Here is a 72,089-nt window from a genome sequence, read left to right on the forward strand (position 1 = left end):
AGAATGAGGTGATTTGATAAAATGCTATGCCCAAGATTACCATCCGAGTGCCGGCGGGGAAGTGGTTCATATAGCCTCGGCTATCACTTCCTTATGTCCGGTCGTGATGGTCAAGCGGATTAAGGCGTCCCTGTACATACCAGTTGTGGGAGTATGGGTTCGAGTCACTTCTGGGGTGTGAGTTTTCAGTTGTATATAGTCCTGGGGACCATTCAGGCTTGTTTGCATTTGTGTTCCTCACGTGTGCCCCAAAGAATGAGGTGATTTGATAAAATGCTATGCCCAAGATTACCATCCGAGTGCCGGCGGGGAAGTGGTTCATATAGCCTCGGCTATCACTTCCTTACGTCCGGTCGTGATGGTCAAGCGGATTAAGGCGTCCCTGTACATACCAGTTGTGGGAGTATGGGTTCGAGTCACTTCTGGGGTGTGAGTTTTCAGTTGTATATAGTCCTGGGGACCATTCAGGCTTGTTTGCATTTGTGTTCCTCACGTGTGCCCCAAAGAATGAGGTGATTTGATAAAATGCTATGCCCAAGATTACCATCCGAGTGCCGGCGGGGAAGTGGTTCATATAGCCTCGGCTATCACTTCCTTACGTCCGGTCGTGATGGTCAAGCGGATTAAGGCGTCCCTGTACATACCAGTTGTGGGAGTATGGGTTCGAGTCACTTCTGGGGTGTGAGTTTTCAGTTGTATATAGTCCTGGGGACCATTCAGGCTTGTTTGCATTTGTGTTCCTCACGTGTGCCCCAAAGAATGAGGTGATTTGATAAAATGCTATGCCCAAGATTACCATCCGAGTGCCGGCGGGGAAGTGGTTCATATAGCCTCGGCTATCACTTCCTTATGTCCGGTCGTGATGGTCAAGCGGATTAAGGCGTCCCTGTACATACCAGTTGTGGGAGTATGGGTTCGAGTCACTTCTGGGGTGTGAGTTTTCAGTTGTATATAGTCCTGGGGACCATTCAGGCTTGTTTGCATATATATATATATATATATATATATATATATATATATATATATATATATATATATATATATATATATTATGTATTATGTATTATGTATGTGTGTGTGTGTGTGTGTTCACTCCTCACAGTGATAACTTTGAAAAGTGAACAAATATGTCTCAAAGTGGAATTTTCATACTCTGGAATTTTTGTTAAAATGTGAAGTGAAGTGTGAAGTGAACTAAAATGTGAATTTTTACATTTTGTTAAAATGTAAAAATGTGAAATGTGTTTAGAACACATTATTATTTCCAATTTACTTGCATTAATTGTAGTTATATATATGTGTGTATATATTTTCAGAAATAAGCGTGCTCTCTGCAAAGTTGGGAACCTGATTCCAAAAGTGTCCCTTCAACCATGGAAAAACGAGCCAGTGTGGACATGAACAATGAATTAAGATAACGGTAAAAACATTTATAAATAAAAAATAATGGCTGAACTTAAAAATCCAAACATAAATGTTGAGTTTAACAACAACAACAACAGTAAGGATCTGTACTGACTGAAGCTAAAACAGTACTGTTCAGTATTTACTTTAGTTCAGCTTTAGTTCTAGTTCAGCAGTATTTTCTTTAGCAGCTTATTGTCTTCATGCTCTTTAACGAGCCTCTTTATTATTGATGCAATCATGCAACTTATTGTGTTGCATGATTCAAATCCAAAGGAATTCAGACTGGGAATGCATTTAATTAAATGCAATAACAAAATATAAGTTCCTAACCAACATATCATGGATTGTCCAGATGAATGAAACCAAAATGTGTTTTGAATTTATATATATATATATATATATATATATATATATATATATATATATATATATATATATATATATATATATATATATATATATATATATACCTGTATATATATATATACCTGTATATATATATATATATATTGAAGACAATAAATCGTGCCTATGTAAATGTATCCTTGAATATATGTATTTGATTTGCATAACATTTAATGGTGTTTGGACATTGTTGGAGTGCTTTCCATACAGTTCATCAAATTATAAATTATTACAACCTTTTAGGGTAATACCCAATTATACTGTAATTCTGCTGTTCTGTACTGTCATAATAAATCTTTTTTAATTTAATTACAAATTAATTAACTTTAATGATAACCATGTTATATAGTCACATTACAAGCCTTTTTTTAAATATTGTGTCCTTTTTTCCATACATAAGTGTATATCAATTTAAACATAATGAGGTGACATCATAATCCATCCATATTGTAAACATTAATCTGCTGCCAGTCAATTTAAGAAATATCGAATGTGGTGAATATCACACGCTTCCTGGTCAGGTTAAGGATGTCTTTTAGTATGAACAGTTGAAATTCGTGACCTCAAAAAGGGTGGCGTCTTGGCCTGTGCTGACCTACTTAAGGGAGAGGACTTGTCTTATCGTCTCACACCAACCTCTCTACCAACCTGCCAGAGGCAGAGCTCTCTACCAACCTGCTAGAAGCTACCAACTTACAGTTTACCTAGTGTGATGTAACTGGGTACAGATCACCAGGAGTTAGGGCCAGTTTACCTGGTGTGACGTCACTGGCTACAGATCACCTGGAGTTAGGGCCAGTTTACCTGGTGTGACGTCACTGGCTACAGATCACAAGGAGTTAGGGTCAGTTTACCTGCAGTGATGTCACTGAGTACAGATCGCCAAGAGTTAGGGCCAGTTTACCTGGTGTGACGTCACTGGCTACAGATCACCTGGAGTTAGGGCCAGTTTACCTGGTGTGATGTAACTGGGTACAGATCACCAGGAGTTAGGGCCAGTTTACCTGGTGTGACGTCACTGGCTACAGATCACCTGGAGTTAGGGCCAGTTTACCTGGTGTGACGTCACTAGCTACAGATCACAAGGAGTTAGGGTCAGTTTACCTGCAGTGATGTCACTGAGTACAGATCACCAAGAGTTAGGGCCAGTTTACCTGGTATGATGTCATTGGGTACAAATGTGGGAACCGACCTGTGAGATTTATATTTATTTAATTTATATGAATTTATATTTACGTTAATTTATATATTTCGATAGCAATTTGTATAAGTGGACTGTATTTCTGCAATATTTCTCATAAATCGATCCTTACACATTAGGGGGGTTTATATTAAATTTATATATATGCAGCCAATCAAACTACAGTATTAACTACATATATTAATAAATAAATTGGAGGTGCCTTATCTTATTGTACAGCAGGCTTAGTCCACCAGATATAACTAGGATGTAGACACCAAATTATCCTCGTGTGAGGCTAGCTTCCATCACCCATAGTAACTGATGTACCAAGATTAATTCTTGCTTCCTCTTCTTGTTCCTGTCAAAGGGCACTAGCTGTAAGCCGGAATCCTAATATATGACAGCTATATCAGAGAAAACACTGAATATTAGATAAGGACCAAGGATTAATTACCTGTGTTGAGTCGATTGTTTGTGTTATAACCGGTTCGTCCTTTCTCTACCTAACATTAACTGGCCAGAAATTATTAGATAAACGGGTTTCGGTTAGACACTTCCCTTGTGGTTGTTGACAGCGTGTTGATGATGGCAGAACACTTAAGTCGATCTCCATAACACTTTGTCCAAGAGAAATCATAGGAGCTGAATTTGCTCCACGACTCTGGTCTTAACAAACAATGGCTGACCCCCTCTCACTACAGATACCTTGGCTCTCCTTATCCAATGTTAATAGGTGATAGAAGGGTCACATTTACTCTATTTTGATACTGATAATTAAGTTAATTCAAATGAGATGTTTTTATGATATTAAAAGTCCAAAGACTAATGTATTTAAGAATAATTCCCAACAGAATAGCTGGTGAATTTATAGTACTATGTGGCAATGATATCCCGTTTTCTATTGATGGAAAATTCCACTACAAGCTACATTTTCTATGGGTTAACTTGTGTATACAACAACAGCAATATTATCTGCATAATGCATGTAACATTAGTAAATGGTGTCGGGTTCTCCGACACATGTTGCTTTCCCCCCCCCTCCATGTTGCTTTCCCCCCCCCCCCCCACCATGTTTCTTCCCCCCCTCCATGTTGCTTTCCCCCCTCCATGTTGCTTCCCCCCACCCCCCTCCATGTTGCTTTGCCCCCCACCCCCCTCCATGTTGCTTTGCCCCCCACCCCCCTCCATGTTGCTTTGCCCCCCCCCCCCACCCTCCATGTGGCTTTTCCCCCCTCCATGTGGCTTCTTCCCCTCCATGTGGTTTTCCCCTCCTCCATGTTACTTTTCCCCTCCCTCCATGTTGCTTGTTCCTTGGTGTACTGAAGTTAAGGCGAAGAGGTAGAATAGCTTGTTAACAGAGCCAGAGTGCATGGGGGAATTGTGTAAAACCCCGGTTTGTGTCTCAGACTGTAAGAACCACCAACACCATCCAACACGTGGTAGTGGACCAACATAAACATCGTGTGACTTGTAGATTCTATATCCATCCTGTTTACAATAGTGTATCCAATAGATATTCCAACGTCACATCGTTTTCTGTTGACGTTCCTACAATCCATTCTCTAAGATTTTCAAAGCTTACACTATTGTATATAATGTTGCAGATAATGAATCACAATAACATAAATAAATAAATAAATAAATTAAATAAATAAATAAATAAATATTTATTCAGGTAAGGTACATACACACAAGAGATTTTTACAAAAATTGCTAGGTTTATAGATAGAACTAGTACATACAATGCCTAAAGCCACTATTACGCAAAGCGTTTCGGGCAGGAAAAACATTAAAGACTAAAACTTAATACTAATTGAGTTTAAAGTATAAAATGTGCTGAGAACAAATAAAAATAAAAATAGGAAAGGGGGGAACATGGCTGAAAGAGCCATGTTCATGGACATGGCTGAAAGAGCCACAAATATAATTAGGTCGACAAACAGCGGTTTAAAAAAAAAACAGACATGGGTTGACAATAGAGGGGTAAGGTAGGTTACAGGGAATTTATTAGGTAGTGCTTCGTTTTTATCTTAAATTGGTTGAGAGAGGTACAGTCTTTAACATGATTGGGAAAGTCATTCCACATTCTGGGTACCTTGATTTGTAGAGCATTTCTAGTTTGATTAAGTCGTACTCTTGGAATATCAAAACTGTATTTGTTTCTGGTGTGGTGCTCATGGGGTTCTGCTACAACCTTCTATGAAGCTTTTGAGGTCAGGATTGGCATTACAGTTCAGCGTTTTATATATGTATAATACACATGAGAGAATGTGCAGTGACTTAATATCTAACATATTCAAAGATTTGAGTAGGGGTACCGAGTGAGGGTCCGTCTAATTACCACAAGCTACACAAGCTTCAGAAAGCTTCCTGGCAATACGTTAGTAATGAATAAATATGATATGGTAGGTTAGGCTGACCTAACCTAACCTAACCTAACTTAACCAAACCAAACCTAACCTAACCTAACCGACGCTTGGATCGTCGACTTTATTTGGTGTCACCAGCTCTTTATTTTCGTCTAATTTCTTAATAAAAATATACTTTTTCAGATTAAAATTATGTTTTCTCGTGTTGTACATTCAGCACCAACATTATAATGAGTAAATATATCATATTTATTCATTACTAACATATTGCCAGGAAGCTTTGTGTAGCTTGTGGTAATTATTTTATTTATTTTTTTTTTTTGAGATATATACAAGAGTTGTTATATTCTTGTACAGCCACTAGTACGCGTAGTGTTTCGGGCAAGTCCTTAATCCTATGGTCCCTGGAATACGATCCCCTGCCGCGAAGAATCGTTTTTTCATCCAAGTACACATTTTACTGTTGCGTTAAACAGAGGCTACCGTTAAGGAATTGCGCCCAGTAAATCCTCCCCGGCCAGGATACGAACCCATGACATAGCGCTCGCGGAACGCCAGACGAGTGTCTTACCACTACACCACGGAGACTGCAAAGGATACAAGACACTCCGTACATTGACAACATCGCACACTAATATTTTTACCACTTCGGACACCAGCTTTGGACGTTTCGCATATGTGTACGTGTTTCATATTAAAACGACAATATAATGCTATTAACAATTAAAATCTTCTACTTAACAGGCATATAGTTATTAAATGAAGTTTAGTGATGTAATAGACATAATCCGGAGTTGGTAAGGACGCCGCCCGCCAGCGTAAACACAACACACCCGAATACCCACAAACACGATACAACGCACAAAACACAACACTTCTGTCAGTTTTTGGGTAAACTCCTTTTAAATTTATTATGTGATAGTTATACCTGTATAAAATGATAATTATTATAGGTAAGCGCCTAATATTTAATATTAATCAATAAATAAGAAGTCAGAAGCCACACGCCTGTCTGTACATGTCTTTTGTGTAAAAGTATTTTGGGCGCTCATGTACTTGTGCGCTAGCTGGCGTTCACAACTGTTCTCGCCTACAAGCATTAGAATTAAACAAACGAATTTATTTTTTCATTTATATACAAGAAGAGAAGGCTACCCTTGAGTCTGTAATATTCATCTGATCACTTGTCTCCCATTTGGTCCTCATTGCTTTATCTTACTATTATTGAATGTCAATAACCGTATTATGCAATTTCAATTTCTTCTATTGCTTTCTTTATTATGCACCCCATACCCATCCCGTGGGCGGTGGTGTAAAGGATTACAGAGGCACATAATCGGTTCAGGAACTGATTCGTTTAGCTTAGCAAATAACAATGTTTGACGCTAGTTACAAAATTATTAATGTTGTATACACATGTACACACACTCATACATACATGTACATATATATATATATATATATATATATATATATATATATATATATATATATATATATATATATATATATATATATATATATATATATATATATATATGTCGTACCTAATAGCCAGAACGCACTTCTCAGCCTACTATTCAAGGCCCGATTTGCCTAATAAGCCAAGTTTTCACGAATTAATGTTTTTTCGTCTACCTAACCTACCTAACCTAACCTAACCTAGCTTTTTTTGGCTACCTAACCTAACCTTACCTATAAATATAGGTTAGGTTAGGTTAGGTAGGGTTGGTTAGGTTCGGTCATATATCTACGTTAATTTTAACTCCAATAAAAAAAAATTGACCTCATACATAGAGAAAAGGGTTGCTTTATCATTTCATAAGAAAAAAATTATAGTAAATATATTAATTCAGGAAAACTTGGCTTATTAGGCAAATCGGGCCTTGAATAGTAGGCTGAGAAGTGAGTTCTGGCTACTAGGTACGACATATATATATATATATATATATATATATATATATATATATATATATATATATATATATATATATATATATATATATATATATATAATGTCGTACCTAGTAGCCAGAACGCACTTCTCAGCTTACTATGCAAGGCCAAATTTGCCTAATAAGCCAAGTTCTCCTGAATTATTATATTTTCTCTATTTTTTTCTTATGAAATGATAAAGCTACCCATTTCATTATGTATGAGGTCATTTTTTTTTATTGGAGTTAAAATTAACGTAGATATATGACCAAACCTAACCAACCCTACCTAACCTATCTTTATAGGTTAGGTTAGGTTAGGTACCCGAAAAAGTTAGGTTAGGTTAGGTTAGGTAGGTTAGGTAGTCGAAAAACAATTAATTCATGAAAACTTGGCTTATTAGGCAAATCGGGCCTTGCATATTAGGCTGAGAAGTGCGTTCTGGCTACTAGGTACGACATATATATATATATTAGTATATTTTGGTAGCAGTCTTTCCTGTAGACATATATTATTAAATATGACCGAAAAAGTAAGATTAATAATTCTAACACGAATTTTCTCGATCTTTCTTACGTTTCTTTTCACTGTTGATGGTAATTCAAAAATCAATTCTCCAAAATTCATTTTTATTTCTAGTCTGACGCGACACTTGAGCGCGTTTCGTAAAACTTATTACATTTTCAAAGACTTTAGTTTACACACACACACACAACTTTAACTGAATAGAGCTTAAACATCTTCGAGTTTTTTATACCTAGGTATAAAAAACTAAGGTATAAATTTATCTAACACACAGATTCCTGAGCCTACTGGGTTCTGTCATATCTACATTTGAAACTGTGTATGGAGTCAGCCTCCACCACATTACTGCCTAATGCATTCCATTTATTAACTACTCTGACACTGAAAAGTTCTTTCTATAATCTCTGTGGCTCATTTGGGTACTCAGCTTCCACCTGTGTCCCCTTGTGCGTGTACCACATGTGTTAAATAAATGTATGTATGTATGTATGTATGTATGTATGTATGTATGTATGTATGTATGTATGTATGTATGTATGTATGTATGTATGAATGTATGTATGTATGTAAGGGGAGAGAGAGAGAAAGAGATGAAGACCGAGACAGAGAAATAGATATAGACAGAGTCAGGGAGAGAATGTTAGACACAGGGACGGATAGATAAGGATATGCAAAGTCAGTGAGAGAATGACAGAGATAGAGCGAGGAAAGAGACAGAGAGAAAGGCTGACACAGAGAATGTCAGAAACGAGGAGAGGCAGAGACAGAGGGACAGGGACAGACGGACAGGGCCAGAGAAGGGACGGGGGAACAGAGGGGGGCAGTGGGACAGAGAGGGAGACAGGGACAGAGGGAGACAGGGACGGAGAGGGGGACAGGGACAGAGACAGAGGGGCAGGAACAGAGGGACAGAGACAGAGGGACAGGGGGACAGAGAGATGGAAAGGGAGGACAGGGGGACAGAAAGGGGGACAGGGGGAAAGGGATCGGGGACAGAGGACAGAAAATGTGAGTAGGGGGACAAAGTGAGGGACACGGGGACAAAGATGGACAGGGGGACAAAGATGGACAGGGGGACAGGAGGAAAGGGGGGAGATGTATGAGGGGGGAATGTTTGCGAGAGATGGAGAAGGGGTATTTAGAACGGTAAGTTAGAGAGGGGACAACTAAGGCGCATCATTGAAAAGCAAATGAGCATCATTGCAATAGCAGGAGCCACGCACATCTTCAGTCTGCGTTGTTGAGACATTGTCAATTAAGCGGTGTCCAATAGCAGTATCTTCGGTATTTAAGCGATACCTTAAAAAATACTGGAAATATTCAAAGATATTAATCCAGATATTAATTCCCTTGTGCAACGCACACAAGAGGCAACAGCTTCTAGCTCTACAAGCGGCAATATAAAATAGAGAATAGGCGATTGTTTTCACTCATAGTGTAATAAACCCACGGACCCACCCACCCGCTGAAGCCGTAAATGCCAAGACATTACTTCCGTTTAAAATTAAGCCGGAAAAATCCTCAGGTATGTGGAGGATGGGGGCCGGGAGGCCTTTGATCAACCGCCGACTTCCTGCCCCGTCGACGGGGCCATCAGCCCTCAGTGTGCCCTCAGCCAAATTCATGTGAAACATGTATGTGTGTGTATTAAATATTTTAATTTATTATTTCCAAGATTTAGCTGTTAGCTCTTGGACCCCGCCTTTCTAAGCGTCGGTTGTCTAATGTACCGACTCTCGGCCTCTTTTCCTCCATCATATCTAAACAACATATATTTTTATCTAACACACTCACACATCCCCAAGATGCAGCCTTTAGCAGCTTCCTGACTTTCAGGTTACTATTTACTGCAAAGTGAATAGAGGCATTAGTGTGTGTATGTTTGTGTCTGTGTGTGTGTGTGTGTACGTGTGTGTGTGCACGTGTGTGTGTGCGTGTGTATACTCACCTAGTTGTGGTTGCGGGGGTTGAGCTCTGGCTCTTTGGTCCCACCTCTCAACTGGCAATCAACTGATGTACAGATTCCTGAGCCTACTGGGCTCTATCATATCTGCATTTGAAACTGTGTATGGAGTCAGCCTCCACCACATCACTGCCTAATGCATTCCATCTATTAACTACTCTGACACTGAAAAAGTTCTTTCTAACATCCCAGTGGCTCATTTGGGTACTAAGTTTCCACCTGTGTCCCCTTGTTCGCCTACCACTCGTGTTAAACAGTTTATCTTTATGTACCCTATCAATTGCTCTGAGAATTTTGTAGGTAGTGATCATGTCTCCCCTTACTCTTCTGTCTTCCAGTGTCACGAGGTGCATTTCTCGCAGCCTGTCCTCGTAACTCATGCCTCTTAGCCCTGGGACTAGCCTATTGGCATACCACCAAACTTTTTCAAGCTTCGTCTTGTGCTTGACAAGCTAGGTATGTGTGTGTGTGTACGTGTATAACACACACGTACTTATGTGGTACGTATGTACTACATAATTGTAAGGCGTTTGCTGAATTAGAAAAGTCGGCTAGCAGTCCACCCTTAACGACACAATTAACTCATTACATAAAAAAATACGTGGTTGTGCAATAGTGTGTGAGAATTGGGGAACTGGTGTGCATTTAGACGACTGGTGAGGACCAACAATGACGTAGAAGGATGGCACCAGCGTCTGAATCAAAGGGCAGTGAGGGACAACTTGGCTTTATATATATTTTAATCCCCTTACTATACCGTGAGGCGTCCCTGGTAACCTTGCAATGCCAACTGGTTTCTGATCAAAAGCTAAAGTCCAGTCGCCGCAAGGGCAATAAAGAGAAACAGGAACATTTGTGGAGGCTTTGGGACCGTTACGAGGAAAAACAGGTAAGCACCTCACAGTTCCTCAAGGAATGTTCGCGTTTTATCCCAGGAAGTGCCTGAACTAGAATTAGAAAACAGCAGTCTGTTTACTGGTTGTTATTTAACTTAAGTTAGTTGTAAATGATAATGTAAAAATAACCACTGAGAACTGATGAGTTGCCCAAGACTTTTGCTCGTAAAGAGGGAATTGATTACAAACTTGGACTGCCTTTGAGCAGCCTGAGGGCAGCAATATCCCAGGAACATCAACTAAATTTCGGAGACTTGAGGCAAAGTGAAATTCACACCAGTTACTCCATCTATCATCATTCTATTATGCAGGAAGAACAGCACGTCTATGGGTCATCCAATAATGTTAGCAGACTTCTAGATGTTACCACTGCTAGGCTTAGGCTCGGTTACAAGTACCTCTGGGAGTTTGTAACATCTGCTGATGTAGATTTGACTAAATGTAAACTCTGTCAGCAGAACTATTCGCGTACTTTGCGTCATTATATAATGGAATGTGAAAAAATCGCGGAATTTAGAGATAACACCATCAATAGTGTTCAAGAAATGTGTAAGTACTTCATTCATAATGATGTGATGCTCGAAATTTTAGCGAAGTATCCAAAATTTGCTTACTGTAGGTAATGCATGCACATGACTGTAAAGCTGCCGCCCAGTTGGGTAGGTGTGGAGCACATGACTGTAAAGCTGCCGCCCAGTTGGGTGGGTGTGGAGCACATGACTGTAAAGCTGCCGCCCAGTTGGGTGGGTGTGCAGCAAGACTAGTAACTGTGTGACTCACCATAGATGTAAAGTGCCTTGTATAGTGACTGTTGTGAGCCTCTTGTTGATCACTTGTGACACAAAGATTATTGATGTGTGTATTTGTGTAGGTGATTAGATATGTATGTGTATGTATATATGTATACGTATATATATATGTACATGTATGTATGAGAGTGTGTACATGTATATATAATATTAATAATTTTGTAACTAGCGTCACAAATTGTTATTTGCTTAGCTAAACGAACTAGAGGGTTCAGTTCCTGAACCGATTATGTGCCTCTGTAATCCTTTACACCACCGCCCACGGGATGGGTATGGGGTGCATAATAAAGAAAGAAATTGAATTGAATTGGTCTGATTAAGACTTTATGACCATGTAATCTATGTTTTGCTCCATTACTTACTGGTTGAGTATGGGGTGCATAACAAATAATAGCCTCCTTCGGGGGAGCCTTGTTTCTAAACGTGTTAGTCTTAAATCCTTTAATCTCAAATCTTGCTACAATGTACCTCTTAATATATGTTATGTACTCTCGCAACCCAATGTACCTTCTTGTATATAAATAAATATATATATTTTGCCCGAAACGCATTGCGTAATAGTGGCTTTAGGCATTGTATGTACTAGCTCTTTCTATATATCAATCCATTAATGTAACATCACTTGTATGTATATACCTTACCTGAATAAACATCTGAATCTGAATCTGAATCTGAAATAGATTTCAACTGTAAGGGGGTATGGTTTGCACCTTGTTATTCTAATAATAGATAAATAATTTTAATAATGGAAGCGCTAATTATATGAACAAGTGCCAACATGTATTTATTCAGACGAGAACAACAGCGAACACAAACCAGCGCATATACGAACGGAATGGTTTGTATGTACAAACTTCTCAGTGAACGAAGTTGTTTCTAGCCCGGTATCCGAAATTGCAGTACACGACTTGACCAGTCCCCGACTGCAAAGACGGACTGCATTAGACGGACCGCCGAGTGATGTCTGGGGCCAGAGTTGGATATTGTCCTAATAGCAGCTTTGTGTTGAGTAATTAGAGGACGTAAATGATTTTGGGTAGTAGAACCCCAAGCACAAATACCATAGTTGAGATATGGATAGATGAGGGAGTAATAGAGCGTCACCAGGGCAGGGTGAGTTACATAATATTTGATCTTAAAAAGAATGCCAACAGTTTTTGAAACTTTTTTTGATATATTTAGAATGTGTCCCTGGAAATTCAGCTCGCTGGTCAATGGGAACGCCAAGGAATTTGTCATCCATTTTGTTACAAATTTGGGTATTGTTTATTCTGAGATTTATTTGATTAGAGGATTTATTACCAAACAGAATATAGAAAGTTTTGTCAATGTTAAGGGTGAGTTTGTTGGCAGTTAGCCAAAGATGGACTTTATTTAGCTCAGTATTTACTGTGGCATTTAGAGCAAGGGGGTCAGAACTGGAGTAAATGAAGGTTGTATCGTCAGCAAATAGAATTGGTTTGAGGTGTTGGGAGGCATTTGGAAGGTCATTAATGTAGATGAGAAAGAGGAGAGGGCCAAGTATGCTGCCCTGAGGAACACCGATGTTGATGGGTAGGGTGGGAGAAATTGAATTGTTCACAGAAACATACTGGAGCCTGTCAGTATGGTAAGACTTGAGGTATTGTAGGGAGTGTCCTCTGACTCCATAATGATGTAATTTAAGAAGAAGGTTTTGGTGGTTGACAGTGTCAAAAGCCTTACGCAGGTCCACAAATAACCCAACAGGAAACTCATTTTTACCAAGAGCTGCATGAATCAAGTTAATCATACTAATAAGTGCATCGTTAGTGCTTTTTTTGGGTCTGAAGCCATATTGACAAGAGCTAAGTATATTGTGTTTTTCTAGATAAGAGTAAAGCTGCTTGTAGAATAGTTTTTCAAATATTTTTGACAAGTTAGGCAGGATTGATATAGGTCTGTAGTTGTTAACATCTGTGAGATCACCACATTTGTGGACAGGGGTTACTCTTGCTTTTTTTAGAATATCTGGAAAGGTTTGGAGTTCAAGTGACTTGTTGAAGAGCAATGCAATAGCAGGGGCTAAAGATCTGGAGGCTTTTTTGTAAATTAAAGTTGGTATCTCCTCAAGGGCACTAGACTTGGTTTTAAGGGAAAGGATTATCTCATTAACGTTAGTGGAATTTGTAGGCTTTAGGTACAGAGATTGTGGATAGTTACCTGTAAGATAGTCTTTAACATCAGTACTGGAAGATGGAATGTCATTTGCAAGGGATGACCCAATGGAAGAGAAGAACCTATTGAACTCAATAGCAGAATCAGAATTTAACATGGCTGAAAAATGTTGACCAAACCACACACTAGAAACTGAAGAGACGACGACGTTTCGGTCCGTCCTGGACTATTATCAAGCCGATTGTGGAATCATTATCAAGACAATCGACTTGATAATTACCAGTCTTTACCAGTCTCCGTGGTGCAGTGGTAAGACACTCATCTGGCGTTCCGCGAGCGCTTTGTCCTGGGTTCGTATCCTGGCCGGGGAGGTGCCTCCCACCTATTTACTGAGCGCAAATCCATCCGGGCCTCCCACCTGTTTACTGGGTGCAAATCCTTAACTGTAGCCTCTGTTTAACTCAACAGTAAATTGGTACTTGGTTGTAAAAACAATTCTTCGTGGGGGTCGTATTTCAGGGACCTGCCCGAAACGCTAAGCATACTAGTGGCTGTACAAGAATGTAACAACTCTTGTATATATCTCAAAAAAATATAAAATAATGGTCCAGGACAGATCGAAACGTCGTCGTCTTTTCAATTTCTAGTGTGTGGTTTGTCCAACAATATATAATGTTTTAGCGAAAGCATCATTATTACATGTAATAATGTATGAGTACTGTACTGTATTATAATTTACTGAGAAGCACCATGATTTCTGCTAAGTGCTAACCTTTAACTGGATGCACTGTAGAATAGTGGCTTAAATCATGGGTTGAAACATTAGTTGACACAGAATGGAGGCTTACTATAACTTGTTTTAACTATTTTCAGTAAAGAGTAAACTATTTTAGTAAAGAGAGTATTCATCCGTCAACATCTATCATCTTTGCTGACGACTTCACTACAATCATAATTATTAAGACTTAAAATCATCCAAAATACTAATGTAAGGAGCCATAGGTGGTAGCTATGTATACCATAGGTGAACTATAATTTTAATTAATAATTCTAATAATTATTATTATTCATCATTTAACGTTGCTTCAAGTCAACTATATTTTCTTGATTTTCTCAGAATATTGGTACTCTTGAGGCTCCTCAAAGGCAATCAGAGATGGTAATTAATTCCCTCCTTATGAGCAAATGATTTAGCTAAATTTGGAGCACTGTGTGCTCAGTCCTACAAGGTCTCTGTGCCATCCTTTGTGCTCTGTGTTCCACAAGCCCGAATTACTGACCATTCCCATTATGCATGAACTGTATAATAAATTGATTGTTTTTTCATATATATTACCCAATACCCATCAGCTGTTTGAGGATGAGCTGCAGAGTACATGTGGGGGTAAAGAATCCATGTGTGGGTACAGAGAACATGTAGTGGTACGGAGTATATGTGGTGATACAGGGTACATATAATTCATTGTGTCAGGGGACAGGAAACCAGACTATATTCATACATGTTAGGCTTATATCGTGGTCCCTCCTCACCAAGGCCAAATTACTTCCCTGCCAAGGATGCAACCCCACAATATGCTGACTAACTCCTGAGTACCTACTCACTGCTAGGTGAACAGAAGCAGTAGGTGAAAGGAAATGTACCCCACCACTTCTGTCCTGCCCGGGATTCGATTTCGGAATTCTTGATTGTGCGTCGAGAATGAACCCGTCTGTACTCTGCCCAGCCCGTCCTCGACTCGAGTTCATTACATCCATTGGTCGATTTTTATATGCTGTTCATTCAAAACAGGAATTTTCTCAAATATAAATTCGTATTATAATCAGCCGTCCTCCAAACAAAGACCCAAAAATGATTCCATGCACCTGCCAAACCCCTTGCCCCCTGTTTATGAATGAAAAACGGTTTACACACGACTCACAACTGATTTTGTTGGAACACTTCCAGAACAAGTGTTTCACTGACGAATTTTGTGACAAAGATACAGCAATGTAACAAAGGCTATAGGCCCGGATGGAATCTCACCATGGATACTAAAGGAAGGAGCAGAAGTTCTGTGCCTGCCACTATCTATGGTGTACAACAAATCACTGGTAACAGGTGAACTGCCAAAAATTTGGAAGATGGCCAATGTAGTCCCAATATACAAGGGTGATAGACAGGAGGCATTGAACTACAGGCCAGTGTACCTAACTTGCATACCATGCAAGATGATGGAGAAGATTGTGCAAAAAAAAAGTAAGTAATTATCAAAAGAAGGCACCAAGTTGGGAAAGCTATGTAGCACTTGTGAAAAAAAAACTAGTGGAACATCTGGAGCAAAAGAACTTTCTAACACAACATCAGCATGGGTTCAGGGATGGCAAATTATGCCTCACAGGATTAATTGAATTCTATGACCAGGCAAGATAGAGAGAGCTGGGCAGACTGCATATTTTTGGATTGCCAGAAAGCTTTTGACACAGTATCACATGAGAGACTAGTGCACAAGCTGGAGATGCAGGTGGGAGTGAAAGGGAAGATATTCCACCAGATAAGGGAGTACCTAAGCAACAGAAGACAGTCACTGTGAGGGGGAAGGTCTCAGAGTGACGAAGCATAACCAGTGGAGTCCCACAGGGATCAATCCTTGGGGTCCGTCTAATTATCACAAGCTACCACAAGCTACACAAGCTTCAGAAAGTTTCCTGGCAATACGTTAGTAATGAATAAATATGATATGTTAAGTTAGGCTGACCTAACCTAACCTAACCTATCCTAACCTAACCTAACTTAACTAAACCAAACCAAACCTAACCTAACCTAACCGAAGCTTGGATCTTCGACTTGATTTGGCGTCACCATCTTTTTATTTTCGTCTAATTTCTTTATAAAAAGATACTTTTTCAGATTAAAATTATGTTTTTTCGTGTTGTACATTCAGCACCAACATTATAATGAGTAAATATATCATTTATTCATTACTAACGTATTGCCAGGAAGCTTTCTGAAGCTTGTGTAGCTTGTGGTAGCTTGTGGTAATCAGACGGACCGAATCCTTGGACCTATACTGTTTCTGATATATGTAAATGATCTCCCAGAGAGAATAGACTTGTTCCTCTCAATGTAAGCATATTTGTATAGTAATACAAATATGTAAAACAGTAAGAGATATTCTTTTCCATTAAGAGCATAATGCTTTTGGAATCAGCATGGATTACTAAATGATCCATGGGTTGGGCTTCCACAAACTTACCCAAAAGCATCTGGGTACTCCTATGTATTTTATACTTCATTCTGACTGGAAAGTGTTAAGGTATTAGTAATAATGTTCAAATAGGTATTTTATTGCAAGAATGGGGAAAATGGTCTTGTAGAGATCTCTGGAACACAACCCTACCTTTCCCATAAACTGTACTTAAGTTTGGTTTGTACAGTTTTAATTTGCTCACATTTTTCAAGGAATATAATTCATATGCAGTCTGGAGGACTAGTGTATTAAGACACACAAGAACTTATCTGAATACTTGGCCACTTCAATGACTGGTTCACTGCCCGACATCTTTCCTTCCGTTACCTTTCTTACTGTACTTAGCGCAACCCGTCCTCCTAAAAGAGTGTCACATTTTGTTGCATACTTTACCTATGGCCAAAAATTGCCATATTAGAAAATGATAACAGCTTGCAAAATTGATATACTGTCCCATTTTCTGTTTGGGGTCCTCTGGTAGGTTAGGAAAGGACACTTTAGTACGATAGTTTCTTGACGTTGGGAAACCTTTGGAAGATGGGCTGCTTAGCAAAATGTATAGACAGCTCACAGAATAACCAATAAAATGTATTCAATATAAATGTTTTCTGCCAATATAATGTAACTACAGTATTTATTGTAGGAATTGTTATTGTATAAATGTATACCTAAAAGCCATATGATTGCCCTTGCATTTGATCATTCTCATTGGTATAGATCTTTCTCTACCTTTTTAATGTACAATTTGGTTTTGTAATGATAATTTAAATTCAGCATTTCCCAAGTCGTTGTCTTATGCAAATTATGGCACATCAAAATAAGTGTACAAGCTGTTGTACATTTACCTTGTAAATTAGCAGGCAGTTACTTGCAGCTCATAAATAGTGCAATACTGTGTTAAAATGTGTAGGCAAAGGCTGCTTATTACAAAATCCTCTTTATTGAATATCTCCAAGCAATAAACACAAGTAAATAATTTGAAGAATTATTTTAAAAGCACAACTTACAAACAAACTATCCATGCTTCATAATTTTTTGGCCTTTCTTGCTACTGATGAACTCTTGATACAAGATTTTAACAATTACATTATAAGCAACAGCTTGACAGATATGACTCCTTCAGTGACAGATATAATCCCTTCATTACTGCGATTTATGTTGTAGACATTAAATATGGTAGCAGCAAATTGGCCAGATTCTCCTTCAATGTAATATATTGGATTATATCATATACACTGTGCTTCATTATTTTTACATTATTATTTTATTTCTCAATATACAATATACAGTATTAAGTGTATTAAATTATGCTTGACAAATGCAAAGGTCCAAATATGAATAAAGTCAGTATTAAGTGAGAGAAAATATTTACAAAGGAGACAAACACATTTGATTCAAACTTATGAGCCAACTGTTACTTGGATTCATATGCAAAGGATACATGTCAGCTCAAAGATACACGCAACATAGTACATATTACCCGGTAATAACAAATTCTAAACATAAGCTAGTGTGAATTTTTCCTGTTTATGTTATTACTGAATGAAAGTAATAGTTATCAGTGTTGCAAAAATAACAATATGCAAAGTAAAAAATAAATTTGCAAATAGATTTGATCATATCACTGTAGACACCAGACACAATGCAGTACAACTGGGAAGGGATGGACTGGTGAGTGGCCACATTTCTTGACTGAGATGCAGTATTCCCTACAAATAGATTATAAAATCTAAATTTCTGTCTATCATCATATCCAAAAAAGTTTTTAACATGTTCATCAAAAAATACCAGCCTGTTAGATCTTCAATTTGTAGTCTACACAAATAATTTATTATTAAGATACATGCATTAGATGGTTATTATCGAGAGGGCAACATTACACATAACATTCAATAAATGATAATATTGGAGGTGGCACCTTGTACAAAATACAAATGGATGAATCTTGTCATCAAGCTAAAATGGGATCAGAGCAATTCTGAATACAGCATGTGTTATCCTAGTTATTTTATATTTTTTTTTACTGTATGTTCATTTATATTTAATTAAAAAATGCCTAATATAAGGGAATCAATTCTTAAATGCCTGTGTTTACATATCATTAACTAACACAAGAAACCAAGACTTTATTTTGTCAATGTTGAAAAATTGAATGTATATCAATTTACTGTGTTACTGTATGTTTATTAACAGAGCTGTTTAACTAACAGCAGTCGCCATGATCCTCTAAATCGCATGTTGTCTACAGTTAGTGACAAAGGATGGGCAACACAGCACATGGCAGTGATAATTCCTGGTCCTAAAATTCTCCAAGCATTCTAGGAGTACATATAATAATAATAATAATTGATTTGCAAGAAGGTACAAAGGGATGGAGCTGATTATTTATACACAACACTGTATAATATTACAAAATGACCTGACAAGCAGGATTCGTTAACAGGCTAGCGTTGAAACCCCTGATCTTACACCAGCCACACTGTGTTTCAGTAAAAACAGATAGATTTTAAACAAAATATATACCAGTATATCAAAATCTATTCTCTCTTTCTCTTGTAAACAGTTTGTATTTCTCTAAAGTTATATCTTTTAATGATATTGCATTAATATGTAAACTAACATAGACATTAATTCTATATCATAAAAATATGAATATAGATATAAGATATTTAATACCCAAATTATCTTCTCTCCAAACACAAACATTTTGTAGGTTGTCAAGCTTTGCCTGATACAAATGTATGTACTGTATGTGTGTATATATGTATGTATATAAACTGTATATATAGTATATACATAATATTGTATAATATATATATATATATATATATATATATATATATATATATATATATATATATATATATATATATATATATATATATATATATATATATATATATATATATCTATCACACACACAGCTACAATAGTGTGTGTTCTCCACCAAATGTGAGAGCATGACTTACCTGTTTGTAATTGGGGAGAAGATAATATTGACGATGTGCTAGTGTGAGTAGTCGAGAAAATATATTAAATTACATTTTAATTATTATTTATCCTGTTAAATATACATTAAAGCCTAAATGAAGTCATAATATAAGAACTTGACTATTTACTACTGTTATTCTTATTAATCTTTACAAGCCCCAACTGACTATAATATAGTACAAAGTATACTTTTTTTCAACAGGGGCATCATCTATTCCATATTCTTTTCTTTTTTTAATCATTCAAAATCAGGGGCAGTGTATTAGTAAAAATTTATATAATTTTAATACATTTTTTGAACTTCAAAGAGATAATTCAGTTTATAAACATCTTTTGAGTCGACTAGGGATTGGTTAATCTTCAATCTATGGATAAAGCAAAACAATATATATATGAAAGCTTTTTGCCAATACAAAAATGAACTGTATATGGCTTCTAAAAAAGGCTTGTACTGTTTTAGGGATCTGGGCCAAGTAAGTCAAATTCTGAGCCATAACAAGAGGGCAAGTGTATAGACACTTATTGAGTCCCATAGGCTGCTGCGTTGACTCAAGCTCACCTAAACAAACAACTGAGCGGCTCTGCCCCAAATGAGGACAAGACTTAAGAACATGTAGTATGGCATCCCTAAATATAGTTTTAGGCTGAGAAGTTCATACACATGAATATGGAGATCAAAATAAGCTCAAGTAACTTCCATAATACCATTGAAGATCATTACACTTGTTCCTTCTTGTTGGTATAATTCAAATTCTTGTAAGGAAATTACATCCATTTACAGTTTGAGATAATTTCAAAAGTAAAGCTGTAACGTGAGCAGAATTGTGACATGAATGGGTGAGAGTTTGCACTTGGTAAGAACAAGTTGCTCCATAGTTAATAACTGGGGCTTCTTGAATGATTGAGGAGATCTCCAACAACTAGCCCCAAGTTTATGGGTTACGCTTCAGAACAGGGCCAGAGAAGGATGAGTGCGGATGCGAGTCCTTCCAGTCACGGTACAAGTAGAAGGAGCCAATGGCATAAGTCAGCATATTGAAAACACCAAAAACCTGCAAATAAAAATAATTTTTTAACCATTGTAAATGTGCAGAATGCAAATTTAACATAATAATGGGCCTCGTGTAGGTACATGTCAGGAACATGAGGTCTCTGCATGGCTTGCAAAAAACCCTTCCCCACAGCCAAGGGTGAGACAACACAGACAACCATACACGTGATAGACAGATCAAATGATGCTTAACTCTTAGGCAGTGGTTATCGTCTATTGACCATCCAATAGACGATATTGGCACTAACCACAGTGCCAATAGACTATTGTCTATTGGCACTGTGGTTATCATCAAAAGACGACTTAAATAATTATTGTCTGGGTTTTTCTTGTATAATGCAAATATGGATGTAATGGACTTTACCTTGACCCGTGAAATAAATTCGACTAACATTTCATGGTACGAATGCGGTTATCATCATGAACGATACTAGAGGAATGTGGTCATCGTCATATGACGATTTAAACAATTATTGTCTGGGTTTTACATGAATGATGCCAATATGGATATAACAACTCTCTGTAGATGTAAATAAAGAAAAACAAAACAAGTGATAAAACAATCAATGAATCAGTGAAATATCGAAGGATAAAACAGGAAGCGTCAACAAAGTCGAGCACCGGGTTTTGACAAGTGCCAGAAGCAGTCTTGCCGAGTGCCTCCACTCAGTGAAATGATATTCATTTTCTTTTTTTTTTTTTTACATTTTGCATACAAATTAATAATTCTATAATGAAAAAAAATCCTTTTCTTTTTATCTTTTATACTTGCCTAGCTGTGCTTGCGGGGATTGAGCTTCAGCTCTTTAGTCTCGCCTCTCAACTGTCAATCAACTGACACAGTTTTGTGCACAGGTAGTCATGGCCATTTTTCCATAGCAGCTATCTAAAAGTTAATCTGATTGACCAAGCAACTTGCTCACCATGAAAAGCCTCAGACCATAGGCTACTTCAGAGTGAAACAATTTTAATATATATTTCTAGATACATTTCTTAATTTATATATTATACACTAGATATATTTCCATCCCAGTCAATTAAGAGAGGTATCTCTGGTTGCTATGCCAGATATAATATTTCAATAGTCAAATAAAATTATGAATACAGCACTGTATTCATAAAAACAAAACAAAATCAGTCTCTGTGCACATACAGTATATTGAAATTCAAACATAAGAGAATGGGTGTGGGTGGATGGGGATGGGAGAGGGTCATTTTGTGGCTGGATGGGGGTGGGGGAGGGTCATTGGGTGTGTGGATGGAGGTGGGGGAGGGTCATTGGATGGGTGGATGGGGGGTGGGGAGGGCTGGAGGGTGGGAGGATGAGGAGTGCTGATGGGTGTGTTGGTTCACCTTATGGGTTCCCACAGTCAGGTACAGGAAGGCCGTTTGGGTTATCGAGGTCCTCCAATTCAACTACAGTACTGACCTTCCCCAGGATGCAACCCACAACCGTTGCATAACTCTCGGGTACCTATTTACCAGTAGGTAAACAGAGGCATCAGATAAAAGGAAATATTGCCCAACCACTTTAGTCTTACTGAGCAAATTGAACGCAGGAGCTTTTGTCTGTGACTTAACTGTGCTACATATGGGCATATTGATGGAGTAAACAGGGGGTTGATGTTTGATTGATAGGTGTGTAGTGAACTTAAAATTTGACTTATCAAAAGATGAAAACAAGAGGGACTTTCCCGGGAGGCGATCGTTGCTCGCTCCTCAATGTGAAGTCGAGACAACTGGCTGCAACCACTGACCCAAAGCGACACAGGCCCGACCAGGCCCAGGAACATAAACTAGGTAATGCGCAGCCAGGACCCTGTTCGACCGCCAAAAATCCCGTGCCCCAGTGTCAGCCCAAGACATGTTACCGAAGACAGCAGCAAGAGCAGCAAACTTGCGAACGTCGTGGGCACAGGGATAGACTGCAGGCTAGCTAGACCGAATAACCCTGCAGACAACATGGGAGATCCAAACCATGGAACAGGGAAGAAAAAAACGGATCAACCCAAAGCGCATTCCTGGCACACAATTAACAGCGAAGAATCGCAACCGGAAATAACACATGATGCACCCCCAGCCTGACCAACCAAGCATCAACAACCCAAGGACCCCTTGGGAAAGCAGCTGTCACATTCTTCGCCAGAAAAGAAGGAGATGGCTGCAACCGAAGAAACCTACCACCAAGACCAAAAGAGCAAAAACCTCTGTGCCAGAGAAAAGCATTAATCTCCCCAACCCAACCTCCAGAGCCCAATACCAATAGGAAGAGAGCCTTCGCAAAACAATCTTGAACCGAAAGGGCCACAACAAATTGAGGGGAAGATAGAAAAGACAGCATTCAGTCCACGACCTGGACGGCTCAGGTGGCGCATGAGCAGGCCGGAAGTGAAACAATGCCCGAGAGAACTTGTGAAACGATGCAGAAGTAACATCGATGATGAAAGCAAGCTGCAGCGGCTCCGCCAGCACCGCACGAAACGAGGCGACACTATTCGGCATAAGATGACAGTCCTGAAACAGCCACAAGAGGAAGGACAAGACCACCTGAACAGAAAGCAAAGTAAACTGACGAAGAGACAAAAGGAAACGGAAGAATCGCCAGGAAACTTCATACTGCCACCGAGACGAAGCACGCAGGTGGGACGCCAACAATGAAGCCACCTGATCACCATACAGATGTGACAGACTCGAGTAAAAAATTCCAAACGTGAGGACTCGAGAAAATCGAACTAGCCACGTAATGGACTGGACCGATTATTTGAAAGAGGCGGAGCCGCGAGAAAACCCCTGGGTTCGGACACCGAGCAAGCAGCACCTGAAATCAAGGCTGGGCCAACCACCAAGGAGCCAAGAGAACGACTCTCCCCTGGTAAGTCTCCAAGTGAGCTAGGACCTGGAGTAACAGTGGAACCAGGGGAAAGAAATACAAGTAACCCCACCTCGACCAGTCCTGCCGAAAACCATTGATCCCGACGGCTTCACAGTTGGGGAAAGGGCGCCACATATACTGGGAGATACCTCGATCACTCCAACACGAAGAGGTCCACGTCCGGGAGCCAGTACGTCCGGCAGAGACAACTGAATGAGTTGGCGACGACCGTCAATTCTAAGGACAGCGGAATGAACTGGGACAGGCTATCCCCCAGGACATTGGACACCCCCCCCCCCCCCCCGAATGTGAACGACCAGGAGAGCCAAACCCTGAAAACGCAGCAGACGAGTCACCCAAAGCAACCAGCCCCAAAGAGTCAAGGAATGCATTGAACCCCACTCAGGTCAGGCAATGAACCACCAGGAAGCAGTCCGAATGGAGCCGGATTGTCGATCCGCGAGTGACCCGAACCCTTTGAAGAGACATCATACCGCCGAGATCTCCCTCACCGTGCTGTGGGTCCAATGGAAGGATGGACCCCTTCTCAAATCTCTGAATATGTTAGATATATTCTAAATATGTTAGATATATTTAGTCACTGCACATCCTCTCATGTGTATTATATATATATATAAAATGCTGAACTGTAATACCAATCCTAACCTTAAAAGCTTCATTGAAGGTTGTAACAGAACCCATGAGCACCACACCAGAAACAAATACCTTTTTGATATTCCAAGAGTACGCCTTAATCAAACTAGATATGCTCTACAAATCAAGGGACCCAGAATGTGGAATGACCTTCCCAATCATGTTAAAGACTGTACCTCTCTCAACCAGTTTAAGATAAAAACTAAGCACTAGCTAATTAACTCCCTGTAACCGACCTTACCCCTATAATGTCAACCCATGTCTGTTATTTTTAAACAATGCTGTTTGTCGACCTAATTATATTTTTGCTGTTTTCCTGCCATGTTCCCCCCATTTTTATTTTTATATTTTATCAACATATTTTATACTTTAATCTCAATTAGTATTAAGTTTTAGTTTTTAGTGTTTCTCCAGCCCGAAACGCTTTGTGTAATAGTGGCTTTAGGCATTGTATGTACTAGCTCTATCTATAAATTCATCAATATCTGTATCACCCCTTGTATGTATGTACTTTACCTAAATAAACATTTGAATTTGAATCTGAATTTGAATTTGACCCCACCGCCCCTGGCCGGCCTGGTGAGCACAGGTCACAAAGCCCCAGCCAAGAGACGACGCGTCCGTAAACACATCGAGCGAAGGCTTGGGTAGGCACCAAGGCACTGAACCCTGAAAAGTCCAAAGAGAATTTTCTCTAATTCCACATTCTATGACGGAATTTATTCACATTGAATTCCATTTGCCACTTAACACTCTGAGCACTTATTTTATCTAGATCGCTTTGAAGGACATTACAATCGTCTGGGTCTCCTATTTTTCCCAGTATCTTAGCACATCCACAAACATGTTCATATAATTTTGTATTCCTTCTGGTAGATCATTTATGTAGGCAATGAACATTACTGGTGCAAGAACTGAACCCTGTGGTACTCCGCTAGTAACACTCCTACAGTCAGATACATTGTCTCTGATTACTGCCCTCATCTGTCTGTTAGAAAATTGTTCATCCATGTCAGAAATCTCCCTGTCACTCCTCCAGCATGTTCCAGTTTCCAGAACAGACTCTTGTGTGGGGACTTTGTCAAAAGCCTTTTTTTAGGTCCAGATAGACAGTCAACCCAACTACCTCTTTCCTGTAGTATCTCTGGCTCTATTATAGAAACTAAGTAGATTTGTTACACAGGATCTTCCTGTTTGAAAACCATACTGTCTGTCTGTTATTATGTCATTACTCTCTAGGGGTTCAACCCATTTCGCTTCATTGTTTCTAGTGTTTTGACTATCACACTTGTTAGTGACACGGGTCTATAATTTAGAGGTTCCTCTCGACTACCATTCTTATAGACTGGTACTATGTTTGCCTTTTTCCATATATCTACTAAGATTTCTGTGCACAGGGATGTCTGGAATATTAATTGGAGTAGAATGCTCAGCTCAGTTGCACATTCTCGCAGCACCCAAGGTGAAACTATCAGGTTCAACTGATTTCTTTCTTTCTAGCCTCTTGAGTAATTTTTCACTTTGTCTTGAGATACATCTATGTATTCTATGACATGCTCTGGAATTGGTACTGGGTCCGGCTCTCTGAAATCCTCATTTTGTACAAACACACTTTTGGAACTGTTAATTTAGCATTTTACACACTTCTTTGTCATTCTCAGTAGTCCTGTTCCCCATTCTCAATCTCTGGATTTTATCCATTACATTTATTATGTGAGGTAATATGGTAATGCAAGCACAGTAGCCCAACATGCTAGCAAGTTGCTGATGCCTCCTGACTCAGAAAAATGCCTCCCAATATACTGAACACAACTAACTCTAGCCACATCAATGCTATTATTATCAGAATCCTGGGCACTAAATCATGAATATGAATCCTTTTCCACAAGTTTATTTTCTAAAGGAACATGAGGTCCTGTTTTGTGATGCGTAGATATATGAAACCACGGCTGTGTGCTGTGGATGTCTGCCTCATGTTGTGACCATCATATCCAACATTGTGTTTATTGATATCTGAATATTGTACATATTCTTTATCACAGTCGGGATCTTCTCTGACACTAGCACAAAATAACTGCAGTTACTTATTTCCTCATTATTAAGTGATACTGTAGGCACAGGCTGCATGGCAATGCTGCGAACTGCTGCTCCATATGCCACTCAGGGGTCGCTCTCTCAATACTGAGGCTTCTCACCCAGGGGTTATCTTGAGGTTATTTTGAGATGATTTCGAGGCTTAAGTGTCCCCGCGGCCCGGTCCTCGACCAGGCCTCCACCCCGAGGAAGCAGCCTGTGACAGCTGACTAACACCCAGGTACCTATTTTACTGCTAGGTAACAGGGGCATAGGGTGAAAGAAACTCTGCCCAATGTTTCTCGCCGGCGCCCGGGATCAAACCCGGGACCACAGGCTCACAAGTCCAGTGTGCTGTCCGCTCGGCCAACCGGCTCCCCTTGGGGTATGCCACTATTTTTTCCATGACGGCATCTGTTAACTGGAGACCCAACAAAGCAAATATGAGCCCTGTGTATATGTGGGACTTTTAAATCTTATGTTATACTTTAAATTGGCCTTTACTGACTCATGCAGTGGGGGGTTAGAAATGGCACAATCTTCCTTGATTGATATGCGCATTTGTAGGTTTAAATGTAAGGACAGACTTTCTGGCCTCATCATGGCTTCTACAGATGGTGACCGTCAGGTAAATACAGGTATGTCATCAGTACATGCTGCGGGCTGGGTCTGTGGCAGGAGCCTGCAAGGAAGGCAGGGGAGAGGAGGGGGGTAGACTCATTTTTTCCTTGGCTCATGAACATACACTTCTGACTACTTCATCAGTTACTTAAGTCTGGTTTACATTTTCCTCCAGTAAATCCCAGTCACATTTGTATAGTCCTACAAGTATGCCATATAGTTTTTGTTGCATCATTGTCATATGATTTTCCTGTGTATTCACCTAGTTGTATTCATCTAGTTGTGCTTGCAGGGGTTGAGCTCTGCTCTTTTGGCCCACCTCTCAACTGTCAATCAATCAACTGTTACTATATTAAATATTTTTTTCACACACGCACACCCAGGAAGCAGTCTGTAACAGCTGTCTAACTCCCAGATACCTATTTACTGCTAGGTAACAGAGGCATCAGGGTGAAAGAAACTCTGCCCATTTTGTTTCTGCCATCAACGGGGATCGAACCCAGACCCTAGGATTACGAGTCTAGAGCGCTGTCCACTCAGCTATCAGGCCCCAGTGTGACTGTGATGAGATGTTAGCAAGGCACATGGACCACAAAACCTTTGATCAAGGAGGATTTTCTCTTAACTAAACACATTTTGCACTTTTTAGCATCCAAACAAACCACAATGTATGACAGACAACAGGACATATTTCTTCACCATTGGGGTAATGAACCTATGGAATAATCTACCAGCCAAAGCCACAAAAGAAAAGACAGTGCTACAGTAAAAATTAAGCTGAAAAAAATTATCAGGAATTAAGAGGAAACATTTTACAAGCCACTGGCTTACTATCCCTCTTGAGGCTGCAAGTGATAGTGGCACACAGGTGAATTATGGGAAACCTGTATTACCAATTTTAAAGAACCTTTATATCTAAATGCTAGATTGTATTACAGTCATTATGTCATGCAATTACCTTAAACCTCCTTTCATCCATATGATGCTTCCATTTTATATATAGGAGCAGGTACCTGTGCAATACATTATCATTCATCCTCCACTGTACGGTATAAACTGTGGAGGATAAACTACCTACCTTGTGGTGGTTTCCAGGATCAACAGCCCTGTTGCCCAGTATCTGACTAGGCCTCTTCGTTGGTCATCTGGTCAACCATGCAGTTGGATGCTGCTGCTTGCAGCCTGATGTATGAATTACAGCCTGGTTGATCAGGCATCCATTGGAGGTGTTTATTGAGTTCCCTCTTTAACACAATGAGAGGCCAGCCAGTTATGCCCCTTATGTGTAGAGGGAGCATGTTGAACAGTCTTGGGCAATTGATATTGACAGAGTTCTCTCTTGGCACACATTTTCTCTTGCTGAGAGAGTTCTCTCTCGTTCATTAAAATATTTGCAGAAAATCCGGTTTTTATCCGAATTTTTGGTTACTGATTTTAAACTGAGCACCAACGTCTTCCCGTTCTCTTTGTTAGGCCATGTGGCACCCAGGTGGAGTGGGCCACACCGTAGGGCCACTGTTTTCGCTCCATTGTTGTGACCAGTCACACTTCCCCTCGCCTCCACAACGTTTGAACATTTCGGCTATTTTCCGTGGCTATATTTCTTAGTGCGGCTTTAGATACTATCTGCGCTTACTCCACGATGAATAGTGATCATGAACAAGGCCCTTCCAGGAAGAAATCAGCGAAAATAAAGCGTCATAGTGAGAAGCTAAGTAGTGTACACGAGAAGTACAAGCGAGTGAGACTCACATCCTCTAAGTTTCAGGCTGTATTTGATAAATTATCCGAGTTATCTAGTGACGAAAGTGTTGTTGAGACTAACACTGATGAAGTTAGTGAATGTATTGAAATGGAAACAGCAGAGGAGGATTTTGATAGTGATGGAAGTGAGGAGTCTGAGGTTGAGACTGCTACACATGCACGACGAGGTACTGGAGCTCGTGCCAGAGCCAAACGTACCACACGTACCCCACCACCAACAGGTTCTGATGAAGGGTGGTGTAGTGACAATACTCAATCATTTGTAGACAGTTTTACAGCCACACCAGGCTTGACTGTTCCTGTACCTACCACTGCTTTGGGTTTTATTCAACTATTTCTCACTCAAAGCTTGCTGAAATATATGACTAATGAAACTAGTTTGTATGCTTCCCAAAGCAATGTATGTACTGGGACAACGACAAACAAGAAATGGGAACCAATAACACATCCATCAGTCAACCATGCCCCAATGGGGTTTCCCAGGGCCCGTACGGAGTTTTGCCAACGGGAAGCACAGGCAAGGTGCTGCTAAGCCGGCGGAACCCAAATGTAAACAAAGGCAGGAAATGGGTATAAACTAGACCCCTGTGACATGTACAAGCATGGGGGGCATAGAGGAGGACCACCAAAATACCCTAGGTGGACTAATAGTCAAACAAGGCAGACCCCCTCCAGGCAAGGAAAAACAAAATAAAATTAAAACCCCGCAAAAGTACAATGCCATTAGAAGGAACAGAAACACGGCTGCCATGTAGGTAAGCATGCAATGCAGCACCCTGTGCTCCAACCAGCAACACCAATATATCCTACCTAAGGCCAAACAAAGGCCACAAAACCCCAGCTGGCCCCAAGGGCGGGGCAAATGCCGAGCAGCAAGAACCCCTACAGAAGTGGAGTCCCAAAGGCCTCCAGAAGGCCTTTGGTACGGCAACCTTAAAACCCAATTGTGTGTCCCTAAGTGCATGCAGCCCCAGTTCACTGATGTTACTCCTGGCCACTGCACCACAGAGAGCAGAAAACACCACAAAGGCACGAATTCCGCAAAAAAATCGAGGCCAGAGTTGATGACCGTCCCAGAGTGTATCATCCTATAAACTGAGGTGTCAGTAGCCAGTGTGGGGGGGGGGGGGTCTGGGGCTCTCCTTTCCCCCTCCCAGTAATGGAAGGGCTATGCAGACAAGCGGCACGGAGGCGGTGAATGACGTTTTTTTTGTTTCCTTATGTTTTGGGGGAGTTCTGTCTCTCTGTTCAGTCTATGGTTGCAATTTCTTACCAAGTGGGATTTGTTTTGTTATGCCTACCTTTCTGGGTGCCTAACCCCAGTTGATGGCAGACATGGAATGCCCGTGAACACATCGAGCGAGAGCTCAGGTAGGTGCCAAGGCACTGAACCCTGAAAAACCTGAAGAGGAAGCTGGTGACACGACAACCGACGCAAAGTCCCCGGAGGCCGAACCCAGCAGTCGTGAGAGAGAGAGAGAGAAAGGCAGAAGAGATGTCCCTGAAGGAACCAGAACAGCCGACGAAGCCACACCCAACCCAGCGGGTAGATCATCGTGGCAAAATTCAGGCTCCTGCATAAACCCTCGAGCAACCGCCTCGTGACCCGAGAGCCCCTCAGAAACAGGCGAAGGTGGGAACACAGGCAAAGAAGAGTGGCCGGAGGAAGAGATGAGGAAGCGGTCCGAGCGTCCCACACAAGACCAGCCAAGACTGAACCTGAGAGGAAACCAGATGGGACTTCCACCAGTTCAGCAAGAACCCAAACCTGGTGACTTGGAAAAGAACCAAAACCCTGGCAAGCAGACACGCGGTCTGGCTGGGAGCCCAAACCAGCTAGTCGTCGAGGTAGGCCAGAACCTGAACACCAAACATACACAGGCGGCCCACCACGAACCGAGTAAGACGTGTGAAAACGCGAGGCGCCAGATTCAAAACGAATGGAAGGCAACGAAAGCGGTAACCCTGATGCCCCACAACAAAACCGCGCCCGAGCCAGACCCTGAACCCCGGATGAATGGGGACATGCCAATACGCGTCTTTGAGGTCCAGGGACACCATCCAAGCACCCAGTTCCAACAGAAGACAGACCTGGGATAGAGTAGTTATCCGAAATGAGGGGCAATAAACCCATGGGTTCAAACAGGACAAGTCCAGAATGAACTTGAGGTTCACGCAGTCCCATTTCGGAAACCGGAAACAGACGGGAAACCTACCTGAGGGACAAAGTCGTTTAAACCACGCCCAAGCGAACCCACTCCGAGATGACTCGATAGAGCACATGAGAAGAGGCCTGCCATGCCAGCCCAAATCCCCTGAAGGAGGAGCCACCCAACGCCACTGCAAGCCACACGAAACAATCTGAAAGGCCCACTAATCGTGAGACCAGGTGAGAGCAAATAGAGCGAGCCTCCCCACCATTGCCCCGTCAATGCGACAAACCTTGAAAGGGCCGATGCACCTTACGAGCACCTAAGCAGCGCACAGGGGGATCCCCGTGCTGATCAGAAACAGACAGTACCGAAGGCTGCGTCTGCGCCGAATCTGGCACCACTGGCCTATCACGACGGGAAGAACCCCGAGCTCTGGCATGACCCTTCCTTGAAGGCCCACCACGGGCCCCCTGGAGGACCAACAAGCCCAACATAGGACGGCATCTAAACGAAGCTGTCTGCAGATACTGCACAACCGCAGACTCTGCAAACAGCAACGGACAAAAAAGGGAAAGACAACCTAAGAGCCAGGGCCCAAGTGAATTTCAAGAAAGAAGCGAGCACCGCCTGCCGACACACGAGTCGAGAAGCAAAAAAAACACACAACTGCATCCTGCTTGAGCGGCACGAACAGCTTTAACTATGCAAATGATGCATGCACCACTCTGGGCACCAGACCCAGAGGTAGCCCCAAGCTCCTCCACATCCAACTCAAGCCAATCTGAGGACAGCTTGAGGAGGGAGAAGAACTACAGGGCCGAAGCCAACAGGCCACGTGTGCACAACTCCTTCGCGACCAAAACAGTTGAAAGGGAGGGAACCTGCACATGAAGCTGCAACACACCAACATCCTGCGGAAGGGCAGGGGCGAACAAACATGCATTACGATGCTTAAATTTGCTCCCCAGGAAACCCTGCAACACCATCCAAGCCTTCCTCCATTCAAGTGTGGAACCGATAGAAAGTGTGCCAAGCCTCCAATGAGAAGAGAGGGCAGTCTGCTAACCAGGACGACTCCGGAACTTTATAATGAACCCAGTACGGACACGAAGATCCATACACGAAGGCATGCGGATCTATCATGAAAGCATAATCTGGGTTGCGCAGGAGGTAAGCTGCAAGGGCCTCCTGCACCACATGAGATGGAACGCGGAGCCCCGAAAACCTCTGGAAGGATAGGACCGAAGAACCAATGGGATCATGGAATCGAACCAGGGGAGGGGTAGATGCCAAATCCAATTTGTACGTGGCGGGAGCGAAAGAGAACCCCTCTCCTTGTAACACCATGCCCCACTCTAAGGGTACAAAACCCAGGCTGAGTCCAATGGGGCCCAAGGCCTCCAAGTCAACCCCTCCCCCGCCCCGGGAACCTCACATCGAGGACCCAGAGCCGAGCTGTCCTCCAACCCCGTGCCTCTAAAGAAAAGCCAGGAGCCACCAAAAAAGCAGGAACGAAGGGGGGCCCACTGGTTAGATCCAAAGCTCTGGCTGGAGGACTAGGCTCAAATGCCTCTGCCGCCACCCTGGAATGGGACTCCCCCGAGACCTCCCGAGTCTCAACAGCAATTAATCCCTGTCCCGACTCCAAACCCCTCAGACGTTTTGGAGCCGGAAGCAGTAGGGGGGGAGGGGGGGGACCGGATGAACAACCAAAGGGAAAGGAAAAGGAGAGATGGACCAAACCAAAGCCGAAGAGACTCTCGCCCCCCAAGTCCGGGTCCCCTATAACCAAAACAGGGCAGTCTCGGGGTATCCGGGGAAGCAACTAACCAATCGCATTGCAGCAACCTAAACCGAGCATGCAACACCTCTGCTGCCTGCACCTTCATATCATGTTCTGTAGCTTGGGTGAACTGGAGCACGTACAAACTACAAATGTTGCATGACTCTGGGTCAAAAGAATCATCAACCCTACAGGCAGTATGGCGGAGGCACAACCAGTGATTGTCACCTTGAGACAAGGGGACAGAGCAACTATCAACCTCGCACGAAGCGAGAGGGGGATTCAAGGGTCACATCCATCAGATCATGGAGCCCCCATGGGGGTTTCCCCAGGGCCCTTAGCCTTGGTATTACGCTAAGGGAAGCCAAGGCAAGGTACTGTGAACCAGCCCCCAAGACTATCAAGCAAACTTCTCAAAGCTGAACCACTGGGATGTCTCCACTCACAGAGGCCTAGCAGGGGGTACCACCAAGATCACAGATATGGATATATATACCCTAAGTGTAGATAGGGGGCAACCAACCAAAGGCAGACCATCCCCCCCTACTAGGCAGCAGGAAAACAAAGACAAAAGAAAAACCCCGCAAGAGGACAATGTACCCTGGTGGAACAGAACCGGCCTCTATAAAATGTGAAAACTAGCTGTGCAGTACCCAGTGCCCCTACCAGTGATGAAAACCACCTTTTACCCAGAAGCAAACAAGGGCAACAAAAACTCCTACTGACTCCGAGAGCAGCCAAGTACCGAGCAGTAAATGACACAGCAGAGGTAGATCCCAAGGCGACTTGTGGAAGGAGGCCCCAAGCCTCAAAGGCAGTACTTACTGGGCACCTAGGAAAGGAAACCAAAGGCACATGCAGCCCGAGTACTGTAGAATATTACTCCTGGCTCACACACCACCTGTAGAGACAGACCACGCCACAAGGCACAGAAACTGAGACCAAAGCAGGAGCCAGAGGCACATGACCTGCCTGTATCACATCAGCCAAGAACTGATGGGTGGATCACCAGCGTGAGGGTCTGGGGTTTCCCTTTCCCCCTCCCTTGGTAGGGTTGCGCAGACAGCTGCGCGGTAACGTGATAATGTCATGAGCATTTGCTAATTTTCGTTTGGGGAGTTCTGTCCACTCGTTCAGATTTTGGTAGCAAATTTTTTACCAGAATAGGGGTTTGTTTTGGGGCTTCTACCTTTCTGGGTGTCAGACCTGGTCGACGGCAGACACAGGGGCCTGGTAGGGGCCTGGTAGCCTGGTGGATAGCGTGCAGGACTCGTAATTCTGTGGCGCAGGTTCGATTCCCGCACCAGACAGAAACAAATGGGCAAAGTTTCTTTCACCCTGAATGCCCCTGTTACCTAGCAGTAAATAGGTACCTGGGAGTTAGTCAGCTGTCACGGGCTGCTTCCTGGGGTGTGTGGAGAAAAAAAAAAGTAGTTAGTGAACAGTTGATTGACGGTTGAGAGGCGGGCCGAAAGAGCAAAGTTCAAACCCCGCAAACACAACTAGGTGAATACAGAATGCTCCCAACCACACGGGGGGTCTCTATAGGCCATTGCTCTTCATGCCTCTCTGAGGGGCCATGTTCTGGCTTGTGGTTCCCGGTAGGCAAGAACTCCATGCACATTAACTGATGTCAGAAAGCTAATATAGCCATATCAGCCTGGATAGCTTTGAGGAGCCGATGAAGCTTCCCCCAGAAAAAGCTGGTTGCAGCTTAATGTGTTACTCTTAGAATACAACATTATGTCATAATTCAAAGTATAAAATGGTATCCAGTGTGACTATTGCTTATGGAGATATCCAACAGCTCAATGTATTTGATTTCTAATCAAACAAAAAATATATAAAATGCCTAAACGTATACTGCATATGACTTAAGAATTTTATATGCGGGCTCACTTTAGCCCGGGTTACTTGGAACTTTTTTGTTCCAGGTAGCGAATCTTTAACAACAACAACAACAAGAATTTTATAAATTGTATAAAGGTATACACAAATACTGCATATTCAGAATTTAATGTATTCAAGATACATATGCCCCTTGTCAGTCTGATACTGATGAAGTATGTGAGTCTAAAGTCTGAAAATATGTTTGAAAGTCTATTGCTGTGATATGTCACTTTTAGATATGCAGCAATTTAGTTCTAAAAAACACAGAATAATTTATTTAAATGATAAGCTTATATATTGTCATGACAGGTAAAGCAATATGTATTAACAAATATTTGAACTTTTATTAATATATTTTGGAGCATAGAAGTGAGCAAGATTCAAGCCATGGAAAACCCATCATTAATTGTAATGAAATGCCTCTTTCTGGAGGAACTCCGGTGGTTCCCTGAGGCTATCTTGTTGATATGGCTCCATATTAAAATGTCACATCAGTCATGGAAGATCTGTTTGGCCTACTGGGGACAAGAGCCAGAGCCTGCCACCCCCACCCCCACCCTCACAGAGGCACAGGGAGTGTGTGACAAGCTGCCTCCCCACCTGATAAGGCCTCCAGAAAGTCAGCAAAGCTTTACAAGCAACTGAAGGGTTCACAGAAAATTAAGCCTCAGAACCACCAAACAACTCCACAAATGATTCACACACAACAAGGCTTTCCACAAATTAGCTTGAAAGTCATTAATACTGAGTACCACCACCATCACCAGGGAATTGAACCCCCCAGTCCTCGGCTGACATCCCATCTCGGTTCTAAAGCTGATGAACTCATGACGAACCAACAAACCAGGAGGGAGGGGAGGTAGATTAGGGAGCCACTGGGGGTTCCTCCAGAAAGAGGCCTTTCATTACATTCAACGGTGGGTTTCTGAGAGTTTCCCAGTGGTTCCCTGAAGGTAACCACAGTGAACAAAAATGGGACTTACCAGGAAGGAGGAGAGACAGCAGACACTAGGAGAAAGAAATGAACCCAGAATGGGGGAGACAGCCCAAAGCAACACACGACCCACTGTGACCAAGAACACTAACTAAATATCAGGCTGCCAGACCCCTGTTAAAATGCCAAAACTTATGAGCTCAAATAACAGCCCAGGACATATTGGAGAAGAAGACCAATATAGAAGAAGAAGATGGTCTTCATATAGAAGACCATAGTGAAAGCTGTGTACCATGCAATCATCATGGGCCCAAGCATAGACTACAGGCTGGCTAAACTTAATGACATTGCAATCACCTGAGAAATGTGAGCCTTGGAACAGGAGACCATGGAAACAGGGTTAATCAACAAGGCATCCACCGAGATAGAACCAGTGGCACAGGTAGTGGCGAAGAGCTGCCACCAGACACACATGATGCATCCCCAGCCTGACCAACCAAGCATCAGTCGCGAAAGGACCCCTCTGGAAGCCCACTGACTCATTCTTCGCCAGAAAAGGAGAAGTCTACAAATGAACAAACTGCCCACAAGGGCCAAACAAATAGAATCCCCACCTCCAGAAAAAGCCTGAAGCTCCCCAGGAGGAGCTCAGGAGGAATATGAACAAGCTGGAGGTGAACAAATGCATGAGACAGCTTGTGAAATGGCACTGTGGAGGTATTGACACCGAATGCAAGCAACAGTGACTCTGACTATGCCAAACGATGAGAGACAACGGTATTAGCCATGATATCCCTACCAAGAAACAACCTCAACAAAAAGGACAGGACAGATCTAACCAAAACCTAAGGAAGATGGAGACAAGTAGTGGCTAAATGAGTGCCAGGCAGCTTCATACTGCTGCCACAAAGAATGACAAGTTTATCGCCAACAAACCAGCCACCCACTCGCCATACAAATGGCAACAGACATGTTTCAAAAACTATGGATACAAAGAGCTAAGGAGAATTCAGAACCAGCAATGTACACTGGGGGCCGATCTGCTGGAAGAGGCGGAGGCACGGAAAAACGACTACATATGGACAACAGGACAGAAGGAGCCAGAAACCAAGGCTGGGCCAGCCACCAGGCCAGCAATGTCAGAAACCAGGCTAGGTTGGCCACCGAGGAGCCAAAAGGATCACCCTCCCAGAGTATGACTCCAGACCTAATGGCATCTGGAATAACAAATGAAATGAGAGCAAGAAAAGGTAAATGCACCTCCACCCCGAATCAGTCCAGCCATAAGGCATTTACTATGAGTGCCTTGAGATCAGGGAATAGTGCCACATGTGAGGGAAAGCACAAGTTCCATGCCGATGCAAAGAGGTTCACCATGGGGCAACTTAACATCTCACAGAGCCAATGGAAGGATGTGTCATCAACTGTCTGCTCTGGAAATGGGATGGAAGCAAGACAACTAATCTGCAAGAATGTTAGATACACCCTGCATGTAAACTGTATGGAGAACCAAATCCCCAATAAGCCAGAAACTCAGCTACCCAAAGTGTCCAGCACTGGTTCAGGCAATGAATCCTCAGCTCTGGCAGTGAATCACCGGGGAGCAGTCAGTGAGGCCAGAGCACACAGCCAGGAGAAAACCAAATCCTCCTCAGGGCATGCCACACAGCTGCTGGAAGTGGCAACAAGAAACTTTCTAAGCCAGCACATCAAGGGATCGACAAGAATGAGAGGAGACGATGAACCAGCGATGCTTGATCTGATATTTACCCTAAATGAGTCAGATATAAAGGAAGTTAAGTTGAAAGCCCCCTTGGGAATGAGTGATCACAGTGTATTGATCTTTTAGTACCTGGTAGAGCTATGATTTATCTCACCCCAAAAAGAACTAGGAAACAAAGGGACCAAAAGGGAAATCATGAGGAGATGAGAAAATTCCTAAAGGATATACCATGGGACTATACCATGGGCTAAGTCTGTATAAGACATGATGATTATGTCACCCAAAAGTGTCAGAAGGCAGTAAACAGGTTTATCCTGGCCCAAAAGGAAAAAACCGAGAAGCAAAAGAAGAATATGTGGTTAATAGGGCATGTATGGAAGCAAAGGAACTGAACAAAACGGCATGGAGGACCTCCCAAAATAACAGAACACCAGAAAGCAGAGAGAGATACCAGAGAACCAGGAATGAGTATATTAGTGTGAGAAGAAAAACAGAGAGATAAAGTATGAAAATGATAAAGCAAATAAAGCCAAGACCTAAAGCAAAGAGGGGCCTGACGGCTGAGTGGACAGAGCTCAAGATTCGTAGTCCTATAGTTCCGGGTTCAATCCCCAGCGGAGGCAGAAACAAATGAGTAGAGTTTCTTTTACCCTGATGCCTCTGTTCAACTAGCAGTAAATAGGTACCTGGGAGTTAGACAGCTGCCACAGGCTGCTTCCTGGGGATGTGTAAAAAAAAGGAGGTCTAGTCGAGGACCGGGCCGCGGGACGCTAAGCCCCGAAATCATATCAAGATCTCTTAAGAAGAAGACCAAACCAAAGCTACTCCACAGTCATATCAGGAGGAAAACAAAAGTGAAAGAATAGGTGATGAAACTTAGAACGGGTGAGGAGAGGTACACAGAGAAAGACAAAGAGGTGCGTGAAGAACTCGACAAAAAATTCCAGGAGGTCTTCACAAAAGAATGAGGGTGAGACACTGCGTTAGGAGAGGTGGCAGTAAACCAGACGGCCTGGGAAGGATTTGAAATTACAAGAGATGAGGTCAAGAGGCATCTGTTGGATCTGGGCATGAGAAAGGCTGCTGGGCTGGACAGAATATCACCATGGCTATTGAAAGTGTGTGTACAAGCACTTTGCTTGCTCTCCATAGTGTATAGCAGGTCACTGGAGACAGGAGACATGCCAGAAATATGGAAGATAACTAATCTAGTCCCAATATACAAAAAGGGTGACAACTATGAGGCCCTGAACTATAGTGCTATATATATATATAAAACTATATATAGAACTATAGGCCAGTGTCCTAAATTGTATACCATACAAGGTGATGAAAATCATGAGAAAAAACCTAGTAGGACATCTGGTGAGAAGGGACTTTGTGAGAAACCACCAACATGGGTTCAGGGAGGGTAAATCTTGCCTCACTGGCTTAAAAGAATTCTATGATCAGGTAACAAAGCTTAAGCAAGAAAGAGAAGGATGGGCAGACTGCATTTTCTTGGACTGTCGGAAACCCTTTGACACCCCTATAAGAGGCTGGTGCATAAGTTGGAGAAACAGGCAGGAGTAACTAGTAAACAGTTACTCCTGTCCACAGGGTGCTCCTGTGGACAAGGGAGTACCTAAGCAATAGGAAGCAGAGAGTTACAGTGAGGGGTGAGACTTCAGATTGGCGAGAAGTCACCGGTGGACTCCCACAGGACTCTATACTTGGACCTGTTTCTGATACACGTAAATGATCTCCCAGAGGGTATAGTGTCATTCCTCTCAATGTTTGCTGATGATGCCAAAATTATGAGACGGATTAAGGCAGAGGACACCTTGAGGCTTCAAGAAGACCTGGATAAACTGAAGGAATGGTCCAACAAATGGTTGTTAAGCAAATGTAATGTAATGAAGTTAGGTGTAGGGAGCAGGAGGATAGATACAGGGTATCATTTTGGAGATGAAATTCTTCAAGAATCAGAGAGAGATTAAGACCTGGAGTTGATATCACGCCAAACCTGTACCCTGAAGCCCATATCAATAGGATAACATCAGCGGCATATGCCAGGTTGGCCAACATAAGAACAGCCTTTAGAAACTTGTGTAAGGAATCATTCAGAACTTTGTATACAGTACCACATATGTCAGACTAATCCTGGAGTATGCAGCTCCAGCATGGAATCCATATCTAGTGAAGCATAAGACTAAACTTAGTCAAGCATAAGACTCTGGTTCAAAGGTTTGCCACCAGACTAGTACCTGGGGTACTAGTCCTGGGTACTAGCTAAGGGGTATGAGCTATGAGGAGAGATTACAGGAATTAAACCTCACATCACTGGAAGACAGAAGAGTTAGAGGGATATGATCACCACATACTAGATTCTCAACAGAATTGTTAGGGGTAGATAAAGACAGACTGTTTAACCCAAGGGGCACACACACTAGGGGACACAGGTGGAAATTGAGTGTCCAAATGAGCAATAGACACATTACAAAAACCAATTGTTAGTGTCAGAGTAGTTGATTAATGGAATGTTTTAGGAAGTGATGTGGTGGAGGCTGACTCCATTCACAGTTTCAAGTGTAGATATGATAGAGCCCTATAGGCTCAGGAACTTGCACATCAGTTGATTGACAGTCGAGAGGCGGGACCAAAGAGCCATAGCTCAACCCCTGCAAGCACAACTAGGCGAGTACAACTAGGTGAGTACAGCTGTAAACTCACGCACCAATACTGTGTGCCCAAAGGAATAAACCGAGCTACTGCCCCTGCCCAACCTGGTGTTCAATGGGCACAGTTGGTTGATAGTAACTGATGTAACTTACTGTTTACTATAATACAGGTACTGTACCGTAATAACAATAATAATAATTTATTATTATTGCTACATACTTGCTACAAAGTATGTGCATTTAATAAGGCCACTAATACACACACAGCATTTCAGGCATAACCTAAAATAATACAGTGAGGTTGTTTAAAGGATTGATGAGGTAGACACTTAATACTAAACAGGAAGTAAGCTAGCATATATATTGTCCAAACATTTTAGCAAATTATATACAGTACAGCTTTTAAGGAGGGCATAACTTAAAGAATAGGAGAAAATGAACATGTGTTAAGGGGCAATACTTAAAATTAAATGAGATATGGTAACATTGATGGATTGTTGCAAGATGTGAAAATAACTGAAAGTAACGTTGATCACTTTCAACTAACTGACCTACTGAATGCGTGCTGGTTATGATGCCCCAACCAAGAGACGAGGTGTCTGTTTACATATCGAGTGACTGAGGAGGATGGCTCTATGGAACTGAACCTCCAAAACCCCAAAGGAAAAGCTGGTGAAGAAAGAGCTGATGAAGGGATGGCGGGGCCCGGACTCCCAAGTCCTAGGAGTGGCAAACAGTCAGAACTGAAGTAACCACTACCAACATGGGGCCAAACCCTGCCCAGGTAAAAGACAACTGCAGACAAAATTGAGGCTCTTGCACAACCACTTGACCTGCCAGCGACTCACCTGGGACCAATCCAACATTAGACAGTGATGAAAATGGAGGAGCAGAGCCACCGGAGGCAGGGAAAATGATGCTGATAGTCCCAAACAAAACCCAACCAAGTCCAAACCTGGGACAGAATCAACTAGGACTTCCTCCATTTCACCTGAAAACCAAACTCAGTTAACTGGGAAAGAACCAGACCTGTAGCCAGCTAATATGCTGATTGATTGGGGTGCACACCAACCAGTTGTTGAGGTAGGCCAACACATGAACCCCTAACAGTTGCAGCTGGCCACAAAGACCCACACCAGCCTGGTGAACACATGGGGGAAAGGGGGTCAGATTAAATCTGAGTGGAACAGGACACACACACACTGAAGCATAAGCCTGACATCCCACAACAGAACCTTACCAGTCCCTGAGCCCAGGGATGTGCCAATACAATCCTTGAGGTCCAGGGACAACATCTAAGCTCCAGTCTGTAATAGCACGCAAACTTGGACCATAGTTGTCATGTGGAAGGTTGGACAGGAAATAAAGTTGTTTAGACCTTGAGAGATGGAGAATGTATTACAGGTTTGCGGTCCCACACCTTGGCACTGGGACATCCACTAAAGGGACATGGTCAACCAATCATTCCTGAGTCTAACCAACCCGCAGCAACCAAACACAGTGCTGAAGAGGACTCCTGATCCAACGAACCCAACCACAAATATGGGCAAGAAACCAACCAGCTCCACTGAAGGCCACAGGAAACAACTGAAAAGCCCACAAATCATGGGACCAGGAGATGGCAAATGAGCCAGACCCCTTTTCACAGGGGGAGAACTGTATTCATCTAGTTGTGCTTGCAGGGTTGAGCTCTGGCTCTTTAAGCCCGCCTCTCAACTGTCAATCAATCAACTGATTCAACAACACACCCCCAGGAAGCAGCTGTCTAACTCCCAGGTACCTATTTACTGCTAGGTGAGTAGGAGCATCAGGGTGAAAAACTCTGTCCATTTGTTTCTGCCGTCGCCCAGGATCAAACCCGGACCCTTAAGACTACGAATCTCGAGCCGTCCACTCAGCCACCAGTCCCCGCTGATGGCTGGTGGTTTTTTCAGCCACTGTGAAATGGGTCTGCATGAACCTTTGAGTGGAACATGTCTTCCATGATGCATAATTACAACATCAAGCAGAGAGGAAGCACAAATTCAGCAAGATAGGTTTACAAAGCCACCAGTGCACTCTCTCCAGAAAGATCTATGAAACTACTGTACTTGGGTCTGTTTAACCACTGCACCATGCATTATCTTTCAGCTGGATGCACCAATATCCTCATTACATTTTTGTTTTCAGAAAAAATAATACAGCACTGCACATGAGTTTTTAATTTGCCAACAGGTTTAAAATATGGAAAAATCAGTACAAAATATTAATGTAAATACTGTATTCACATTCCATCTTGGATATACAGAATTTCATGGTGCTTAACCCTTTAACTGCGCAACGCCCCTGCAGGCCCACATCTGGGGTGCGCTACGTGCCTCCGGGTATTTGTATTTTTCACGTTCCATTCAAAACTCCCGCGGCTACATGGGATTCACATCAGCTTCCTCAGGGCTCTTGTAAACAGACGTCATCTTTAAAAAAATTGTGGTCCATATTCCCGGGTGTGAGAGCCTCAGTAATGAGTGAGCAACCATGGCCGGCGCAAGCAGCATGAGTTCAAAGCACTGCTGTTTAGCTTGTGACCACAGCATTGCCTAATAATGTCAAAATATATGTATAACTTGTTTTATTTAGCCATGATAGTATTACAGAAGAGCCTGAGTGTGATAATGACTGTGTACAATGTTCAAATATTAGTGATTCAATGCTGTTCACAATGTTCACAGTGCTAGCCACAGCACCACAGCATTATTTCGTTCATCTAGGAATCTTCAAACGACTTCTTAGGTTCCTTTACAAAATAAACTTGTGGTCAATTATGTATTTACAGGATTTAGTGACCAGTATTGTGATTACAGCAGGATTGTGGTGATAATAAGCACTGTGCGTAGTATTGTGGGAGGAGTAATTGTGATGAGGGAGCGAGGGAGAGAATCGAGGTAGCCTCACTGTGTGGCAGACACTCTTGTTTTGCTCATCATACTAGCTTAGTGGTTCACTATGGTGAACACATTTGTACATGGGTATATACAATGTGTGTATATAGTGTAGTAACAGCAACAGGAGTATGTTGGGAGGAGCTATTTTGGTGAGGGAGGCGACATAATCGTAGCGTCGTCTGCTGGCTGCTGTATGATTTCTCATGCCACTGTAAAGTTTGGACACAATACTGGCTTACTTGCATAGTTCTGGTAAATGAAACATGTAGATAGGTATACATAACATGTGTAAATAGTGTAATACAAACAATAACAGTATGGTGGGAGGAGCATGTTGGCGAGTAAGATGTTGGAGGAGTGAGGGAGAGACTGGATGAGGAGTGAGAGTGTGGCAGCTGACACTCGCGGAGTTTTGAGTGTGTTCATGGTGAATGTATATAGTGTGTGATAGTGTATAGTGTGTAAATAGACTGTATATATACATAAATTAGCATAATACAATGGAAATATGTGCCGGATATGTGCACACATGTGTCATGCATGTAACACAGTGTCTTCGGACAGTACGGATGTTCTACTGCCATAATATAGTGTACGTGTTCATTATACATAGGATTGGCATGTAAAAGCATATAAAATGTATATGGAACTGTGCGCAGAAAATGAATGAACAAAAATATATTTGCGGCAACTCGCGCATCCTGCCCCGAGCGCCCTACCGGCCCTGGGGGCATATGCCACGGGCGACCAGGGAATGATGATGTCACGCACGAACTTACGGACCCCATAGCAACTAAAGTACTTACAATTTCGACCTTCTGTTACTATATCCTTACTCAGCGAAGGGTTTTTGACACTTTAAAAACAAAAAAAAAATTCCAGGGATTTTATTTCCTGCGCACTGGGAGGGTGTCATATTTGGAGGCCGTGCAGTTAAGGGGTTAAGTTCTGAAATTGATAGCAGTTACTTAAATTTTGATTAAGAGTTTTTAAATTTTGATTTCTTATGAAATTTAAAGAAATGTGAATTAAATATGGATGACTGAAGATATAAAAAACAAGCTTTGAATACAATGAAATGCCATTTTCTGGGCAAGACCCAGAAGCTCCTTGGAGCTCTCCAGGCTGATATGAATACATTAGACCCTGGCATCAGTCAAAGCAAATGGAGTTGTTAGGCCTTCCGGGGACCACGAGCCAGAGTCTGGCCCCCCTCAGAGAGGCACGAGGAGCAATGGCCTATAGAAACCCCTGCATGGTTGGAAGCATTCTATGTCTGCTATCCACTGGGTCAGGCACCCAGAAAGGTAGGCACCCCAAAACAAACCCTATCAGGGTGAAACCCTATCAGTTAAAATATTGTTACTGAAAGTCGAACTGTTGGACAGAACTACCCCAAACAAAAAACGAGCAAACGAGCATGACATCACAACTGTCACCACGCCGCTGTCTGTGCAACTTCCCCCTTCATGGGAGGGAAAAGGGGAAGCTCTAGACCACTGCACTGGCTATCCACACCTACAGTTCTGAGGCTGGATGTCAAAAACCCGCGAAAACCGCCGACCGGAGGAAGGGATGGAGGGTTGCCGGAGAGCCTTGGGTCTCACCCAGAAAATGGCGTTTCATTACATTCAATGCTGGTTTTCTGGGGGGAGCCCCTTTGGCTCCCTGGAGCTATTGAACCAAAGATAAAACAAGAGGAACTTAACTGGGAGGTGGTCGCCACTTGCTCTTCAACTCGAAGTCGAGACAACTGGCTGCAACCGCTGACCCAATGCAACACATGCCTAACTAGGGCCAGGAATACTGACTAGGTAGCGAGCGACAAGGACCCTGTTTGACCTCCAATAACCCTGTGCCTGAATGTCAGCCCAAGACATGTTACCAAAGACGGCAGCCAAAGCAGCAAAATTATGAACGTCATGGGCATGAGGATAGACCGCAGGCTGACTGGACCAAATAACCTTTTGGACTACCTGGGTGATCCAAACCCTGGAACAGGGAAGAAGGGAAACCGGGTCAACTCAAAGCACTTCCCTGGCCACAGAGGCCATGGCGCACAGGTAACAGCGATGAGCCGCAACCGGTCACAACACATGATGCACCCCCAGCCGAACCAACCGAGCATCATTCTTCGCCAGAAAAAAAAAGAGAGACGGCTGCAAACTAACAAACCTACCACCAGGACCAAAAGAGCAGAAACCTCTGTGCTGGAGAAGAGCATTAATCTCCCGAATCTGACCTCCAAAGGCCAATGCCAACAGGAAGAGAGCCTTCACAAAACAATCTTGAACCGAAGGGGAGCCACAAATCGAGGGGAAGATAGAAAAGACAGCACCCGGTTCAACGACCAGGTGGCGCATGAGCAGACTGGAGGTGAAACAGCGCACAAGAAAGCTTGTGGAATGGAGCAGAAGTAACATTCACCCCGTACTTGAGCTGAAGCGGCTCCGCCAGTGCCACACGATAGGAGGCGACAGTATTCAGCATAAGATGACGGTCCTGAAACAACCAAGAAAGGAAGGAGAAGACAACCCGATCCGAAACAGAAGAGAACATAAGGAGGGGCAAGAAATAACGAAAGGACCACCAGGAAACTTAATACTGCCGAGACAAAGCACGCAGGTGGGACACCATCAACGAAGCCACCTGCTCAGCATACAATTGGTGATAGACCCAGTGTCAGAAAGACCAGATGCAAAGACTTAAGGAGAAGATCGAACCAGCAATGTAACGAACTGACCCCAAACAGCTGGAAGAGGCAGAGCCGCAGGAAGACCCCTGGGTTCGGACACTGAGCAAGTAGCGCCTGAAACTAAGGGTGGGCCAGCCACCAAAGGCCCAACAGAACTACTCTTCTCTTGGAAAGTCTCCAAGCGAGCTAGGACTTGGAGCAACAACAGAACCAAAGGGGAAGAGGTACAGGTAACCCCACCTTGACCAGTCATGCCTGAAGGCATCGACGCCAAAGGCCTCGCAGTCGGAGAAGGGCGCCACATATACCGGGAGACGTGGTTGGAGTTCCACCTCCTAGAGCCTGTACATCTGGCAGAGCAAACTGAACGAGTCGGCTTTGACCATCCATTTCGTGGACAGGGGGAATAAATTGTGACAGGCCATCTGCCAGGACACTGGGCACCTCCCCCCTCTCAAAACCTGAATGGCCAGGAGAGCCCCAAACCCCGAGAACTCCGGGTGAGTAACCAACCTAGCACGCTGCAGCAACCTATAACGCCCATGCAACGCTGAAGTTGCCTGCACCCGAATATCATAATCAGTGGATTGGGTGAAGCGGAGTACATGCAAGCAACACCAATCGCAGGACTCCAGGTCGAAGGTGTCACCGACCCAACATGCAGCATGATGGAGGCAGAACAGGTGATTGTCACCCTGAGTCAAGGAGACAAAGCAACCCTCAAACTCACACAAAGTGAGATGGGACCCAGGGGGATGCATCCATCAGATCACTGAGCCCCAGTGAAGGTTTCCAGGGCCCTTAGACGCTCTGCTAAGGGAAGCCCAGGCAAGGTACTGCTAACCAGCGCCCTAAACTACCAAGTAAACAACTAATAGCTGAACCCTCAGGATGTGTACACACACAGGGACCTAGGTGGAGGATCACCAAGAATACAAAATAATAAGGGTCAACAACACCAAGGGGCAGACCCTCAACCAGGCAGAAAACAAAAAGAAAAGAAAAAACCTGTACGAGTACGTCCCAGGTGGAACAGAGCCGGCCGCTGTATTATGGTGAAAACAAGCTTTGCGGTAACTTGCGCACGGAGGTTTCTATAGGCCATTGCTCCTTGTGCCTCTCAAAGGGGGGCCAAGTTCTGGCTCGTGGTTCCCGGAAGGCCTCAGAACTCCATTCGCTTGACTGATGCCAGGATCTAATACTGTACATTCATATCAGCCCGGAGAGCTCCAAAGAGCCATATGGGCTCCCTCAGAAAATGGCCTTAAACTTTAATAAATTATAAAAATATTTACAGGTGCAATGATGTAACACATACTCCAAAATTCTTCTAATTAATGATTTTTTATGAATAATAATGAGGCATCCCCTTATTCTGTAATAATAGCCAGAGCTGGCAATTACTGGTAACTACAGGGGTTTATAAGAAAAACTAAATTCACTTCATTAATTCTTCTCATATGACATAAGTCACAAGATAAGGGCTAATCCATAACTTCTACATGATAGACATAACATGTGTGTGCCTAAAACTGGTTGCCATGTCAGGAGAGGAAGCTTTATTCAAATTAAACTGAGCTTAAAAATGGAATTAGAAAACAGTTCAGAACTGTGATAATGTACTGGTAAGGATCTTGGGTAGGTTTGTCATGAGTAAGGTGCAGGGAGGATCTGGTTGAGTGAGTTGGGAAGGTGGCCAGCTTACCCCTGCAGCGATGTTTCTCTGTGGCTCCACCCCGATACTGCAGAACTGCACAATGACGGCAATGAGATAGAGCAGAGTGGTAATGGCGGTATTGAGCAGCTCCTGAAAGAGAAATGTGTCCTTCGTATTGGCAGCAAAGAGGGACCATGTCCAAAGGGTACGTCCATGAAGTTCTGCAGAGCTGAAAACTCTTCTGCTGGAGGAACTGGTTTTAAATTTTTATTATTCTGCATCTTCATGCCTACTATGCATTCAGATGCAGACAAAAACATTGCAGGAAAACGTCTCCAAAAGAGGAAGAGCCAGGAACGTCATTGGTGCCGGGTCAGTCAGTCTGTTGCTAGGTGCCCTATACTGTCAACAACTGCCGGTAGGTAAGAAGCAGGTGAAGAGAGAGGCACAACCGGCAGGCGATACTCACCCCTGACAACAGGTAGAAGGGTTTTAGCCGTCTTGGTGGCCGTGGTTTTGTGACAGTGCTGATTATCTGGACAATGCTAGCTATTATGTAAAGCACCGCAAAGAGAGCTGTTAGAATGAGTTCCTGCAAGCAAGAGGGAAGGAACAATTAGCACACAATACTGCAACAGGGAATCAAATACAAGCTCGAGGCCACAAAAAGAGGGGGGGGATGAGGATTTTCAGTAAACATTCAGAATTAAGCCTTATACAGCATTACAAAGTGATGCATTACAAAGTTGAAAAATGCCATTCACATGCAATTAAATATTGGAATATTGTTGGAGAAGTCATACACTCAATTTATGAGTGTCTTAATAACTTATTAGTTACAAACAGCAATATAAACTTGCATAACAACAATACAGCATATTTTTTTCTCATAACATTTGCTACTAGCCAAAGCATGGTAGTTGTCATTAACCTTATTTTGTGCATAATAATTATTTTTCATTTAAGAGAGACGAACAGTAAAAAAATCCTCACCCCGTATCTGATTTCCTGTTTCTTACTAAATTCATATGCTGTATAAAGATTTAAATGTCACTATGATCAGAGATTAGGGAGGGCTCTAATTGCTTACTCAGAAGATGCATGTAATGTATTACATCAACATCCTTACACTTATAACCAACTGATGCTGTTTTAAAAAACAAACACTAAAACAGAATTAATTATCAAAAATATATATGTTGCTGATTTCTGATGAGAGAGTCATCATCAAAATAATTCTGGGAGAAGTTAACATTTGAGGATATTAATACAAGCATCTTCATGGACATCGCCATGGAATCTGCATGGATTCTCTTAACGCACTCTTAAAATCTAAATATTGAATGGTAAACAAAGTTTATCAAAAAGTTTGTAATGAGTCTACATTATTTTTAAATTGCCTGTTATTTTAGCTTATTTAATTCAATATGTCTTCAGATAGTTCAATGGAAAGTTGCCTAAACCAACTACTTCAGCACTTCTAATTTTATTTATCAAATATAGATACTGTACTGCTGTATCTATAGATACAAGTATATTTTACATATACTTGTGCAGAAAACTTAACCGCCACAAACTAGATACAATACAGTATTTAATAAAAACTAAGTATTTTCACTTGTAAACCCCAATTTTTTTTTTTTCAAAATGTAATATTTACTAGTGACAAGTATTGATTATATTGGAAGACTTATTTTGTCATGAATAAAATATGTCAAATATAAATCCAAACATTGAGAAATCAGCACAATGAGTTTTGAATGCATCAGTTGGTGTTAAGGCGAGTTTAGAGCACCATGTTTAAGGAGGAGCAATACTAAAACTAGAAATTGATTATGGCCCCTCCACCTTAAGGTTAGTCTTTCCCTTCATACAGAAAATTTGGTTAATAACTACTGTACTAATTACATAGCAAGGTAACATCACTAAATACAGTTTATATAATGAGGATACACATTTGTTTTCTACATAATTTTGGTAACCAGATATAAATCAAAAGATTTAAAATTATAGGCTCCTAGATTTGAAAAAGCAACTGTGCATTGGAGGGGTCAAGTGGTCTTTTCTTCATTGATGGCAATTTTCTGTTTATGGTTACTTTGATACTGCATCACTACTGTATAGCCAACTAGATACTGTATATCCACATGTTTTATACTTAATTACTTTATGTACTCTACTGTATGTGCATATGCCTGTGTGTGTGTAAATACCTAAGTGTAGTTACAGGATGAGAGCTATGCTCGTGGTGTCCTGTCTTCTCAATACAGTACTGTTTGTTGTATAACGCTTTGAAACTACTGACAGTTTTGGCCTCCACCACCTTATTACTTAACACTTTCCAACTGTTTACCACTCTGCTAAGTAAGTTTCAATGTTTTTTGGCAGCTTTGCTTCTTTAGTTTGAACCTATGTCCTCTTGTTCTTGACGTTGCAGTGTTGAACAATTTTGTTATCAATTTTGTCGATTCCTGTTACAAAATTGTACATAGCGATCATATCACCTCTTTTTCTTCTATCTTCTAGCTTTGGTACAGTATATACAGTACAGTATAACACCACTAACAACTCCTCGTAGCTCTTGTTTTCCAGCTCTGGCAGCAATTTAGTTGCATGTCTTTGCACATTTTCTAGTTTAATGATGTACTTCTTGAGATATGGGCACAATACAACCACTCCATAGTTTAATTTTGGTCTTACAAAGGTTGTGAATAATTTCAGAAATATTTTGCTATCCATGTACAGTATTTAAAAAGAGATTCTAAATTCTAATATACTGTACTGTAATTAGGAGAGCTAAAACAAACTACAGTACAATAATAAATAAATAATAAATAAATTCATAAATAAAATAAATTTAATAAAATAAAGGCTGACATGAAGAAAACATGGAACACTATTTTCCACATATTAGGTTCAAATAAGAAACCATTATTCCTACCAAATGACAATGGAGTTCTATCAGCCTCTGACACTGCCATTAAATTCAATAGCTTCTTCTTATCCAATGGCAGATCTCTTGCAAATGAAATCCCAGCATTCCTTACCAACATTAATGACTACCTTGCAGGCAGTACTCCTGGCTTTTTGTACCTAACTCCCACTAATGCCTCAGATGTTAATGATATAATCCTCGCATTCAAAACTAAATCGAGTAAACCTTCCAAAATACCAACCCTAATCTACAAAAATGCTTCTAGAATTTTAGCTCCTGCCATACCATTGCTCTACAACAAATCATTTGAGCTCTAAGCCTTCCAAGATACAGTATTCTTAAAATGGCTAAAATCATCCCAGTCCATAAAAGTAGTGATCTCGCCAAAATCAATAATTTTAAGCCAATATCAACTCTGCTCACCTCCAAAATATTTGAGAAAAAGTTATACAAACACTATTCCTTCCTAGACAAACACAATACAGTATACTTAGTTCTTACCAATATGGCTTCAGATCCCATAAAAGCACCAACACTGCTTGAATTAATATTCTTGACCTGATACATCCAGCTCTTGACAAAAATGAGTACTATACCCCAAAGATTATTTGTTGATCTACTTAATGTTTTTGACACTTAACCACAATAACCTTTTCAAATTCCAACACTATGGAGTCATAGGTCACTACAGTACATGTAATCTTACTTCATTGACAGGCACCAGTATGTTTCTGTGAACATTGCTACTTCACCCACTTTGACAATTAACATTGGCATTCCACAGGGTAGTACTGTACACTTGGTTCACTCCTTTTTCTTATTTACATGAATATTCTTCCAAATGGCACTCAATACTTGAAGCCAATACAGTATATTTACTGATGATACAACCTTCATTTTCTCCCATGCTAACCCACTTATTCTAAACGACACAGTGAATGCTGAACTAAATAAAATCCATTTGTGGTTGACTTTAACAAACTTACCCTAACACCAATGACATGTTTTACACATTGCTTGGTAACAAGTCCAACAATCAAATTAACCTAAGAATTAACAATACTCAACTTATGAACACAGAAGCTGGGAAATTCCTTGGTGTTCACATAGACAAAAACTGAGTTTCCACTGCCATATACAAATCATAAAAAATAGTTTATAAAACAGAGGCATTCTCTTCAGAATCAGATATTACGCACCTCATCCTGCATTAGTAACTCTGTATTATTTGTTCATTTATCCATATCTCGCCTACTATGTGCCTGGGTATCTACCCACCCTTAATTACCTCCAACCCCTAATTACCCAACATGAATCAGCAAATAGAATAATAGCAAATTCTAATCCCAGACACCACTCTGCTCTCTTGCTGAAATCTTTGAACATGAATAAAATCCACAAGGGCCGTGATGAAGGTTCTAACTTACATCCAGGATGATCCCAGACACGCCTTAATTGACTGCGCCTCTTAATCGACTTTGAACATGTAAATATAAAGTCACTGTGCATACTCTCAACTGTACTCTACATTTTTAAAACTCTGAACTGCAGTGCCAATCCTGACCTTAAGCATATCCTAGAAGGAAGTACTGTAATAGAACTTATGGGCATCACATGAGAAACAATTTTTTTAATATTACTAGGTGAAACTCAACAAAAGCAGAAATGCTATGCAAAACAATTATTTTATGTTTCTTTGACTGCACATTCTTGTAAATAAAATTATTATTATTATTATTATTATTATTATTAAATATTTATAATAATAATGTAATACTATAAAACCTTCCTAATCCCAAATCCATCCCAAATCCCTAATCCATCCCAAATCTGTATCCTGACCCCTTCCAAGAGCAATATAGTCAAAATGGCTAGGCAAATCCACAAGGGCCATGATGAGGGTTCGAACCTATGTCCGAGAGGATCCCAGACGTGCCTTAATCGACTGTGCCACAACATGGTAAAAGAATTGCAACTGGGAGTTCCACTGACCTCACACGGATCCTGCAGTCTCTCTGAGACACAAACCAGGGTTTTACACAATTCGCCCATGCACCAGGGCTGTCAATAAACTATTCTACCTTTTCACCCTTACTTCATTACACACAGAAATCACAATAGTGTGATGCATCAAATGAACAAATCCACAAAGGCTGTGATGAGGGTTCGAACCTACGTCCGAGAATCGATTAAGGCGCGCCTGGGATTCCCTCGGACGTAGGTTCGAACCCTCATCATGGCCTATGTGGATTTGTTCATTTGATGCATCACGCTATTGTGATTTCTGTGTGCAATGAAATAAGGGCGAAGAGGTAGAATAGCTTACTGACAAGAGCCCTGGTGCATGGGAAAATTGTGTAAAACCCTGGTTTGTGTCTAGGAGAGACTGCAGGATCCATGTGAGGTCAGTGGAACTCCCGGTTGCAATTCTTTTATCATGTCATGGCACAGTCGATTAAGGTGCATTTGGGATCCTCTCGGACGTAGGTTTGAACCCCTCATCACGGCCCTTGTGGAATTGTTCATTTGATGCATCACGCTGTTGTGATTTCAGTGTGTAATAATGACTTGGCACTTTCCCCTGATAATTTCCTCCTTCCTAATAATAATGATGTAATGCTATAAAATATTGATCAAAGATGGTAGTAAGTAATTATCAAAGGAAGCGCCAAGCTGGGGAGATTACGCAGCACAAAGATAAAAGGGAAAGGGGGGAAATCTAGCACAGCAAATTCTATTTCAACAAAATGCCATGCTTGAAATAGATCAATGGTGAAGGGTGTGAGGAACATCATGCAAGATAGGAGTTTAAGAAGCAGGAATACAGGGCTTGGCTCAGGATGATGTCATACCAGGAATACAAAGCATATTTGACATTTATTTCCTTTCGGTAAGAGCTGTATTTGTAAGAACAATACCAGCTGAAAATGATAAAACAGAAGCCATTTTATAATTCGGCTAGAATATAAATAATAAAGACGGAATACAATTTGGTAACTGTTGACATAAATAATTATCAAAAGAAGGTGCCAAAAGGAAACTTCGATTATTTTGTCTATATCAGAACATCCAAATAATCTTACTTTCAGTATGATATAATTAAAATGTGAAAAAACTTAAATAAAAAAAATTTAAACTTATTTGGCATCCAATAATTGAAGATATTATAAAGTGCATAAATGACCAAGACAACATGGAACGACTGTGACTCAGTGACTGAGACAGCCCACCTCAGTGACTGAGACAGCCCACCTCAGTGACTGAGACAGCCCACCTCAGTGACTGTGACAGCCCACCTCAGTGACTGTGACAGCCCACCTCAGTGACTGTGACAGCCCACCTCAGTGACTGTGACAGCCCACCTCAGTGACTGTGACAGCCCACCTCAGTGACTGTGACAGCCCACCTCAGTGACTGTGACAGCCCACCTCAGTGACTGTGACAGCCCACCTCAGTGACTGTGACAGCCCACCTCAGTGACTGTGACAGCCCACCTCAGTGACTGTGACAGCCCACCTCAGTGACTGTGACAGCCCACCTCAGTGACTGAGACAGTCCACCTCAATACATTAATCAAGAACAAGATACAGTATGCTAGTTATAATGTCACTCCCCACTGGCCACAGCATGCAAGGTATTATTTACACACACACACACACACACACATGTATAAACTATATTGTATATGTATAAACAAACTATAAACATACTGTATACATATTATATATATATATATATATATATATATATATATATATATATATATATATATATATATATATATATATATATATAGTACAGTATATGTATAAATATACATATTGTTCAGAATAAAATTCGTAAAATTATCTCCAATCTTTTAAATTATTTGCAAAATACTTGGAAGATTCATACTGAAGAAGGTGAAGGCTGAAAAAGTGATAACATTCTAATAAACTGGAGTCAAGAAGAATCAATTAAAAATTGTAAGCCTATACCTTTTTGTGTAATTTTTTTATCACAAGGATATCATTATTTTACTTTATAATACAGTAATGGGATATCTATCCGTGAAGTACAGTAATATAAAAAAGCATTTAGTATATTTTGGCATTAAATATATATTATATACAGTATATATATATATATATATATATATATATATATATATATATATATATATATATATATATATATATATGTATATATATATATATATATATTATTATATATAAATTAATGATAACCTAGTTAGGCATATTTATTCATCAAAGCTAAGTGAATTCTTGAACTGAGTAATGTTGAACATATCTTTCTTAAACAAAAATTATGTAAATAAAAACTATTATACAAATATCTATACATAATACTTTATGCTAAATTTACAAAAATATCTAGAAGGTCTGGAAATTAGACTACTGTATTATCATAAGAGTTTTAAAATCATATACTCAATGTTTAACTAAAGACTCACAGTGAGAAGCCAATCAATGGGAAGGGTGATGGCACTCTTGAGGTTCAACAGGTATATGAAACACCAGATGGCGGTGGACACAAAGGCTGTGACCACCACGAACAGGAACCAGTGTGTGCCCTTGGTCCATGCCGGTGCAGCACAGGCCATGCACAGGATGCCAATAAGCTGTAAAGGAGAGAAAAACAAAACAGTAAGACATTGCTTATTCGTTTCTGTTGAGCTTATGATCGTGTTTGCTTATTTTTTTCAAGTACTGTACAATACAGTACTGTGTTATTTCTACAGTAGATCTTACCAACATTATATAACCCCAATCTTAATAATTGCTATATAATTCCTACATAAACCATATCTACATTATAATAATAATAGTAATAGTTGAGTAATAGTGGCTTTAGGCATTGTATGTACTAGCTCTATCTATAAATCCATCAACTTTTTGTATCTCACCTTGTACGTATGTACTTTACCTGAATAAATATTTGTATTTATTTTGTATTTGTATATATTGCACTACATAAGCTCTATCTGCATAGTATTACACTACACAAGCCCAATCCCTATTGTATTACAATACACAAGCCCTATCATGATTGTATTACACTACAGAAACAATATCACCATTGTATTACACTATACAGGCCCTATCTCAATTATATTCATATTCAAATCTGTATTCAAAAGAACGTGTGCATAAAGAACATGGGAGTAAAGTACAATTGTGGGGACAGGAGTTACACATACAGTACTAATGAAGCCTCTATTACACAAAGCATTTCAGGCAAAACTTATTTTAAGTTTTGCCTGAAATAATATAAAACACAAAAATAACTTGTATGAGGGAAAATGTGAGTGAAATTAGGTACAGTACATGATATTAGGTAAATATGTCTTGGTCTCTTTTTAAACTGGTTTGGAGGCGTACGGCTTTTAATTACATTTGTGAGGTCATTCCACAATTTGGGACCCTTGATTTTCATAGCATTTCTTTGGGTGTGTAGCACTTTAGGAATATCAGAGCGATATTACACTACACAAGCCTTATCTTCATTGTATTACACTACACAAGCTTTATCTTCATTGTATTACACTACACAAGCCTTATCTTCATTGTATTACACTACACAAGCCTATCTTCATTGTACAGTATACGTATTATGTTACACAAGCCCTATCTCCATTGTATTACAGTATACTATACAATCCCTATGAATATTTTATTACACTACACAAGTTTCACCTCCATTGTGTTAGTCAGTGCTGTACCTAACTGTTTTTTGGACCCTAGGCCAAAGCAGCTAAATTGGACCCCACCCTCTGGTCAGTGTGGCTCCTCAAAGGTACATGAAGAAAACAACTCATATCATATGTGATGATTATTTATCAAAGTTAATCATCAAATGCAGTATTATGAAGAATTGATTATCAATTCCAATAACTTTATCAATAACCAATCAATTAATAACTTTATTGAGAAAATTTATTGGCAGTGGGATGAGGATTTGAACCTATGCTCTGGGTACCCCCAAGCATATGCCTTAGACAACTAGGCCATGACATGGCCAAAAGGAGTGCAACCTGGGATTCTACTGAATCCAAGAGGGTTCCTGAGGCTTCCACTGAAGCTGGGGCAGGGTTTCACTCAATCTCCCTATGCACTCTAAATCTGGCATCCAGGAATTCTACCTATGCACTTCCTTTTGACCATGTCGTGGCTAAGTTGTCTAAGGTGTGTGCTTGGGAGTACCCAGAGCATTGGTTCGAATCCTCATCACGGCTCCTACGGTTTTTCTCATTGATACATCACATTAATGGTATTTTCTTTGTGTAATAACTTTATTCATAAATGTCTGTTTTGTATATTTTTGTTGGGTTAGTTTAAACAAATTTGCAGTGGATAAATAAAAGTAATAATAACATAACATGAAATATCTGACAATGAGAATACAATTTGAAAGACTGGCATAAACTAATCATTCAATTAATTTATACAACAAAATTTCACACCCTCAGCAGTCACCAGATTCTAGGGTTATATCCCACTTCTAAAAGCACTCACAACGCACAGTTCAAGCACCATCGATCTGACTTCAATAGGACTCAAAATACCTGTCAGTAAGCCATCTCTGTGACAGTAGTTCCTATAAAAGTCCAAATATCCAGCTAGAGGTTTCCCTGCTTCCTCTGCTGACTAGTTGTTTTATGCTGCCCTGTATACCTGTTCTACCATGATGTACATCACTCATTCTTTAAGTTGTATGTCCTAAAAATTATGTTTATATTTCTGGAAAAGTTGGAGTGGCCAGTGACAAGTTAGTGCCTGAAAAAAAAAATTGAGTTTGCTGGATGAGTGATTCCCTTCTGACAAAAAGGATATCACTCGTTTGTGAATTATTTCTTCAAGTGTGGGTGTGGACATGAGAGGCCTGATATGAGACTGCAATAAGTGCGAGGATGGTCTCCCAAGATTCGTCTTCAACATTTCCTTCACTCACAATTAAGCTTACCAAGATCAGCATTTAGAAGGTCCTATAGTTCGCATCCATACAGGCTTAAACATGCTAACAGAATGCATTTAATTTGGAAATATAACAATTCTTAACTATATTACAAATTACTAATCAGCTCGAGAATTTTATGACAGTCTGATCACTGACATATGCCAGAATACAGTTCACAGAGCAGCGAACACATTCAATAACCAACCAAACAAACAACATGGATAATTTCTCAAGTGGATCAAGTTTCACTCAAGTCATTCTTGCAGAACGGCGAGAATCATCCCATTCATCCCTCTTAAAGCGAGACAAGTGACGAGCAAGGTCAGACGCAGAAACCCCTCTGCTGCCGTCCACGACCTCCAGTCAAGACCATATATATCCTCCGTGACATTATGGTTCAAGACTGGCAAGCAGCACATAGTAATAAAGTTGTAAACTTCAATGTCGATGAGAATTATCTTCCCCCAAACTGGGCAACATGTTACCCTGGTCCTGGCCACCATCCAACCAGGAAGACCAAATACCAGAGTGGTTCTCGTGCCGCCCTCCTTCTCCTTGCCCCTCATCCGTTTATTGTTCCTTTTCCTCGGCTCTTATTCCCTTGCTGCTAAACATCAGTCCAGATCTGTCAAACTGGTTGCCAGCTGTAACTACATTTTATCCAAGACTATGCATGTCACTGGTATGAACCTAGGTCCCTGTCACTGAGTTTCCGAGTCGGAAACTCAGTGACTCAAAAGCTGTTAGTGTCGGAAATTCCGACACTAACAGCTCGACAAGCTTGTTGCTACGACACATGCCATCGGTCTTCACAAACTTCAGTAAACGGGGAACAACTTGGAACGCGTAATAGCTTGCCTTTCTCGTGATCTACGCTTGTGCCATGTCACTCCTACATTGTTCCTGGTTAAGCTGTTTTTTCATTCAGTCTTCAGGGCAACTATTCGTTCACTTCACTCTTGGAATGGGTAGTAAGCGTGAGCCCTGAGCTGCTCCAGCCCTACGCCAGGATGCCCCGGGGTTCCAGCCCTACGCTAGGGTGCCCAGGGCTCCAGCCCTACGCCAGGGTGCCCAGTTCCCGCATTTATAGGTCGCCCCTATCTCCACTGCCGTAACTGGCGTGGGAATGATGCGAAGAACCCCTTCTCTTCCCCTCTCCCGTGACTGCATTACTCAATAACAGTCGCAACATGTAGGGGTGAGAATAATGGTCACATCGCTTCTACTACGGTCTCAGGCATGTGAGAGTGAAGGTCATAACGCCCCCCCATTAGCCTATGGTCACAGGCGTGTGGGACTGAGAGTGAAGGTCACAACTCTCCACAAGGCTATAGTCACTCAGCCCGTACTCGCGACCTTTCTCAACATCAAGAAACTCAACATCAAGTGCCTTATCCTCACCAACCAGAGGACCCACGAAGTGAAAACGGGACAGTATGTCAATTTCGCGAGCCGCTATCATTCCTAGTACAACAATTTTTGGCGGTAGGTAAAGTATACGTCAAAATGTGACGTTTTATTAGGAGGACGGGTTGGTAACATAACCAGTGAGTTATGTGAGGGAGGCTGGAGTAAGCGAAGAGTAGTGAGTTAGGATATAGCCAGAGAGGTTGGTAGTAGTATACTGTGACCAGTGAGGCTCTGCAGCCGCATTAGTGAGGTTAAGCCAGATTCTGGACTTGGTGTGAGAACAGGTTTAGCTTTCGAGTTGTTGTTGTTGTTTTAGATTCAACTACTCTGAACAAAAGTAGCACGGGCTATGGTGAACCCATAGTGGACTTACCTGGCACAGGAGCGGGGTTGTAACTGTTTTCAAGTTAGTGGAAGTAAGCCCAGTCAGATACTTGGCAGACTGAAATATATTAGAGTGAAGTGTTGAATACAAATATCAAGTCGTCCACTTGTCCTTAATGATTAAAGATTTAACGGGTTTAACGGGGTAAGTAAATGAGTGGCGACTTACCTGAGTGATGGCTTTACTCTCATACACACTCAGCAGAGGGCTTACTGTACTTTTCTTATTTTTATAGTGTTCATTTATTATGTACCCCCATATCCATCCCGTGGGCGGTAGAGGACTCCCAATCCATCTTCTAGCCCAAGTAGCAAGTCAAATACTGACAGATTTTACTAAAGTGCAATTTTTACTTACTCATCAGACAACCAACAGGACTAGTATTCTATACAGTATAAATATTGTTTTCTGAAATGTAAATTAATATTATTATGTATTGTGGGTTTACGTATAGTTAGGGCTAGGTAAGATTATGTAAGGAGTTTTCGTTACGTTCGTTTCGGAACTGTTTACACTACAGGCTGAAGGTGGACGAACCACATTTCGAGTCATAGCCTCGAACATGGCGAGGTAGACTGTAAGTCCAAATACTGACTTGTGTAGAGGTTGTGTCGTCCGTGTTTTATTTATATGTTGTGAACCTCACAGCTGTTTGCTTGGATGATGGCTATGGACCCCATATTCATCCCGTGGGCGGTAGTGGACCCCGTACCCATCCCATGGGCGGTAGTCGACCCCATATTCATCCTGTGGGCGGTAGTGGACCCCGTACCCATCCCGTGGGCGGTAGTTGACCCCCGTACCCATCCCATGGGCGGTAGTCGACCCCATATTCATCCAGTGGGCGGTAGTGGACCCCGTACCCATCCCATGGGCGGTAGTCGACCCCATATTCATCCAGTGGGCGGTAGTGGACCCCGTACCCATCTCGTGGGCGGTAGTGGACCCCCGTACCCATCCCATGGGCGGTAGTCGACCCCATATTCATCCTGTGGGCGGTAGTGGACCTCATACCCATCCCGTGGGACGAAATGAAAAGGTTACACACACATAATGGGCTCAGAAACTGAACTCCAAGGTTCATTTAGCTAAGAAGTTAGTTACATCTAGTTAGAAAGCTAGAAATCTTATGAAGCTAGTTACACAATTTAATATAAAGTCAATAGTCTTTTATATCACAAGTTGTACGAGAAGTGGCCAACAACAGTCTCTATACAGAGCAATTTACATCTGTGGCGAGCTAGTTACAGTTACTAATTATGCTCCCTGCACACCCATTCCATGGGCGGCACCTTTTATATACCAAAAAGAGTAGAGAGTAGACAGCAAGCAGAGTAGGCATGCATTAGTCATCAAGTAGAAAGTAGACCAAACTGACGATGGCATAAAGCCTTAAAGTGGTATCAAGACTTCAACACTACACATAAGGGAATATTCCATGGGCGGCACCTTTTATATACCAAAAAGAGTAGAAGGTAGACAGCAAGCAGAGTAGGCATGCATTAGTCATCAAGTAGAAAGTAGACCAAACTGACGATGGCATAAAGCCTTAAAGTGGTATCAAGACTTCAACACTACACATAAGGGAATAACTGGCCGACCTCTCGCGGAGTTCAAGAGAGAATTTCATCAAATTTCCCAAGCATTCCTGTTCAACCAGGCTGTGATTCACACCTCGGACGCGGCTGCTCGCAGCCTATCAGCCAGGTTGACCAGACCACCAACCAGGCCTGGTCAGAGACCGGGCCGCGGGGACGTTGAGCCCCAGAATCAATAACAGGTAGTTAGGGTCAACGCCATAAATGTAATATCAACGTCATGAACATAGGAGCAATGTTTCCTCAACGTCATCATTGTAGGACTAACGTCATTAACGAAGAATCAATGTCACCCACATATGATCAACGTTTCATCAACGTTATCAGGATAGGATCACCGTAATCAATACAGAATCAACGTCATTAATTAACACTGATTTAATGTTATGCCAAGTGGTGGGCACCGCTCTGCCCTAAGGGGGAGGGGGGGTAATGTGACAGCGTCAGCAACCCGTCTCGGCCAATACCAGGCCGAGAAACCATACCCCAAGAGCATGGTTCGTCATTTGTTTTCAAGCTGTGTTCGTGAACAGAGCTTGAAAACAACACGAGAAACCGGTTGGTGGACACAGCGAGCCTCGGGAGTGTACAGTGGCAGGCAACCCTCCCCTACACCAGCCGGGAGGTGGGAGGAGGGGGCGGTAATGCCGGGTCGCATTGCATGCCGGCCTGAGTCAGCAGGTGGATGTGTTACAAGGGCCAGGCCGGGCTGGAAATGAGGGGAGGGGTGATGCACCTTCTCTTGCAAAGACACGACTAATTGCTACGAGGCCAGTTAGGGAGAGGCGCCTGAGCTGCAGAGAAAATAACACGGCATCACGTTGCTCAGTGGGGAGAGCCAATCACGCCTCGAACAAGCAAGCAAGCGACGGAAGACACCATATACCGACGAAAGGGAAGTTAAAAATGGCATGCAACAAGGAAGAGAAGTGGTATGTAAAACGAGGCATCGAGCATCGTGTTTGCTGCAGGTGGCTCAAAAAATACATGCCTCAATACCACGATGCCCCCCATAAAAAAGACGGCGCCCCCCCCCCACACCCAACCCCAAGGCACCAAAATAACATGCCGGCTAATAACACGATGCCCCAAAATACCCACGAAAAAAGAAAGCACGGTGCCAATCAAGGTTATTAGCAGCTTTCTGTAATTAACACCGTGTACGCACGAATACTTTACTGTACCAAGTTTCAAATGTACATTGATTATAAATAATAATCATCACCACCATCAGCATAGCAGGGTAACGGGCCGGTCTGGAGGGTGTTACAGGCGGACAAACCTCCTCCCTATGGGGGGCAGGTGTAATGTAACACTCATATTGTTAGTTCAATGTAAGATTCCCGCGGGCCAAGTTCCCGGGCAAGTATGTGCTCTGATTTCTTGTGTATTTGCTCTATGACATGCTGTGTGCCCTTCTGGCTGTTTGTTTGCCCTGTTCTGTTATGTGCTTCTGCCTCTCCCTTTGTGCGTAGCTTTGCCGTGTGGCATATTAGTTTCTAGTGCTTGGCGTCACTCGTTTCGCGTTTTGGCTTAGCATTTCGCCTTTCCTGGCTTTGCGATTCACCCTTCACGGGTACGCCGGGGCGCATCCGATCCCACGATCGTCGTCGCCCCTAACTCAACAACAACAACTCATATTGTTACACACCAGGCGGGGAGGCCGCCAGTCTCCAGTCTCATTACGGCCACCACTTTACATCATATAGTTTTAATGTTAGTTCAGGTTAGTTCATTTATTGTGCACCCTATACCCATCCTGTGGGCGGTAATGGAGGTTACAAAGGTACATAATGGGTTCAAGGGCTGAACCCCCCAAAATTCATTTAATTATACAAGTTACAGGCTTGATGAGCTAGTTACACGATTTAATGTATATTAGTATTACAACAATGGGTTCCAGAACGACCACAAGTATTCATATGCAAGCTAAGAAGCTTGTATATGCGGTGAGCTAGTTTCATATTTGATTTGATTGCCCTGCACACCGCGCTCCCCCCCCCCCCATCGAGTGGGCAGCGGTGGAGAGGTTACAATCACCCACATTTATTATCTACAGTTGGCAAACTGGGGATATTTGGCTAAAATGTCTCGTAGTCGATCACTTTGAATGAAATATTTACACATTTCTTGAACATTTGTTAGAGAGTTGACTCTGAATTCCCGTTTCTTTTCCCACTCCATCACATAGTGACGGTAGGTGTGCTAATAATTTTGCTGACACAGGTCTAAATCTAAATCATTTAGTCAGATCTAAATCACTGCAAATACCAAGAAATCTTATCGTCGAGTAGTAGTAACATTCAGGAGTCTGCTGATTTGATTACATGATCCATAGCTGTGTGTGGCTCTTGTTGCGTGACAGTTGAAGTTGTTGGTGTATTATTGTTCTCAGGTTGCTTTAAGGCAGTCCAAATTTATACTCCATCTTTGAAGACAGATTCATTGGCTAACTCGTCAGCTCTATCAGAAAAAATAAACACAGCAGCCGGTAGCTTAAAGTTTGCTCTCAGCTTATAGCGCTGGAAGCTTGCAGTGATGGCAGCTTAGAGTGCTGGCAACTTGAATTTGATAGCAGTTTACAGAGTGCTTGCTACCTTAGCTTAGGTTTCGTTGGGTTGGATTGGGTGTTAGGTTGGGTAAGGTTTGGAACGTCATAAAAATCCGTTGGCGAACTGTCTTGGGTACAAAGTGTCTTATAACTCCCCCACCATCACCCCCACCGGTGGAGTATGAGTGCTCATAGATCATCAACATTAGCAAGCTCTCAGTGGCACCCTCCATTCAGTCACAGGGTACACGCTAGGAAGTGTGAATCATCGAGCCTGGCAATGCATCAAAGTCTGTACAGAACACCATACCTCCGCCGCCTCTTTTTATTATTAACAATCTTGGGTACAAAGCAGTGTTGTTACTCCTATTCAATGTGAGGAATTATAGCGAATAGATCAAGAGCTACCATTAAGAGCATATAATATCTAGTTTCCCCATCACACAGTATGGTTAGCCTTACTTTTATTCAGATCCTCTGCGCTCTGGTGTTGACTATTAGCAGTAAATGTTCATGAGAGAAGTAAACTATGGCAATAAGCTTTTATAAAGGGCAGTTCCTTTGTTTCATTTGACTACCTCACTTTCAGGTGACAAGAATCAAAGTTCAAGGACTACTGGAAGAATGCGCCACCCACTGGTAGACGCCAGACGCCCCGGGCAGGAATATAAAGCCAGCAACCAAGCAGTAATAAAGAACGTGCACAAGGCAACACCAGTTGTTGATCTTGGAGCGAGGACCAACGGAGCAGCGGAGGTGCCCAGACGACCCGGTTTCGGGAAAAGAGGAAGTGCGATAGGATCCTCTTCCGCCTCGGCACACCACGGGTGCGGCTCATGAATTGAGAAGCACGGGGAAAAATCTCAAATCTGATGTTAGATTGTATTATTATTATTAACATCTTCATTGACAAAATTAATTACAATTTTGCCTAATCTGAGTAGTTCAATTAGGTCACATTAGAGTGAAGATAATGCTGGTATTCACTGTCACACAGGACGGGAGATCATACACAAGACAATAGGTCGAAATTGTAGGCTGAAGCACATATTATATATATACAACACATACATATATACATATTATATATATATATAATATATATATATTATATATATATTTATATATATATATATATATATATATATATATATATATATATATATATATATATATATGTTTCAATTTACGAATTTGTAAATCTGAGGTTTCATTAAGTGTTTTGGATCTGATAGCAACTGTTTGCATGTGCAGTACGTCGGTGAAACATTTCGAGGGATTCGAACCTAGGAAGAGATCGGAGTACTACAGTATTTGAGAAGAGTTTGAACATAATTAATTAGTTGAATCGTGTGTAAATTGTTTATTTTATTCATAAACAGGGTATTTGGCGGCTGGATTAACAAGCATCTGACCATAGGTTATGCAGTCCCATCATAAAAGAATCAAATGTTCGTTTATTCAGCGACACAGTATATGGGTAAAAAATAGCCAGTTGGGCAGCCAGAGAGCCAGCCAGCCAACCAGCCACAACTACCCACAACCGACTTTTTTTTTTATTAATACATGAGGTACATCTGCATTTGTGCAGCTACCCTAGACTATATGAAGTGGAGTACAGTGTGTCAAAAAAGCTAACTACGTGATGCTAAAAAAAAATCCCATCACACAGGATGGTTAGTCATACAGAGGCATGTGATAGGCAGTTTGCACTGGCAGACTCCGGATGCATTATGAGGATATCAACACAAAAGTGAATAAGGTAGCAGTGATACTAAAAGTCCCTATCTCGCAGGATGGTTAGTCATACAGGGCCATATGTTTAGTAGCCTGCACTGGCAAATTTTGGGTGCAATATGAGGATATCCTCAAGAATACGAGTGAATAAAGTAATTGCAAAGCTCCAGGTACCTCATGCCAACTGGTCTGAAAGGTCTAATAACTGGGCATTCGGTGATGTAGTGTGGAAGATCATGCCGCATTTCCTGCTCACAGTTTGCACCTGGAGTGCTCAGGATTGGGAGACCCGTCACCTGTAGCCACCTGCCACAGGTAACGGTAACCCAACCTGATCCTTGCAACCCCTGTGTCGCACAGTCTAGTGGACGTTTTGTGCTGTCCATAGATATAGGTTTCAGATCTGAACAAATCAAAGCTTTTTATACTAGTACTTTTAGGTCGTTGGGAGTCAGTAAGTTCTTTCCTATCACACCTGAATGTTTGGACCAATACAGTTTTAACAGTAGAGATGGGGATACCTAGATCTAATTCAACTTCATCTTTGTTGCACTCTTATTTGGCTGCAATGTCTGTCTCATTATGATGGGTTATATTTATGTGTGAAGGTATCCATACAAAGGAGATTCGAGACCCTTTACTCTGTGCAGCAATTAGGTAATTTATAATTGGTAGTATGAGGTTCTTGCTGTCGATCTTCCAGGAGAAGTTTTAGATTGCTTGATGAGCAGACTTTGAATCACAAAATATTATTCCTCTTCCAATGTTTTTTAATGTACTGGTAGCTAGTTGTAATGCTGCTAGTTCTGCTTGTGTGGAGGTCAGCCAGTTGTTTAACCTGACACTGACAGTCTTTGTGCAAATATTATTTCTATAAAACCTACATGCTGCTGCAGTCCGTCCAGTAGAAGACTGGACTGAGCCGTCGGTGTAGACACAGTGCTCGTGAGATCTTAAATTCTCGATGGAGGAGGCAATTGCTTCAAGTGTGACAGCTTTGAGAAGAGCAAGATTCTCTTTATCTTTCTTGGTGACAGGTGTGTATGACACTTGAATGGTGGGGTACAGATAAATAGGAATATCGGAGACAGGTAGATTGCACTTAAAAGGAATGTTGAGTTTAATGAGATTGTAGCCATTTTTTCTCAGCCATTTATCATAAAAGGAGTGAGTTGGTATGTCGGTACCAGTCAATAGGGTGTTAACAGCACTAAATAGTTTGCCTCTGAGCAATGCAGGAGATGCACGTCTCTCATGACGTGCTTCTTGTCCCACTCGTGTGCCAGGTAAGTTACGGGCTCACCATAGCCCGTGCTACTTGGAACTTCTTCCGAATAGCTGAATCTATAACAACAACAACAACCAGTGGAGCTTGCAGTCTAGTTTGGTATTTGCAACAATGCACATGTCATCGGCATAACAGATGACGGCTTCGTCAGGTAGCGTGGGAATATCAATTGTTCAACCCGCGGATATTCTGCGGGTTCCGTCTGCACTACCAAACGCTGGTACAATTACAAAGTAAAATTAAATTGCCAATTCTTAGTGCTATTTTTTTCACTATTCCAAAGGAAGATCGCAACTAGGACTCAACTGGCGGTCTTGAGGGGTGGGACCACACAGACCAGCAGCCCACAGGGTGGGCCGAGGTGACAGGCCAGCAGCAGCAGGGTGGGCCGAGGTGACAGGCCAGCAGCAGCAGGGTGGGCCGAGGTGACAGGCCAGCAGCAACAGGGTGGGCCGAGGTGACAGGCCAGCAGCAGCAGGGTGGGCCGAGGTGACAGGCCAGCAGCAGCAGGGTGGGCCGAGGTGACAGGCCAGCAGCAGCAGGGTGGGCCGAGGTGACAGGCCAGCAGCAGCAGGGTGGGCCGAGGTGACAGGCCAGCAGCAACAGGGTGGGCCGAGGTGACAGGCCAACAGCAGCAGGGTGGGCCGAGGTGACAGGCCAGCAGCAACAGGGTGGGCCGAGGTGACAGGCCAGCAGCAGCAGGGTGGGCCGAGGTGACAGGCCGGCAGCAGCAGGGTGGGCCGAGGTGACAGGCCAGCAGCAGCAGGGTGGGCAGAGGTGACAGGCCAGCAGCAGCAGGGTGGGCCGAGGTGACAGGCCAGCAGCAGCAGGGTGGGCCGAGGTGACAGGCCAGCAGCAGCAGGGTGGGCCGAGGTGACAGGCCAGCAGCAACAGGGTGGGCCGAGGTGACAGGCCAGCAGCAGCAGGGTGGGCCGAGGTGACAGGCCAGCAGCAGCAGGGTGGGCCGAGGTGACAGGCCAACAGCAGCAGGGTGGGCCGAGGTGACAGGCCGGCAGCAGCAGGGTGGGCCGAGGTGACAGGCCGGCAGCAGGTGACACCACACTACCACCATGCTCCAGCACCACAAGCGCATCTATGGCGATGTCAACAACCCACTATCGACGTCTCACACCTTACCTTACTATATGTCGGGACTATAATTCAACTATATTACATTCTGAGCGTATATAGGAGAAGCGAGCTACAGCTCTGGATGCATATATTTTGGTTCAAAATGCCTTACTTGGCGCGCGCTCCGTTCAACGGTTTTCCTCACACTGCGAGGCTTCCATTAAATCATTCAATGATTCCTTCCTACTATACAATAACAAGCACAATATCCAGACATGTTTTGAAACAAAATATAATTATAATATTTCTGACCCATAAGTAGGCTATATATACTATCAGTGGCAGCTGCTTCAACATACGCTGCACTAATGTTTGTGCCAGATATACTTTTAATGGTCCATTAGTGATCACACTAAGATACTCTTCAAATTATGTCTCCTGCATTTTAAATCATCGTTTTCTATCAATAACTAGGGGGTGACTCACGGAATAAGGGAAGGTTTGGGAAGTGGGGGTAGGGTCCCTATACGTGAGGACAGCCACGCCTGAATATAATATAGAGCAATCACAGGTCCTGTCTAAAAGTGGGACACAAATTATAAAGAATGCTTTACATCCATGCCGTTTACTCCTTAGTTAATTATTCAGCACCTGCCTTACTGCTTCTCCTGACCAGTTGGCAAGTTTGAAGGTATTCAAAACGATGCAATGCGAATCATAATGGAACAAAACTTCTAAGACAACAAAACCAAACTAACATGGGTTGAAATAAGGGTAAAAGTGCTTGCAGCATGCTGACCAAGATATTGACTAGACCTAGAATCGGTTCACTAAAGATATAATCACTTGAGCACTAACTCGGGACAGAACAACAACAGGTGGACCCACTGTGCAATAAAAACCATCAATACATTAGAGATCACAAATACAATCACAGACAGAGAGTGCAGGTCGACGAAATACCTGCAGACATCGTTATACAAGGCCCTTGGTAATCCTGTCAACATACTTTAAGATTATGGCCCTTAAGAAAAAAGAATCAGATTAAACCCCCATCTGCTAGGCATCTTTGCACAGATGAATATAGAAGCAAACTTAGTATTTGGCAGCTTCACATACTTCAAAGACGAATCAAAAGGACAGCAAAGATAAGAATCTGAAGCAACAGTTAAGGCAGGAAATTCTGTAGTCAGTTGGAGACTCTCAAACGTGTGTTTAACTTTACAAACAGAGATGCTAGGCATTCAAAAGTCTTTGGAACTTACTCTTGCTGATCACCGACAACATGTTATCATACATTACAGATTCCAGAATTGCCACTGAAACCATGCAACAAGAACACGCACGTGACAACATGTATCTGACCACAAATGTCAGATCATTAATGCAAACACTCAAACGTCAAAACCATCTTGTGGTTATCTTGAGATGATTTCGGGGCTTTTTAGTGTCCCCGCGGCCCGGTCCTCGACCAGGCCTCCACCCCCAGGAAGCAGCCCGTGACAGCTGACTAATACCCAGGTACCTATTTTACTGCTAGGTAACAGGGGCATAGGGTGAAAGAAACTCTGCCCAATGTTTCTCGCCGGCGCCTGGGATCGAACCCAAGACCACAGGATCACAAGTCCAGCGTGCTGTCCACTCAGCCGACTGGCTCCCCCACTCGGCCGACCGGCTCCCCCATCATAAGTACCACCGGGTACTTATCAACTGGGTATCAAGTCATGTGGGAATAATAGGAAATGACACTGAAGATGAAGCTGCAAAACTTCCAACTAAGAAAATAAATGAAAACATTTACATACCACAGAGTCTATCATAGAAAAAGCAAATAATTGGAGACAGATCAATGCAACACATGTATATTGACCACAACAAGCAGCTGCAACATCAGGATCTGTGGGGTGGTACAAGAATTGTATCAACTACAAACAACTTATTTTGATGCAAGGAATGAATAGAAAAACAGAAGTACAGTTGCATGGCATCAGGGGGGAGGGGTCTACTCCTGTACTGGTATAACAAAGGCTGTGTTATGCGCCTTGAATCTTGAAATAGTTTTATGAAACAATTTTATGACCAATGGCCTCCACAACCCAAATCAACATGGATTTTGAGAGGGAGGATTATGCCTTTCGCAGCTACTCGATCACAATGACAAAATCACAGATGAATTAGAAGAAGGAATGCGGGTATAATATACACGGACTTTGTAAAGGCATTTGATAAATGTGACCTTGGAGTGATAGCCCACAAAACGAGGTCAGTAGGAATAACAGGTAAAGTAGGTCTATGTATATTTAAGTTTGTCAAACCGAATGCAAAGAGCAACAGTCAACCAAATAAAATAGAGTCCAAGCACAGAAAAGCTGTGTCCCTCAGTCCTTGCATCACTGCATTTCCTTATTCTCATAACGGATATAGACAAAAATACGTCGCAGCTTCATGTTATCTTTTGCAGATGACACAAAAATCAGCATAAAAATTACTTTTTGTAGAAGTCATCGAAACACTACAAGCAGAGATTAATCAAGTTTTCGATTGGGTAACATAAAATAATGATGTTTAGCAGGGATAATTTCCATGTACTTATTTAAAGTAAACATTCAGACTTTAAACAAAATACAAGGTACAAAACATAACTAAGTTTCTCTATAGTAGGAAAGCAAAATGTAAAGGATATGGGAATAATAATGTCTGACGACCTAACGTTGAGGGAGCATAACCAAGCAAAATATTACATCAGCTAGAAAAATGACAGGATGGATTACGAGAACTTCAAATCCAGGGATCTCATCACAATACTCATATAATTCAAATCATGTGTTGTGTCCTGCCTTGAGTAGTACTCGACACTTCCCCGTTCAGAGCAGAAGAGATTGCTGAAATAAAGCGAATACAGAGAACATATACGGCACGCACAGACACGGAAAAGCATTTAAACTATTGGGATAGCCTCAAAGCTCTCAAAATGTACTCTAAGAGATGAGACCAGAAAGGTAAGAAATTAAATTTATATAGTGTATGGAAAATAGTGGAGGGTCAGGTCCCAAATTTGCACAGTAAAATAGCAACATACTAGAGTGAACGATATGGAAGGAAATGCAGTACAGAGCCAGTGAAAAGGGGTTCTCTAAGCCACGGGCTGTTGGACCAATCTCTCCCGTCAAGCCTGGCCCCGGGGCGGGTTTGTATTATAAACACCGTAATACATGTTTATAGCGGCAGAGCAAACACCTGCCTTAGAAATTAATGACAGCACACAAGGCCACATGTGTGCTCCGTGTTTACTTACTCTAATATACGCAATAAATACACTCAAGCACAACACTGAAGACTCGCCTTAGTCTGTATTATGAATGAATTAGGCAGAGGGTGCTTACAGTCGTTACGGTACAGTCAACAGAGATTACAGCCAAGTACAGGAACGTGTGACGTGGCAGTGTTCCCTGGTACACTGTATCCTTGTACAGCCACCATCACTCGGGGGCTCCAGACTGTCCTCACACTTGATCTACTATAATTTGTACGCTATCAACCCCCAGCGTAAAAATGATTGTGGTTTAATAAAATTACCATTGATTGATTGATGAAGATTAAGCCACCCAAAAGGTGGCACGGGCATGAATAGCCCGTAAGTGGTGGCCCTTTTGAACCGTTACCAGTATCAATAGATGATACTGGAAATCTGTGGTAGTGCGACTGCACCCTGCGTGACTGGAGATGTCTCCCGTCAAATTACCAGCACCGTAAAACTCACGCTGTCCGGGAGTACTTAGCAATAGGCCCGACAGATTAGTGGGTTGACCACATTCTTACTACTCTGAAGGAGCTGAAATCACTTGAACACCTGAAATCTTAGACTTGTCAAGTGGTCAAGATGTACATCATTGAGAGAGGGGGGAAATATCAGGAGAAGCGCCAAGACATTACGACTATATAGCACTTGGAAGGATCAGGATAAGAATTTGGGATGAGACGGTGGGGAAAGGAATGGTGATCAACCATGGACGGAAGGGGATTGATCGCCAACCTGAATGAAGCGAGACCGTCGCTCTACCGTCCAGCCCAACTTCATTGAAAGAGACAAAACATGTTAACAACTGGAGCGAGAATGACTATGACTTCAGGGTCGGAGAAACTCACCTCACTCACACACTCGCCAACTTTCTCTCAAGAACGAGCAAGAAAGAGACTGGCTCAGACAGAGAGCAGGGAACCAACCACCACCGTCTCATACAATGTTCACACGCATAAAAAGATAAAAAAAATTAGCGAAACTGAATGATAACAAAACATTTCTCAAATTAAGAATCCTAAATAAAAACCAATCCGTGCATTGGGACTTTACTTGCGAAATAAAAACAAATTATTTGTAATTTAAATACAGTATAGAGATTCATATTGTCTAACAATGTGTTGTTGTTAGTTGCTATACTGACTAAAATTATGGGTTTGCGAACTTACATTTTCTTTCTCTCTGAAAAAATGAAAATAAAATGCCCAACCCCCTTTGAACTGGACGGTAGAGCGACGTTCTCGCTTCATGTAGGTCGGCGTTCAATCCCCGACCGTCCAAGTGGTTGGGTACCATTCCTTCCCCACCGTCCCATCCTAAATCCTTATCCTGACCCCTTCCCAGGGCTATATAGTCGTAATGGCTTGGCGCTTTCACCTAATAGTTTCCTTACTTCTTTCCTTCTCTGAAAATGTTGCAAGAGGTTTCCATTTCCCACGTCTGAGAGATTTTCCCAACCACAATAGTTTAATGGTCAAAGTGATATTTTCATCTAAACACTTATGGGAAAATGTATATATATATATACATTTACCCAGCTATAAAGACCAGTTAAAACATAA

At 42.0% G+C, this 72,089-nt stretch overlaps 2 protein-coding genes across 3 annotated transcripts in view; one reads left to right on the top strand and one right to left on the bottom strand.

The window, feature by feature from the left end:
* Positions 1-2,128, top strand: part of LOC123746854 (salivary peroxidase/catechol oxidase) — a 71,016-nt gene extending 68,888 nt beyond the window's left edge. For both annotated transcript variants that reach the window (XM_069321658.1, XM_069321659.1), the window contains exon 17: positions 1,317-2,128. In XM_069321658.1, the coding sequence (XP_069177759.1) occupies positions 1,317-1,401 (85 nt within the window). In that variant the 3' untranslated portion in view covers positions 1,402-2,128. The remainder of the gene's footprint in view (positions 1-1,316) is intronic.
* A 15,648-nt stretch (positions 2,129-17,776) lies between these two features.
* Positions 17,777-54,873, bottom strand: LOC138362999 (uncharacterized). The gene is made up of 4 exons (XM_069321660.1): positions 54,686-54,873; positions 47,767-47,889; positions 47,346-47,447; positions 17,777-20,898 (listed from the first exon to the last, which is right to left on the bottom strand). Exons 1-4 carry the CDS (start codon positions 54,833-54,835, stop codon positions 20,779-20,781), a joined length of 495 nt encoding a protein of 164 aa, XP_069177761.1. The 5' UTR covers positions 54,836-54,873; the 3' UTR covers positions 17,777-20,778.
* Between the last annotated feature and the right edge of the window lie 17,216 nt (positions 54,874-72,089).

The sequence above is a fragment of the Procambarus clarkii genome, chromosome 10 (assembly GCF_040958095.1).
Source record: "Procambarus clarkii isolate CNS0578487 chromosome 10, FALCON_Pclarkii_2.0, whole genome shotgun sequence".
Lineage (NCBI taxonomy): Eukaryota > Metazoa > Arthropoda > Malacostraca > Decapoda > Cambaridae > Procambarus > Procambarus clarkii.

Coding starts and splice junctions, on each gene's coding strand:
- LOC138362999 (XM_069321660.1), bottom strand. CDS start 54,835: ATGGCCTGTGCTGCACCGGCATGGACCAAGGGCACACACTGGTTCCTG. Junction 47,448..47,766: donor CCTTCTACCTGTTGTCAGGG/GTGAGTATCGCC, acceptor TTTCTCTTTCAG/GAGCTGCTCAATACCGCCAT. Junction 20,899..47,345: donor AGAGAAACATCGCTGCAGGG/GTAAGCTGGCCA, acceptor TTTTATTTGCAG/GTTTTTGGTGTTTTCAATAT.